General features: G+C 47.4%; 1 protein-coding gene across 3 annotated transcripts; it reads right to left on the bottom strand.

Annotated features, from left to right (window-relative positions):
• Positions 1–23,851: 23,851 nt before the first annotated feature.
• LOC123110902 (AUGMIN subunit 6) lies at positions 23,852–44,952 on the bottom strand. 3 transcript variants are annotated; one of them, XM_044531538.1, is made up of 13 exons: positions 44,600–44,952; positions 44,413–44,469; positions 44,227–44,321; positions 43,170–43,320; positions 36,596–36,721; positions 36,349–36,508; positions 36,167–36,227; positions 35,811–36,075; positions 33,653–33,778; positions 33,341–33,493; positions 25,339–25,508; positions 24,650–25,059; positions 23,852–24,459 (listed from the first exon to the last, which is right to left on the bottom strand). In XM_044531538.1, exons 1-13 carry the CDS (start codon positions 44,813–44,815, stop codon positions 24,419–24,421), a joined length of 2,031 nt encoding a protein of 676 aa, XP_044387473.1. In that variant the 5' UTR covers positions 44,816–44,952; the 3' UTR covers positions 23,852–24,418. The 3 variants fall into 3 exon arrangements, with proteins under 3 accessions (XP_044387473.1, XP_044387471.1, XP_044387472.1); XM_044531536.1 differs by having other exon boundaries at positions 24,650–25,090; positions 25,265–25,508; positions 44,600–44,951; XM_044531537.1 differs by having other exon boundaries at positions 24,650–25,090; positions 25,277–25,508; positions 44,600–44,951.
• Positions 44,953–72,089: the final 27,137 nt, after the last annotated feature.

Raw genomic sequence — 72,089 nt, 5'->3', positions numbered from 1 at the left:
CCTTTCAAACCGCGTCAATTGAAGACCCGGATCACAGGAACGGGAGGCCTCCCGAGGTTGCTCCTAAGAAGAAGAAGACATCGCCTGGCCTGACCCCTCGGGAGCAGGCCCCTTAGGGTCTGCGCCCATTCAGGGGGCACCCCCTTCTGTCGCATAGGAAGGCGCGCCCGGCGCCCTCCTCGAGCAGGGCTCGGGGCTCTCCTCTGGAGGGCGATCGACTTTGCTAAGATTACGAGGGAGGCGCTCGGGCACCACTTGGAGGCGTGCTTCAATGCACGTTTCCCTCAGGAGGAAGCAAAGCAAGGAGGGCCAAACCCTCAGGATGTCATCAGCGAGATCATTCAGGAGTTGCAGGAGTCAAGAGTCATGAGTGGCAGCCGCCGCTTACCCGCCGTAGCTCCCCATCCAGGCGAGGATGGTGGGCTGCGCGTCTGCATCGACATACCAGGACTCAACTGAGCCGCCTCTCAGGAGCGCCTCTGGCCCTCACGCGTGGGGCGCTGCGAAGGCCCACCTCACAGCTATGTTCGCATGCCTTACGGCATGCCAAACGCGGCTGCGGTGCGTCAGCGCCTCATGAGGAGCATCTTGGAGGCTCAGGCGGTCAGGCATTCCGCAGTCCTGGCGGAGATGGAGATGGTCCGCGAGGAGCCGCCAGCGCCCCGAGAGCCTCCCGAGGCCCCTGGGCCTGGGGGCTCGTGAAGATCGTCTCCTGCGGCGCACGCCATCCGCTACTTCAGCATCCCTCCATCTTTAGCATCATCAGGTGACATCCTTCGAGTTTCATTTTCAGCTAGGAGCGCCCCCCCAGGGCTGCATCATTCCCAGGCCACGTGGGTCCGTCCCTGCAGCATGTATCCCCTTTAGTTCATGTTTTCAGCTTACTTTATCGAGGGCGCCCCTCGGGCTGCATTATCCCCAAGCCACCCTGGCCAGACCCCGTGGCATGTATCCCTCTCGCGTTTATTCAGGTCGTGTGTTTGACCCATCGTGATCGTTGTTTGATGCTTGCCTATGGCACCCTTCTTTCTTCATGTCGGCTGCTTGCACGTTAAAGGGGGGGTACCTGAGCATCGCGACTCATGGGTTCTTACTGGCTCTCCAGCCCTCACCCTCTAGCCTTGTCCACGGCATCGCGACCTGGCATACCAGCGACGGCTGAGCCCCGCTCGAGGGCCGGGACCCGAGGACGTAGAGCACCGACAGCTAACCAAATCTGTAGGGACACATCACAAGTAAAGGCCCAGAGCCAGGCGCAACCCACCTTGAGGTAGGGCCCCGTGAGTCCCGCGCTGGCTCACAGGTGCCCAGATACACCTCGTCAGGCCCTATCGTGCCAGCCACGTGTCAGGGCGGGGCTGTATACGCCCCGGGGGCTCCTCCCGGAGGGGAGCCCCCTCCCATGCACCAGTGGAAGCACCATGCTCCGCGCTGGCTGACGACACTGCCGAGGAGCAGCTATGCCCGTACACATACGGAAGCGCTATGCTCCGCGCTGGTGATAAACAATTGAGGGTGGCCCCCGGCTGCATCAACCTCAGGGAGCCCAGAGCTCAATGTCCGACCTCATCGTAACACCTCCCCTCGGGAGTGCCGCGCGAGGGGGCTGGGCACGGGGGCTGCGCCCGGGTCACGCCCAGGCGCACGCCACCCAGCCAGGCCCCTCGGGCCTGGTTCGTCGCACGCCTCTCCCCGAGCGGAGCCAAGGTACGAAGGCCGTTTGAACGTCAAGGGGGACTCCTGAGCATCGCGACTCAGGAGCCTAACTGGTCATGTAGCCCCTCACCCCTTAGTTCCGAAAGGCTAACGGCGGTTGAGGTATGTGCGGGGCCGGGCTCTGCCGACGTAGAATGGTAATCTCACCCATACATTTCACCTCCCTACTTGTTGTTCATGCGTCAAGGGGGACTCCTGAGCATCGCGACTCAGGAGCCTAACTTGTCACGTAGCCCCTCACTCATTGGTCCCATCCTGGTTTCCGGTCGGGGCTAACGGCGACTGAGGTATGCGCGGGGCCGGGCTCTGCCGACGTAGAGCACAAGCAAGTAGGAAGGAAACACGCAAATCTCAAGAAATTCAAAAGCAAATATTACAGCCCATAGAGTACTTTGACAACACCAAACACAAGTTTAAACGCCTCCACGAGGCAGAATGCATGTTGCAGGGATTAAAAGCAGGACGGGAGCCGCGAAGGAGTCACTTTTTGGCGGCGCCATCGCTGGTGACGGCGCTACGCTGGGCAGCTTCGCCTCGAGGAGCCTCAAGACCGGCAGCGCCTCGCTTCGGCTTGGTGCTAAAGGCCTGAAACTTCGCCAGCAGAGCCTCCGCATGACCCTTCACGGCCTCAGCAGCGACGGCGGCAAGCTCGCTGCTCACAGGCTCCAACAGACTGTCGAGGTCAACGCTAGGGTTGCGGAGGTAAACGTGGGTGAAGACGCGCGTTAGCGCCGCAGAAGAAAGGGCGCGCGCCTCGGCCTCAGCCGTGGGGCCAAGGCCGAGGGTATCATCTTCGAGGACGCGGACCAGGAAGGGAAGCAGCTTGGCGGGGCCCTCCTCAGTGCCGGCCAGCGGGCTTTCTAGGCCGCTGTCACAAAGCGACTTCAGCAGGGTGCGAGCCTTCACCTCCAGCTTCACGAAGGCCACGCGGTCCTCGGCCAGGACCCGCGCCTTGCCATCCAGCTCGATCTGCTTCGCCTCCAACGCCTGCTCCAGCGCATCCAGGCGGCCTTGGCGTTCGTCAAGCTCGGCGTCCCGGTCCTTGGCGGCAGCCTTGGAGCCCTCATGTCTTCCTCCTTCTCCTGGCGGACACGGGCCTCCTTGGCAAGCTGGTCGCGCAGGCCTTGCAGCTCGCTCTCCAGCACCTTATAGCGACCTTGGATATCCGCAACCTCACCCAAGGCGGCATCACGGGCGGCCTTCGCCTCAAGGGTGGCCTGATTCTCCTCGTCACAAGCTGTCACGGCCTGAGCCAGTGCCGCCCGGACTAAAGCATCAGAGCGGACCCAACCAGAGACCAGCTCCAGGCGCCTGGCCACCAAGCGAGGGTCGGCGCCCAGAAGATCTTTCTGCAGCCGATCCAGCTCAGCAGCAGCACAATCCAGAACAGTAGGAGGAGCCGGAGAGACAGCGGTTGGCGGAATAGGAGGAGAAGACTGCAGCGTGATCACAGCACCAGGGGTCAGGACCTTCTGCGCCCCGATGACTACGGCAGTGGCGTCAGGCACGGACGCCTCGGGAGTTGCTCGGGCCATGGGGGCTGAGCTCGCTCCAGCTAGCCCCGCCAGGCCTCGCGGGGATGACCGGGCAGGAGAGGCCCGCGTCTTGTCGCCCCCTTCTCCCGCGGGTGGGGGTGCTGTCCCGGACGAAGCCTCGGGAGCCCCCTTCAGCTTCTTCGTCGCAGGCACCGGCCTAACAAAGGAATATAGACGTCAAGCCTCAACAACAAAGCAGGAAGCAAAACGAGAATCGAGCACTTACTCGTTGCCGCTAGCGGGCTCAAGCAACCTTTGGCCGAACTTGAAGCCCGAGAGCTGGATGGCTGGATCAACCTCAAGAGGCTCGGGAGCAGGAGGCGCGTCAGCAGATCGCCTCGGAGCCGGAGCAGACCCGCGGGAAACCAGCCCTGTCCTGTCCTTCTTCGGGATCAGGGGCGAGCTCTCGCCACCCCTCTCGTCGACGTCCTTGTCGTCATCCGGCACGAGGTGAAGAGTGCGGGACCTACGCCGAGGAAGGGGCATTCTCGACTCCCCGTCGGTCGCCTCCGAATCGAGCTCCTCGTCCTTCTCCTCATCTTCTTCCTCCTCTCTGCTGGAGTCGCTGGAGGACACATTCACCGTCGCCAGGGCCGCCGGGGCCTCAGCGGGCACAGGCCCGCCCTCGTCGAAAGCGGACATGGAGTTCACCACCTGCTCCCAGTCATCTCGAAGGAACAAGGGCATGGGAGCATTCTCCAACCTCGCCACGTTTCCCCCAACCAAGGATTGGAGGACCGCGGCCAGATCCTCATCGGCTAGGACTTCGGGGTTCGAGCGGAGGGCGGCATCGGCCCTCCCAAGCTTCCACAGCGGGAGCGAGTGTTCCCGGAGCGGAGCCACCCGATGCTCCAGGAACTCCCTCAGGAGCGACGCCCCGGTCTATTTCGCCGTCGCCATGTTGTCCGGCCGCAGGTCCGCGTCCATCTTCTCCAGCACCGGCCTCGCGCGGGGATCGATGAGCTCCGCACGGGGCCAATCGTCAGCAGACTTGGGCTGCCCCGTGGGCAGAATCAGCCGAGAGTGGGTGCGCCCAGCATCCACCATGACCCACTTGCTCCTGAAGCCCTCAATTCTCTTCCCGGGCTTCGAGATGGCGTTAGAGTTGCCGTGCATGATAAAGCTCGCGCACGCGGTGATGGAGCCGCGGGAGACCCGGAGGTAGAAGTAATGGCGCAGCAAGGCCACCGAAGGCCTCACCCCGACATGAGCCTCGCAGTAATAGGCGAAAATCGCTAGGAGAAGGACAGAGTTGGGATGAAGGTGCAGAGCTTGCAGATTGTAATGGTGGAGAACAGAAAGGAAGAACTCGGAGAAAGGGGGCACCAGACCGGCGGCGATGGTGCTCACAAAGAGCGAGTAGAAGGTACTTCCTCTGCCCTCAGGAAGGGCAGTGCCGACCTTGAGCGCGGCCGCCTCGTCATGGTTTTGCATCGCCATCATCTGGCGCGTCCGAGCAAGATTCTTCTCAGACACATTCGGGGGATCCAAAGCGGGCGAGTACCATGCTCTGGCTAGGGTCTGGCGAGGCGCCATGCCTTGCTAGGATGCGGAGTTGGAGTAGATCTGGGGATTTTGGAAGCAAGAAGGACAGGAGCAAGAAAGGAGATCTGGGTAGTGAAGGAGAAGGAAAAGAAGGTAAGCCTAGACAGGTACCGCTCCCTTATAAGCTTATGCAGTTGCCGAGGCGTCATGGGGGAGCCAGGACGCCCACATCCAATCAACCGCCACGCGGCGCCCAAGGCCACAGGCTATTGGGGCCCGCGGCGCTTCATACTTGCCTCTTCGCTTCTCTGCTAAGACAAGTCCAAGCGCGCCTTTGGCCCGGGGGCTACTCTCGGTGTTCTGGGAACGGGGGTACCGAGACTTGCCTGCCTACGGCCTGCGGCGTGGCTCAAGGAGTGGTCCAGTATGGCCCATCTTCATCAACACATGCTCAAGACCCTCGCGAGGGGCCAAGCCTCGCGGGGCGGACGACAGGAGGCTTCCTCAGGCACGGCCTCATCAGGCTGGCTCACGAGGAGGCAGAGAGATCAAGGCGGGTTACCTCACGAGGTGCCCGTGACGCAAGCCATTACGACCAAGGCCAGGCGGGCGCCAGGCGGGCGCCGGCCTGCGCAGAGTCCTTGTTTCCCCTTTGGTGCAAAGGGGGCAAGCGCAGGCAAGGGTATCAAGCAAAGGCAACCATTTCGGTGCAACAAGACCAAGACCAGCAGGACGACAGAACGGAGGTCATCGTGGAGCCCAAGCCAGCGTCATCGTCAGGGCCTTTGGCAGGCGAGGACCAAATTTAGTCAGGATAAGTGTACTAGATGTTCCCCTTCAAAATGGCCAATTGTTGGCGCCCTTCCCGCTCAATATTTGGGAAGAGGCCCGGGGCCTTCGCCTATAAATAGGACTAGCCACCCACAGGGTAGAGGCATCAAGAGAACAAGGACAGTACGACACAGAGAGAGAGAGGCGACTGAACCCTCCTAGCAGTTCATCGCACCAACCAAGAACAGACCCTCGCGAGGCTGTTCTTCCCTTGTACTGTTCCTCATCAGCCCCAGAGGCAATCCACACACCACAAACTGGAGTAGGGTATTAAACCACAATGGTGGCCTGAACCAGTATAAATCTTGTGTCCCTAGTGTTGTTCTTCGTGTAGTTTAGATCCTAGAGAGGTGGTGAAACATGGGTAGGCTGAGGGTGTGATCTCCGTGCGCACCCCAGTGTTCAAACCTCAAGGGTCTGCCGAAACCCGAAATCCGATAGTCTCTATGAATATACAGTCATGTCTTTTGGCCTCACCAACGCCCCCGCCTTCTTCATGCACATGATGAATAAAGTATTCATGGACTTCCTCGATAAGTTCGTGGTCGTCTTCATCGATGATATACTCATTTACTCAAGAAGTGAAGAAGAGCATAAGGAACACCTCCGAGTAGTATTACAACAACTCCGTGAGCATCAATTATACGCCAAATTTAGTAAATGCTAGTTTTGGCTCAAGCAAGTTGGATTCCTCGGACTTGTGCTATCCGCTGAGGGTATAGCCGTGGACCCAAGCAAGGTAAAAGATGTGCTCGACTGGTTTCCACCCGCAATCGTATCTCAGATCCGGAGTTTTCTTGGATTAGCCGGATATTACCGCCGTTTCATTGAAGGGTTTTCCAAGATTGCTAAACCCATGACAGAGCTGCTCAAAAAGGATAAGAAGTTTGAACGGACTGAGGATTGTGAGAAAAGTTTCACTGAGTTAAAGAAACGACTGACAACTACACCAGTATTAACACTTCCAGATATATAGCGCAACTTTGATGTGTACTGCGATGCTTCCAGGCAAGGACTAGGATGCGTGCTTATGCAAGATGGCAAGGTAGTAGCTTACGCCTCACGACAGCTACGACCCCACGAAGGGAATTACCCCACTCATGATTTGGAAATGGCCGCGGTAGTTCATGCTTTAAAAATTTGGAGACACTACCTCATCGGAAAAAGGTGCCAAATTTTTACCGATCACAAAAGCCTCAAATATATATTTATTCAGCCAGATTTAAATCTCCGTCAATGAAGATGGCTTGAGTTGGTCAAGGATTATGACCTTGGAATAAATTACCATCCGGGTAAAGCCAACGTGGTTGCCGATGCGCTCAGTCGAAAGCCCGTCAATTTAAATGTCCTATTGGAATCTTTGCCTCCTGAGCTTAAATAAGAGATTGCTCAGCTCAACCTAGTCATAGTTGAGGCTGGCCTTGCCAATATTCTGGAAGTTACCCCCACTCTTGAGGAAGAAATCCGCAAGGCCTAGCAAGGCGATGCCGACATGCAAAAACATGCCAAGCATTCCGATTTCTCGAAGGATTAGTACGGTACCCTTCGATTTAGGGGAAGGCTTTGTGTGCCTAATCAAGCAGATTTAAAGCAGAAGATCCTGTCAGAAGCACACGAATCCTCATATTCCATTCACCCTGGAGGTACAAAAATGTAGGAAGACCTTCGACAAATATTCTGGTGGGATGGAATGAAGAAAGACATTGCTTATTTCGTGGCCTGTTGCGACATATGCAACAAAGTAAAGGCAGAACATCAGAAGCCAGCCGGACTTCTCCAACCATTGCCGGTGTCACAATGGAAATGGGATGATGTCTGTATGGATTTAATCACTGGGCTACCTAAGACCCGAAGGGGCAGTGATGCGATCTGGGTTATAGTGTACACATTGACCAAGGTGGCCCACTTCCTCCCGATCAGGACCTCATATCGAGCAGACGAGCTTTCACAATTGTATGTGTCCAGGATAGTCAATCTGCATGGAGTCCCCCGAACCATTACTTTTGACCGAGGTTCACTTTTTACCTCCACTTTTTGGTCCCGTCTCCATCGAGCCTTAGGGACGGAGTTGAAGTACAGTACCGCTTATCATCCTCAGACTGATGGACAGACAGAACAAGTAAACCAAATACTCGAGGATATGCTGCGAGCCTGTGTTTTGGCCCAAGGCCCAAAATGGGAAGACTGCTTACCGTACACCGAATTCTCGTATAACAATAGCTTCTAGACCAGTTTAAAGATGTCACCGTATGAAGCTTTGTATGGCCGTAAGTGCCGCACTCCATTAAATTGGTCTCAAACTGGAGATAGCCATATTTTCGGAATGGATCTCATGCTGGAAGCCAAAAAGCAAGTCAAGGAAATTAGAGACAGACCGCAGTTGGCCAAATCACGACAGAAAAGTTATTATGATGCAAAGCACCGTCAGATCAGCATTGAACCCGGAGAACATGTCTATCTCTGAGTCACGCCTATGAAAGGTATCAAGAGGTTTAAGACTCGTGGAAAATTGGCACCCAGATTTATTGGTCCATTTCCTGTTATGACGAGAGTGGGTGTTGTGGCATATCAGTTGGAGTTGCCCCCTGAGTTGTCAGACGTGCACAATGTGTTCCACATTCACAATTGCGACGGTGCATATCACCGCCCGAGAAAAAGACTGATTTGACAGAGATAGAGCTGGCAAAGGACCTAACCTATGAAGAGAGGACGGTGAAAATTTTGGATCAGATGGAAAGAGTCACTCGCAGTAAAACACGAAAGTTTTACAAGGTCCAATGGAAGCATCATACTGAGTCAGAATCAACCTCGGAATCAGAAGAATTTCTAAAGGCATGTTATCCAGAATGGTTTTCTCAAGCAACTGAATCTCGAGGACGAGATTCATTCTGAGTGGGGGGGGGGTTATGACAGCCTGATTTTTGCCTTCTTTTCTTTGCCTGGTTTTCAGTTGAGTTGGTTTTGAATTTGGGGTTTTTGAATCACTTCATTTGGACTTAACCACTTGGGCACCCCTTGATTTTCACCCAAGTGCTCCCTCTCCTCCTCAAAACTATCATTTCACCTCTGGATCAACTCAAAATATTGCTTCGAATATTTTTCTTAAATGAAAATATTCATTTTGCCCTCCAAAACCTTAGCTAGCCCTTGGTGCTCCAAAGCAACCCTAATTTTTCTTGCCCCAAAAATCCTGAGAAAAATCCCAATTATTATTTGAACCCTAGGGCACCTTTCTGAGCAAAAATATTTCATCACCCTTTGGAATATTTTGGCTACAGAAAATAAATTCATTTCTGGACAAAAATGGTGGTTTCTACAGCAACTACCATTTTACTAGCTTCATTGTAGCTGGTTTTTCTTGTGCCTATTTACCTTAGTAAGTGTAAGCAAACCTCCAAAGCTCAGCCCTTAACTCCCAGTGGTTTGACCACAGTAAATCTCCAAAGTTACTGTCCAGAAACTTGCTAGTAGTACAAATCCATTTCTACTGCACCTGGATCCAAGCCCAACCGTGGTAACACTTCAAACTACCAAGGACTACACGCCAGACATCAAGTTAGTGCTTAGGGTGGCCTGGTGTCACGGTTCACACGGTGACTGCGTTTGTCCGGGCGTGCTGGCATGCAAAACACACGCTCTGCGTGCCGCCTAGCGCTCTGTTGAGCGCGTGCTCGCTACCCAGCCTGCCCGAGCATGCCAAGCCTCGCCACCATCCCCGTCTCCACCCCCTTAACTCCACCTGGCGCTCGCCGACACCGGAGCTCGCCGCAGCGAGCACGGGCACGGTCCGGCCAACGACACAGTGTGCGGCGCACTGTGCTCGTTGTCTTCTCCCTCGCCCATGTGCTCGTCCGCACCCGCCAATAGTTCCCGTGTGACCTCCGTTGTCTTCCCCCTCTCTCTCTGGCGCCATTCGCACTAGCCCGTACCAATGAAGAGAGGTCGTTTCTAACGCTGTCCGGTCACCTCTAGCCATGCTATGGGTACGGGCAGGTGCGAAATCTTCTTCTCCTTTGATCCCTCCCCTCTCGTTTGACCCCAAGAACCCTCGTCCCCGGCGTGTGCTCCGGCGAAGCTCCGCCTCCCTCTATTTCCTTCTCCCCCTCCTTCTGGCCTGACTAGCAGGGCCCGCTAGTCAGCCACTCAGTTTACGCGCGTGAAGCGGTACGAGTGGTGGCGCCCTGGGCTTTTATGCCTTCGACGTCACCCCCCACAATCTGTTTATTTTTTATTTCAAATTCATTTAAATCAAGGAAACTACAAACAGCCATAACTTTTTATCTATAAGTCCAAATGCATTGATTCTTTTTGCATTGTGTTCTTGGTCCAAAAATCAAACAACACCCAAAAGATGGGATTTTTCCTTGCTGCCTAGATTTTCTGGTAATTTTCAGAAGGTTTCTTGATGTTTTCTTTTTGTGGTTTTATTTATCTTCAGAAGAGCAAGCTTGTCTTGAGGATCACCAGGAGATTTGTGAACCTCATCAGCACTAAGGCAAGCCACAGCAACATTTTTATAGTGCCACTTCAATATTTGTGATTTTCCTACTTGAACTTATGATTATTCCTGCATTTAAATAATTAATATGATAATTATATTCTGATAAATGTTGTCATGTTAAATATGCTTGATTTACAGAAAGTTTGAAATGAATCTTGCTGATAATCTAACAAGAACTTAGATATGACTAATGATAAAATGATATGGTCATGGAGGCTAATAATTAGTTTAATTATTATTCTTGCATAATGAAAAATGATGAGATTGCTAGAAATGATTCTGGTTTAAGTGAGATTTGATCTTAACCAGAGAAGTATCTTGAGTTGATGATGGCTCCGTGGGAGCGTAGTTGATTTGGTTAATTTTCATGGTTATGTGATGCATATATTAGTGATGCATAGCATGACATTATGACACCAGTTACTTTCACTTTAAGTTGAACCTGATAAATAACTCAACTTGAATATGGTGTTGACCGGGTCATGGTGCCGCTGAAACGAGTTTTTCCCAGTGCAACCAAATTTGCTGGTATGGGACGGCCTTAATGCGTTTCATTGTCGTGCCTCTGGTCGGTGCCTCCACCTTGGGAAGGTTATGGGCGTGCTGTACCCTGGCCCGGTAAGCAGGCATAACCTTGTGTGCCCATTGATGAGTTAAGTGTTTGGGTCCCAGAGTGGATCGTTGCCACGACGGTGGTTTGAGGTGTCTTGAGGTAGACATAGGGCCACCCAGGACTAGCCCGATGGGGATTGAGTCAGAGTGGTCGGGAGAGTGTCATGACAATGTAGTGGTTTCGTCGGAATGTCGTTGGTCCACCCAAATGGGAGTGCGAGGCCATGGGTTCTGTCGTGTGGGTCCAGTGCGCTACCTCTGCAGAGTGTATTAATCTATCGATAGCCGAGTCCACGGTTACGGACACGCTCGAAAGTAGGGTACACCATGGGTCAACACTTAATAAATTTGCACACTAAGATTTGCACTGAGGTAATGGCAGTGAGGCCATCGTGTTGAGTTGGACCAGGTATGGTCTGGTTTTGATCGCCGTAAGGATCACTACTTGAGACCAAGTGTTGGTCGGGGTTGTGATCGCCGTAAGGATCACGAGATTGTTGTTGAGTTCTTCATGTTTGTGGTCTGGAAATGCTCACGTTCGGTAAGCCAGTCCATGGGACGAGTATCACTTGAGTATAATCACAGCATGATGGATATATATTGTTGCATTGTCATTAATTGGTTAAATATCATGATATTGTTTGTCATTATGTTTATGCTTGTTGTGAGCTTGCAAGTACATTTAATGTACTGACCTGGCGTGTCATGCCAGATTTCAGGAAAGTCTCGTTGGAAAGGAGAGATGTCCGAGTCTAGATCGTGTCCACATCGGTGTCCCTGTGCTATGGAGTTCCGGTACGACGTTATACCTTCCTCAAAACAGCCACCATACCTACCTATTATGGCATTTCCATAGCCATTCCGATATATATTGCCATGCAACTTTCCACCATTCCGTTCATATGACACGCATTACTTTTGTCATATTGCTCTTTGCATGATCATGTAGTTGACATCGTATTTGTGGCAAGGCCACCTTCATAATTTTCATACATGTCACTCTTGATTCATTGCATATCCCGGTACACCGCCGGAGGCATTCATATAGAGTCATATCTTGTTCTAGCTTTGAGTTGTAATTCTTGAGTTGTAAATCCATAAAAGTGTGATGATCTTCATTATTAAAGCATTGTCCTAGTGAGGAAAGGATGATGAAGATTATGATTCCCCCACAAGGCGGGATGAGACTTCGGACTTTACAAAAAAAAGAAAAAGAAAAAAAGAAAAAGGCCAAAAATAAAAAAAAGGCCAAAGAAAAAAAAGAAAGAAAAAAAAGGAGAAAAAGAAAAAGAAAAAAATAAAATGAGAGAAAAGGACAGAAGGGACAATGCTACTATCTCTTTTTCCACACTTGTGCTTCAAAATAGCACCATGATCTTCATGATAGAGAGTCTCCTATGTTGTCACTTTCATATACTAGTGGGAATTTTTCATTATGGAACTTGGCTTGTATATTCCAATGATGGGCTTCCTCAAAATGCTCTAGGTCTTCATGAGCAAGCGAGTTGTATGCACACCCACTTAGTTTCTTTTGATTGAGCTTTCATATATTTATAGCTCTAGTGCATCTGTTGCATGGCAATCCCTACTCACTCACATTGATATATATTAATGGGCATCTCCATAGCCCGTTGATATGCCTAGTTGATGTGAGACTATCTTCTCCTTTTTTGACTTCTCCACAACCACCATTCTATTCCACATATAGTGCTATGTCCATGGCTCACGCTCATGTATTGCGTGAAAGTTGAAAGAGTTTGAGATTATTAAAGTATGAAACAATTGCTTGGCTTGTCATTGGGGTTGTGCATGATTAAATACTTTGTGTGATGAAGATAGAGCAACAGTCAGACTATATGATTTTGTAGGGATAACTTTCTTTGGCCATGTTATTTTGAGAAGACATGATTACTTTGATTAGTATGCTTGAAGTATCACCATTTTCATGTTAATATGAACTTTTATTTTGTATCATTTGGATCTGAACATTCATGCCACAATAAAGAAAATTACATTGAGAATTATGCTAGGTAGCATTCCACATCAAAAATTCCATTTTTATCATTTACCTACTCGAGGACGAGCAGGAATTAAGCTTGGGGATGCTTGATACGTCTCCAATGTATCTATAATTTTTGATTGTTCCATGCTATTATATTACCCCTTTTGGATGTTTATGGGCTTTATTTTACACATTTATATCATTTTTGGGACTAACCTACTAACCGGAGGCCCAGCCCATATTGCTGTTTTTTTGCCTATTTCAGTATTTCGAAGAAAAGGAATATCAAACGGAGTCCAAACGGAATGAAACCTTCGGGAGCGTGATTTTTGGAACGAACGTGATCTAGAGGACTTGGAGTGCAAGTCAAGAAGCAGCCGAGGCAGCCACGAGATAGGAGGGCGCCCCCCCCCCCCCTATAGGGCGTGCCCCCCCTGTTTCGTGCGCCCCTCGGGCGGCCACCGACGTACTTCTTCCTCCTATATAAGCCTACGTACCCCGAAAACATCCAAGGAGCCAATGAAACACAATTTCCACCGATGTAACCTTCTGTATCCGCGAGATCCCATCTTGGAGCCTTCGTCAGCGCTCCGCCGGAGGGGGAATCGACCATGGAGGGCTTCTACATCAACATCCTTGCCCCTCCGATGAGTTGTGAGTAGTTTACCACAGACCTTCGGGTCCATAGTTATTAGCTAGATGGCTTCTTCTCTCTTTTTGGATCTCAATACAATATTCTCCCCCTCTCTTGTGGAGATCTATTTGATGTAAACTCTTTTTGCGGTGTGTTTGTCGAGATTCGATGAATTGTGGGTTTATGATCAAGTTTATCTATGAGAAATATTTGAATCTCCTCTGAATTCTTTTATGTATGATTGAGTTATCTTTGCAAGTCTCTTCGAATTATCAGTTTGGTTTGGCATACTAGATTGATCTTTCTTGCCATGGGAGAAGTGCTTAGCTTTGGGTTCAATCTTGCGGTGTCCTTACCCAGTGACAGAAAGGGTTGCAAGGCATGTATTGTATTGTTGCCATCGAGGATAAAAAGATGGGGTTTATATCATATTGTATGAGTTTATCCCTCTACATCATGTCATCTTGCTTAAGGCGTTACTCTGTTCTTATGAACTTAATACTCTAGATGCAGGCAGGAGTCGGTCGATGTGTGGAGTAATAGTAGTAGATGCAGGCAGGAGTCGGTCTACTTGTTGCGGACGTGATGCCTATATACATGATCATGCCTAGATAATCTCATAATTATTCATGTTTCTATCAATTGCTCGATAGTAATTTGTTCACCCACTGTAATACTTATGCTATCTTGAGAGAAGCCACTAGTGAAACCTATGGCCCCCGGGTCTATCTCTTATCATATTTGCTTCCAATCTACTTTTATTTGCATCTTTACTTTTTGCATCTATATTATAAAATACCAAAAATATATTTATCTTATCATACTATCTATATCAGATCTCACTTTCACAAGTGGCCGTGAAGGGATTGACAACCCCTTTATTGTGTTGGTTGCGAGTTCTTTTGTTTGTTTGTGTAGGTGCGTGGGACTTTTGAGGAGCCTCCTACTGGATTGATACCTTGGTTCTCAAAAACTAAGGGAAATACTTACGCTACTATTGCTGCATCACCCTTTCCTCTTCAAGGAAAACCAACGCAAGCTCAAGATGTAGCAGACATGTAGAGCATCGGTTGGTGAAGCGTGAGCCGTCGCGGAACATCTTGGGCCAAAAGTAGTTCTTAGAGAGCGTGGCGAATGTCTTGTCGCGTCCAAAATGTCCCATGAGTCCACCTCCATGAGCCTCTTACAAAAGGAGCAAACGAAGAGAAGACTCGGGAATGCAAAGTTTGTTAGCTCTCATAAGATAATCATCCTTTATGTAATATTGTTCCCAAGAAGTATGCGTCAAACTTGCATAAGGAGTAGCAAAATATGGGTCATTAGCATACAAGTCTTTTATGTGCTCAAAACCAATAACATTCTACTCAAGTTGAGTGACAAGCGTGCATATGCGTGAAAGTGCATCTGCAACTACATTTTCCTTACCCTTAATGTACTTGATAACATAGGGGAAAGATTCAATAAATTCACTCCATTTTGCATGACACTTGTTCAACTTAGTTTGACCTTTTAAGTACTTAAGCGTTTCATGATCGGTATGGATGAAAAACTCATGAGGTCTAAGATAATGTTCCCAAACATGTAGCACACGCACTAAAGCATACAATTCTTTATCATAGATGGGATAGTTAAGTTGAGCACCGGAGAGTTTTTTCACTAAAATATGCAATGGCTCGTTTTTCTTGCATCAAAACTCCGCCAATTCCGGTACCACTTGCATCACAATGAACCTCAAAAGTTTTGTCAAAGTTGGGTAAAGCAAGAATCGGAGCATGAGTAAGCAAAGACTTGAGCTCATCAAAAGCGGTGGATTGCAAAGATCCCCAAACAGAAGGAGCATTCTTCTTACTCCAGGCATGCAAAGGAGCGGCAATAGTGCTAAAGTCCTTCACAAAGCGACGATAAAAACCTGCGAGACCAAGAAAGCTACGCACTTGTTGAAAATTGGTGGGTTGGGGCCAAGTTTTAATGTATTCAATTTTAGATTCATCAACATGGACACCCTTGGAAGAAACGACAAAACCCAAAAAAACAAGTTTGTCAACACCAAACGTGCACTTTTTCATGTTGGCATAAAGACGTTCCTTGCGGAGCGTTTGTAAAAAAACAGCCCTAACATGCTTTAGATGCTCTTTCAAGGATTTGCTAAACACAAGAATATCATCAAAGTAAACCACAACAAACACTCCAATATAAGGTCTAAGCACAAAATGCATAAGACGCATGAAAGTTCCGGGAGCTTCCGATAAACCCATAGGCATAACAAACCACTCGTACAAGCCAAATTTGGTTTTGAAAGCAGATTTCCATTCATCACCCTCTTGTATGCAGATTTGATAATAGCCACTTTTAAGATCAATTTTGGAGAAGATGATGGCACCGCTAAGTTCATCAAGCATATCATCTAAGCGAGGAATGGGATGCCTATAGCGAATGATAATAGCATTTATAGGTCTACAATCAGAGCACATCCGAAAACTACCATCTTGTTTGGGCACAAGTATAACGGGAACGGCACAAGGACTTAAGCTTTCACGTACTTGACCATTGTCGATTAGTTGTTGTACTTGCCGTTGGATCTCCTTAATTTCTTCGGGGTTGACGCGGTATGGAGCTTTGTTTGGTTCCTCTTTGCTTAAAAGCTTGGTTGGCTCTTTCGCTTTTGAGCTCTTTTCTCATGCAAAACTTCACGAACCAAGATAGCAATTGTGTATGCGATGACAACTTTGTGACACAAAAGTTGATGCCAAGATATGCACCACTATGGTATGGTATGTATGCTATGGAGTATGATCACTAATGTGCACAAGTCATGTTGTCGGCAATACTCAATGGCTAGTCTCAATGGGTAAGCTACGCAAAAGTAAGGCCATGTGGGTATCAATGCAATTGCAAGGTATGACAAAGATGTCGACGAGGTTACCGTCCTTGGCGATGATGAGCAGTCGATGAGATGAGTGGTGGTGAAGTTGACGTCGAACCGTACCTATATAGCCAAAATCTCAAAGACCAAAACGTGTCAAAATCGTCATAGGAGGTAGCGGTGAGCGGTGGTAGTGCTTTTGGAAAGCGGTGGAGGTATGCGGAAGTAAGCGCGGGCATCGGCACAAAATTTGGCGAAACTTGCAGAAAATGGCGCGGGGGAATGGAGTTGCTGCTGCCAGGGGCCGGATGTCCGGACCAGCTGCCGGATGTCCGGGACGCCGGATGTCGGGTGGACACGGGCGGATGTCCGGGCTCCTGGATCGGGGACGAACACGATGAACTCCACGGGAAAAAGGGCAACTCCGAGGTAAAATTCGGACGAATTGGTGGATGGAAATCGTGGTAGAGATGGGGAAAAGCTAGATCCACTCGATGCAAAGCAGATCCGTGGATCAAATCCAACAAAAATTCATCACACCAACAAATCACAAAAAATAATTGGGGCTATTTTTGGTGGGGAATTTTCGGATTTAGGACAAAAACAACAAAATCAAGCTAGAAAACACAGGGTAGGGGCTCCAAAAACGTGATCAACGTGGCTCATGATACCAAGATGATGTAGGGCGGAACCCTATGGGGCTGATCTTTCACGTTTGGAGTGGATCCTATGGGAAGCACGAAGAACGTGCGGAAGAACACGAGGTAGATCACGAGGGGAAAACAAGAGAAACACTCAACCGACACGAAATTGATCACACAAGTGCTAGATCATCGAGGCACAAAGTAACACGAGATCCAAAGTCAACAAGGGACGATACAAGAGTAACCGTTCTTCTCCGTGAGGAGGTCTTGATTATCTTCTCCAGATGGAGGCCTTGAGTCCGGATGGATCTTCTCCGAAGAGGTGCGGTCCCTCACGAGGAGTAGATCTGGTACGGATGAGCAATGATGTATCTCAAATTAGCTAAACCAATGCTAACCCTAAAACGTAGGTGGGGATGGAGTATATATAGTCTGGGGGCAAAGGGGGTACACGGGCCTCGGCCCTTACACTGTTCGCAGACAGGGAAGGCCGGATGTCCGGGCGTCAGGCCGGATGTCCGGTGGCTCGCGAGGGGCCGGATGTCCGGGCTTAAAGGTCGGATGTCCGGGCTAGTGTAGATGGCCGTTCTGCTCTCTAGATGGGCGGCGCCGGATGTCCAAGCGGAGGGGCCAGATGTCCGGGGCTTCGGGAGGTGCCGGATGTTCGGGGTGTTGACCAGATGTCCGGGCTGTCTGGGCAGCCTTCTGTGCTCCCTGGATGGCGCATCCGGATGTCCGGGCTGGAGGCCGGATTTCCGGTGAGGGGGACCGGATGACCGGGCTAGACGCCGGATGTCCGGTCCCTGTAGCTTCTTCTGCAAACTCCTAACCATGTAGATCTCCAAGGGCCGGATGTCCGGGGCCATGGCCGGATGTCCGCTGCCTGGAGGTTGTTCTCGCCTTCTTCCGTTGGTTCTCTTCTTCCGTGGACTTGGAGTCTTGAACATCTTCATGTGCATCCTCAGGAGGGTCCTCTTGGTACCTAATCATGCACAACATTCCGGACTTAGGTAGTAGCCATGTCTCGAGAGGATCATATGAGATATCACTAAGGAGAGAAGTCACCTCGGTCTCGAGAGCTCTAGCTCTTGCTCTAGTCATGGGTCCTCTTGGTGCTTGGTGAGACGATGGAAGGTACATTGGGATGACCGAAGGATGCTCCGCATCACATAACCACCATTATTTGCCAAGAGCGCACCTGCCGGGCCTGCACAGAGTTCTTCTTCTTCCATGGCATCAATAGGGCACACAAGTGATATTATTTATCGTTGATGTAAGGGAAGAGGTCATTATGTGAGAGAATGCAAATCTCAGCGTGTGATGATTGCTACTGAGGATGGTGGGTATGAGTCCGCTAGTGACTGTGATGAGGAGACTTTGGCTCTTATTACACGTGAAGAACATGGTGGAGATGATTCTGATCACGAGACGCAATACATGGCTCCTGAAGACGCTGACATGTATGAATGTTTACTTGATCAACGTGTTTTGAGTGTGCAGGTCACACGAGCTGAGCAAAATCAGAGGCACAATTTGTTCCATACAAAGGGAGTTGTGAAGGAACGTTCTGTGCGCGTCATCATAGACGGAGGGAGCTGCAACAACTTGGCTAACATGGAGATGGTGGAGAAGCTATCTCTCACCACAAGACCACATCCACACCCTTACTACATCCAATGGTTCAACAACAACGGCAAGGTTAAGGTAACACGTACTGTTCGTGTGCATTTTAGTATCTCTACATATGCTGATTATGTTCATTGTGATGTGGTACCTATGCAAGCATGTTCCTTATTACTTGGTCGACCATGGCAATTTGATAAAAAAAATTGTACACCATGGTAGAAACAATCAGTATACTCTTGTTCATAAGGATAAAAATATTACTTTGCTTCCTATGACTCATGATTCCATTTTGAAAGATGGTATTAATAGAGCTAATAAAGCAAAACAGGAGAAAAAAAGAGTGAAAATCAGATTGTGGCAAAAGAATTTGAGCAACAAATGAAGCCTAAAAGTAACCATCTAGTGTTGCTTCTGAAATTAAATTGAAAAGTGCATGTTTACTTGCCACTAAATCTGATATTGGTGAGCTAGATTTCAGCAAATCTGTTTGCTATGCTTTTGTGTGCAAAGAGGCATTATTTTCATTCGAGGACGTGCCTTCCTCTTTGCCTCCTGCTGTCACAAACATTTTGCAGGAGTTTGCTGACGTCTTTCCACAAGACGTGCCACCGGGATTACCGCCTATTCAAGGGATTGAGCATCAGATTGACTTAATTCCCGGTGCTTCACTGCCAAAACGTGCGCCATACCGTACCAATCCAGAGGAGACGAAGGAGATTATGCGTCAAGTACAGGAGCTTCTCGACAAAGGTTATATACGCGAATCCCTTAGTCCTTGTGTTGTTCCTATTATTCTAGTGCCGAAAAGGATGGTACCTCACATATGTGTGTTGATTGTAGAGGCATTAATAATATTACTATTCGTTATCGTTATCCTATTCCTAGGCTAGATGATATGCTTGATGAATTGAGTGGCTCTACAATATTCTCCAAAGTTGATTTGCGTAGTGGATACCATCAAATTTGTATGAAATTGAGGATGAATGGAAAACAACATTTAAAACTAAGTTTGGATTATATGAGTGGTTAGTCATGCCTTTTGGGTTAACTAATGCACCTAGTACTTTCATGAGATTAATGAACGAAGTTTTACGTGCTTTTATTGGACGATTTGTGGTAGTTTACTTTGATGACATATTGATTTATAGCAGATCTTTGGAGGAACATTTGGAACATTTACGTGTTGTTTTTATTGCTCTACGTGATGCATATTTGTTTGGTAACCTTGGGAAGTGCACCTTTTGCACCGACAGAGTGTCTTTTCTTGGCTATGTTGTTACTCCATGGGGAATTGAAGTTGATAAAGCCAAGATTAAAGCTATTGAGAGTTGGCCGCAGCCCAAAACGGTCACACGAGTGCAGAGTTTTCTTGGCCTCATTGGACTATATAGGCGTTTTGTGAGAGATTTTAGCACCATTGCTGCACCTCTCAGTGAGCTTACAAAGAAGGATGTTGTTTGGGGTACCGCACAGGAAGAAGCCTTCACGGTGTTGAAAGATAAGTTGACACATACTCCTTTACTCCAACTTCCTGATTTTAATAAGACATATGAGCTTGAATGTGATGCTAGTGGAATTGGATTAGGAGGTGTGTTATTACAAGATGGCAAACCTGTTGCATACTTTTCTGAAAAATTGAGTGGGCCTAGTCTGAATTATTCTACTTATGATAAAGAATTATATGCTCTTGTTGGGACTTTAGAAACATGGCAACATTATTTAAGGCCAAAAGAATTTGTTATACACTCTGATCATGAATCTTTGAAACATATTAAAAGTCAAGCTAAATTGAATCGTAGACATGCTAAATGGGTTGAATTCATTGAGACTTTCCCTTATGTCATTAAACACAAGAAGGGAAAAGAAAATGTTATTGTGATGCATTGTCTCGTCGCTTTACTATGCTTTCACAACTTGACTTCAAAATATTTGGTTTGGATACCATCAAAGATCAATATGTGCATGATGCTGATTTTAAAGATGTAATGCATAATTGTAAAGAAGGAAGGATGTGGAACAAGTTCATCGTTAATGATGGATCTGTGTTCCGTGCTAACAAGCTATGCATTCCAGCAAGCTCCGTTCGTCTTTTGTTGTTGCAGGAGGCGCATGGAGGAGGATTAATGGGACACTTTGGCGTGAAGAAGACGGAGGACGTACTTGCTACACATTTATTTTGGCCAAAGATGAGATGGGATGTTGAGCGTTTTATTGCTCGCTGCAGTACATGTCAAAAAGCTAAGTCACGACTCAATCATCATGGTTTATATATGCCTTTGCCTGTACCTAGTGTTCCTTGGGAGGATATATATATGGAATTTGTTTTAGGTTTACCTCGAACAAAGAAGGGGAGGGATGGCATATTTTTTGTCGTGGATAGATTCTCGAAAATGGCACACTTTATACCATGTCATAAAAGCGATGATGCTGTTAATGTTGTTGATTTGTTCTTTCGTGAAATTATTCGCTTGCATGGTGTGCCAAATACTATTGTTTCATATCGTGATACTAAATTTCTTAGCCACTTTTGGAGATGTTTATGGGCTAAGTTGGGGACAAAACTGCTTTTTAGTACTACTTGTCACCCTCAAACTGATGGACAAACTGAAGTAGTCAATAGAACATTGTCTACTATGCTTAGGGTTGTTTTGAAGAATAATAAGAAAATGTGGGAGGAATGCTTGCCTCATATTGAATTTGCTTATAATCGTTCATTGCATTCTACTACTAAGATGTGCCCTTTTGAAGTTGTGTATGGTTTCCTACCTCGTGCACCTATTGATTTGTTGCCTCTTCCATCTTCGGAGAAGGTTAATTTTGATGCTAAACAACATGCTGAATTGATTTTAAAAATGCATGAGTTAACTAAGGAAAACATTGAGCGTATGAATGCTAAATATAAACTTGCTGGAGATAAGGATAGAAAACATGTTGTGTTTGCACCTGGAGATCTTGTTTGGTTACATTTGCGTAAGGATAGATTTCCTGATTTGCGCAAATCAAAGCTAATGCCACGTGTTGATGGTCTCATTAAGGTGTTAGAGAAAATAAATGATAATGCATATAAACTTGAGCTGCCTGCAGATTTTGGGGTTAGTCCCACTTTTAACATTGCAGATTTGAAGCCTTATTTGGGTGAGGAAGATGAACTTCCGTCGAGGACGACTTCATTTCAAGAAGGGGAGGATGATGAGGACATCAATAACATTGTTACACCCACAGCCCCTGCTGCTATACATACTGGACCAATTACTAGAGCTCACGCACGCCAACTAAATTACCAGGTACTTTCGTTTCTTGGTAATGATTCTAATGTTCATGAGAATACGATGCTGCCTAAATTGGATGCATTTGTTTTGCTTACAAATGAAGGGCCTAACTTGGAGAAGGATGAACATTGGAGCAAGAACAAGCATGGAGATGATGGCATGCAGGGGGAACAAGAACGGAGTTACAAGTGATGATTTCAGGGCTTTGAAGCCACCATAACGAGTGCATGAAGCCTTGGACGAAATATACAAGATGCCACTTCATAAATTTCGTCCAGAGGCTATTCTAGGTGTTGCGTCACTTTTTTATTGGGCCAGGCCCATGTAATTACGAAATACATAAGTATAGGCTATTTTTAGAGTCCGTATGTGTGGGGAAACAAGAGATAGGGTTGGTTTCGGACCCCTCCACCAAGGGCCACGAAATCCCCCCCCCCCCCCCGCCCCCTCTTCCTCCATATATACAGCCCTTAGGGCACCGTTTAGACTTTGGGTTTTGTTTAGATTAAAAGTTTGCTATAGCTGCAACTTCGCGTACTTCATTTGTGTTCAACGACCAGACAAAGGCATCACAGAACCCCACCTTCATTAATAAAGCTTTCCTCTGTTATTCGCAATATCCAGATTGCAATCTTAGTTTCTTGCTTGTTCTTTGTTTGCTTGCGGGAAATAGACCTTCGTGGTCAGGTTGATCGTGCTCCGGCGTGGTCAATAACCTCTCGGAGTTGGTTTAGCGATTGCTAAGCCGCGACGTCCTCGCACGTTCGTAGTTGGATCGTCAAAGTCGACTTCCACCAAAACGATAGCCACCATCTCATCAAAAGACGGGGCACTTTTGCCTCTATCACACAGGGCCCCCAAAATTTTGGGGCCCCGAGAAAACCAGAGAAAAACCTCGTTCGTTCTATCGTGCACGTCTGTCTGCGAACGCCCGAGCCTGACCCTGTCATCTTGAATCTCTACAGCCTCAGCCCTAGGGCCACAGGCCCGCAGCCCTCCCCTGGTTCCCCCGCCTCCACCCCAAACCCTAGTCGTCCGCAACGCACCCTTGTGCCGCCTCTAGCCATCTCCCATCTCGTTCCCTGTTGCAATCGGTCGCCGCTCCCCCCCCCCCAATCCAACCCGGCATGCTAGATGCTCCGCGCTAGCCCCAGCACACCGTCCCCTCGAAGGTTCCCTAGCCTATGCCGGATAGGCACAGCTGCCGAGCGCCTGCCCCTGCCTCCTCTAGTCCCCTATGCCGATTACTGGATGTGCCTTGGAAGCCGGTAAGCACCGACACTGCTAGGTAATCTCTTTGATAGAGATAGACCGATAACAGCAACAAATGCATTTGGATTGATATGTTGTATGTGTTGACTTATAAATCGATGGATTTGAACATTGAATTGAAAAATAATCATTTATCCATTGAACTCAAATTGCCTCATTGTTATTTCAGTTTAATTTCATGTTGTAGAAAAGCAAGATGAAGATATTTTTTTATTGATGCCACAACTGGAGCAGACACGGATAGATCAGCCTATTAATCGGGTACTTTTTTATCCCCATATTAGTATTGTCATTTGTTATCTATTTTGTTCGATCGTTTAGCATCGAGTTTTATTTCTACTTACATTGTGTAATCGAGCAAAATTTTGTATGCTTTCGCATGATGTCTTTCTTGGGTAGGAATGAGGATTTTTTGAAATAGTTCTTCAGTTATATGTTTTTTCAAAAAAGTTAGGGTTGCATTTGTATTTCGCCCCGGGCCCCCGAATCCATGCAGACGGCCCTGAATACATGTGACCAACAATTTGTTGGTAACTAGAATCGGAGGCTGTATGGCGATTATTAACTTACTACTAGTGCTTCGTGATTCTCAAAAAAAAAACTAGTGCTTCGTTTAAGGTGATTTTTTTTTTTTTTTGCATCACCCCCTCGGTGAAAAGCAGCAGTGTCTGGTGCTACTAAAACATAAAACTTATATTGAATCAGTAGTATTCGAACTCAAGCAAGTTAACACTGCACTTGGATTTGTAGTATACAAACTCAAGCAAGTAGGCAACACAATAGTTGCATAACTGCAATGAGTATTGTAACATCAACGTTACGTCATTTGCTTTACCACTAGGATGCAATGTTCAGACCAACTCAACAAGAATACTCATCATCTTTACAATAAAAAAGTGTGCAAGGAAACAAGCTTCCCAAAATTTGAAGGATAACATATATACACTAACCCTACTACTGTACTGAAAATCACCCTTCTAGTATTAACTAACAGAGTTCCTTCCGAAAGAAAACAAACATTTTATCAATCCAGCACATGCCAATAGCCTCACAGCCCTAAAGACATGGGGGATAACAATTGGGACGCATCAGAACAGCAACTTGAATAAGAGGATATAAAATTACTACAACACAAATACAGATCATGTGTACTAACATAAGATTGACAGCCTTTTACTGGCAGTCGGTACATCCTACTGTCCCATCCCATACCATCTACCCCTTGCCGCCCTTCTCTCCAGATCCAACATAGGATGCACAAGCATCCCTCTCACAAGCTGGTGGCAACTGGCATGCAACTCAACAAGCAACAGAATTCACTCCGTATGTGCCATCCGCACTTGGAAATAAACCATCAGAACCTCTGGGCTGCAGTTAAGCACTGAAGCTTCAGGGTGGTTAAAGTATTACATGGTGTACACGTGAAGCCTAATGTTCCATCAAAGCTGCATCAGTTTCTGATAATGGTGCTGCAAAACAGACAAGTTATCAGTTGGTGTCAAACAGGAAGTAAAACAGACAAGTGACTTGAAACAGAAAAGTGTGCGGCAAACCCTATCCTTTTCTAGACCAATTCAGACAACACAACTACTTACAAAAGAAGCACTGGTTTAGTTACAGCATACACATAATTACTTTAACAAGTTTGTAAAGACATACCAAGCAAGTCCTCGTATGCGTCGGGGAACAAGGAAGACTCCAGCAGAAGTGGCGGGGAGAATACTTGATCGAGAGCATCATCTGTCATAAACGACTGACCACTGACTGGATAAAAAATGTTTGCAGCACTGCTTGGATCATCATGGCCATTCAGTTTACTTGACACAGCTGGGGTTATTGGGCTGTCAGGATTGAAGTAAAGATCGCTTGTGCTCTTGGGTAACTTCGACTGTGACGACGATGGACCTATCTTTTGTTTTCTTCGGTTTGCCACGGCACCCACATCCTTCCTTGCAGCACCTGTTGATAGGGGAATGAAGAAGTGCTCCGAACCATCATCACTACTCTTGTCCTGTGGACTCTCCATGTTGCTCAATGGCTTTGATAGAGCAGCTTCACGAACAGAACGTCTGATGTCATGAGCAAAATAACCATCATTTTCTGCAAAGAGAATATAGAGTAGCTAATAATTAAATGAAACAAGACTCATCAAAAGCAGACTACAATCAGCAAAATAACAACATAAAGAAGAAGCATATTTTTACAGTTAGGCATTCCCTACAGTTTTCAGTTAAGAAAGAAGCTGATCTAGCCTATGTATTAAGATATGAATACCATGCATCGAACCATTTGCTTGATCTTTGGCTGAGGGGTGGGTAAGTGTTTTCTCTTCAGGCATAAGTTCTTGCCTAGGTTGGTGTGCTAAGGCATTCCGTCTTTGTGTCTGTGTTCCTTTTCCAGAAGAACTTGGAGTCAGACTAAATAGAGGAGGTAGCTTTAGAGCAGGACTACTTCCAGCCTTGCCGATCTGTGTTGAACAGAGCTTAGAAGTCATCTCTGAAACTTCGCCGCTGCTTTCCTGCTTGAAAGTAAATAAGTAATTAGAAAGCATGTGGATAAATAAACAGAGAAAGGTGCAAAAAATGTTTTGCACGCTGAGACTCTAACGTAGAGATTTAATAAAGATGAAATGTACATACCCCCCTAAACTTCCAGGTTGGGCCACATCACCCCTGAACTCCAAAATACCTGACTTAATCCCCACAACTTCCAAAAACCAGACAAATCACCCCCTAGCACCCTCTTGAGTGGTTTTGCCTATGTGGAGGTTGTTTTGTTTTGTCAGCAAGGCTTGGCCGAGGCACGTAAAGAAGGCAGGAAACGGCTGAGAGGTTCCTGCCTCCATGCGAGCTCACTGGTCCTCCACTTCCTTGATTTGGTGCAGGGATTTGGGCCGGCGCCGTCATCTCTCTCGTCTCCGGCGAGCGTTGCCGCAACACCCCCTCGCCGTCGTCCTCTCTGAGCACTTATGGTGACCTATAGAAGCTCCTGGTGCCTTGGTGAATCCTCCCGACCAACACCCAAAGCCCTTCCCCGATGCCAGCAGATGCGGCCCCGTCACCTCGGTTGTTCGCGAACTCGTCCGAGCACGAATTCGAACTCAGGGTGAGTTCCCGGTTCCTTCACTGACTCCTCCCTCTCCCTCCAACTGTCTCTCTAGCGCCTGCTCCAGTTTCTCATTCCAAACCGTCTCCGGCGGCAATCATGGTGCCATCTCCGGTAGCCTTATGACCCTGGACTGACGCAGGTGAGCTCGTAGCTTTAGCCGCTCCCGTTTGGTGCATGTGACGCATCCACAGGCCCCTGCAGCGCGTCTTCCGGCGTAGAGCCACCGCTGCCGCAAAGCTCGCTGGAATTGGCACGACGACGGCGTCCTGCAGGCCGGGCCAAAGAGTCGACGACGTAGGGGAAGCCGTCAAGAACGCCACGCCGGATTGCAAGACGAAAATAGCATCAGAGCAGACGGCTGCTGTTGGAGTGAGCTGTGCTGCTAGGAAGAACACCGTGGGAACGCAGAGGCCCAAGACTACTGCTGCACGCACGCGCCGCGATGATGAGGGTTGGCGGCTCATGGTGTGCGTCCTCCATCGTAACTGGCAGCATGACGCGGGCATTGGCGCCGAACACGGAGGCCTTGATCAACGTGCGTGGACATTTTTTGGCTGAGGTGGCTGCCATATCACGTCCCAGGCAAAAACACTAAATAAAACATACGAGTGGGCTACAGGGTGATTTGTCCGGTTTTTGGAAGTTGGGGGGATTAAGTAAGCCATTTTGAAGTTCAGGGGTGATATGGCCGAAACCTGCAAGTTTAGGGTGTTTATAATGTCATTGAAAAGGTGCCATGTAGCCTTTTGGCCTTTTGGCCTTTTGAGTTATATTATTGATGTCTTTTGGCCTTTTGCATTCTAGTCCTCCTGTAGCCTTTTGGCATTCTCATGTATGTGTATATATGTTGGCTTTGGCCTCCTAATAATACATGTTGCTTTCCTAACATGGTATTAGAGCTCTAGGTATTTTTTTTCGCACACGCAACTCATGCTGCTCCCGGTCCAATCTCCTGCACGGCCGCCGTTGCTCTCTTTCCGGCCGGCCCGTGATTTGCTCTTGCCTATGTCCATCTCCAGCTACAGCCGCTTCACGTCCATGCTAGCTAGCTGATCCATCGCTGTGTTGGATTCTATCGGATTGCGTCCCGATCGATCGAGCCGCTAGCCGCTTGCCTTCCTCCAAGGTCGCCGCCGGCCGTTTGTCTTCCTCCGCGGTTGCCGGCAGCCGGCCTCTTCAGCGCCGCTGTTGCCTTCCACGGCTGCCGACCGCCGGCCTCGTCAGCGCCGCTGCTGCCTTCCGCTGCCGTCTGTGGATGCTCGAGTGGTCACGCGTGCGTGCGTAGCTGCTGTTGTTTCGTGTCTGGGCATCTACAGCTCTAGATCGCGGCTCTGTCACTGCAGGACGCCCCGTCAGGCCGTTGCAGCCTGCTCCTCTGCTGCAGGCCAATCCATCCGCCCCGGATCAAGCCGCCCGGCGGTCCAGCGCTCTCGATCGAGCAGAGGCAACAGCTATCGGAGGTCAACCACTCCGTCCCCGCCCGGCCGCCGCCCAGCAGCTATTGGATTTTGTTTTTCTGGCCTCGGCTGTTCGTCTGCTGGATTGAATCGAGTCGCCGCAGTTGGTCTGCTTCGTTTTGGGCCTGGGCTGCTGCCTTTGGGCCTCGGCTGTTGGCTTTAGGCCTGATTTGTTCGTCTGTTTCCCTTAGAAAAAAAAAGATCATTCCGATGTTGCATTTTCCACACACAAAAAAAAGTATGATGTATCCATCGGGCCTGCGTCTTCGTCACTGCCCGCAGACTTTTGTAGGTGTTCCCTATTGATCCCATCTCGCACATACGCCATCGCTCGGTGCTTGGTGCACGCCCGTCTGCATCGTTGTCCCCTCTGGCGTCTTCAACAGGCTGTGCTAGTTGCTCTACGCTGACTCCTCTCGCGGCTTCCGCGCGCGGCGGTGACCGCTTTACGCCGACTTATCTCGCGGCTTCCGCGCGCGGCGGTCTCCTCTCGCGGCTTCCGAGCGCGGCGGTGACCGCTCTACACCGACTCCTCTCGCGGCTTCCGCGCGCGCCGGTGGCTGCACTACGCCGCCTCCTCTCACGGCTTCCGCGCGTAGCGGTGACCGCTCTACGCCGACTCCTCTCGCGGCTTCCGCGTGCGGCGGTGACCGCTCTACACCGACTCTTGCGGCTTCCGCGCGCGATGGTGACCGCTTTGCGTCAACTTTCCTGGTGGCTTCCAAATGCGGCTCTACGTCGACCTCTTCTGTCGTGTTCCTATCTGTGAATGAGATTGCGTAGCTACGACGCCTGCTTGCTGCTTGGGATTCTCCACCGACAGGTTCTGCAGATTCCATGACTGACTCTTCTGGCACCGAGAAACCACTTTCTACTCATTCAGGTACATCCTCATGGATTCTTGATACTGGAGCATCTTTTCATATGACTTTTGATTCTTCCACTTTGACCTCCGTTCGACCTGTCGAGTCTCCTGTTCACGTTCTTACAGCTGATGGCACTCACCTCCCTGTAGCTAGTCGAGGCACTCTTAGGACTTCTTCATTTCATGTTCCCTCTGTCGCTCATGTTCCTCGACTTACCATGCAGCTCATATCTGGTGGTCAGATTGTTGACTCTAGTTGTAGGGTCATTCTCGACTATGATTCATGTTCTGTTCAAGATCGTCGCACGGGCGCTCTACTTGGTGCTGGCCCTCGACCCTCTGATGGTCTCTGTGAGCTTGAGTGGCTTCGTCTTCCCTCTGCTGCCACCGCCACCAGTCTCACAGCCCATGTTGCTGCATCTACCAGCTCTTTTCAGCAATGGCATCATCGTCTTGGCCTTTTATGTGGTTCTCGTCTCTCATCTTTAGTGTCTCTCATCTTTAGTTCATCGTGGTGTTCTGGGGTATGTCTCCGGCAACGCTTCGTTGGATTGTCTGGGTTGTAGGCTTGGTAAGCAGATTCAGCTACCCACCCTCACAATGAGTCAGTGTCCGAGCGTCCTTTTGATCTCGTTCACTCTGATGTTTGGGGTCCGGCTGCCTTCGCTTCGAAAGGGGGTCATCACTACTATATTATCTTTACAGACGATTTTTCTCGGTACACTTGGATCTATTTCATGTCTTCTCATAGTGAGATCTTATCTATATACAGAAAACTTGCTGCCATGGTTCATACCCAGTTTTCCACTCCTATTCGTGTTTTCCGCGCAGATTCAGCTGGTGAGTATATCTCCCATGCGCTGTGAGGATTCCTTGCTGAGTAGGGTACTCTTCCTCAGTTCTCTTGCCCTGGTGCGCATGCTCAGAATGGTGTGGCTGAGCGCAAGCATCGTCACCTTCTTAAGACGACGCGTGCGATGATGATTGCCGCCTCTCTTCCGCCTCACTTCTGGGTTGAGGCTGTTACCACTTCAACCTATCTCATCAACATTCAGCCTTCTACTGCTCTACAGGGTGGTGTTCCTCTCGAGCGTCTTTCTGGTCATCCTCCTGATTATTCGGCGCTTCGTTTGTTTGGTTGTGTCTGCTATGTTTTGCTTGCCCCTTGTGAGCGCACCAAACTGACCGCTCAGTCTGTTGAGTGTGTCTTTCTCGGATACAGTGATGAGCATAAGCGCTATCGGTGTTGGGATCCCGTCGGTCGTTGGATGCGTATTTCCGAGATGTGACTTTTGATGAGTCACGTCCCTTCTACCCGCGTCCATCCTCCTCGGCTTTTTCAGCGAGGACATCTCTTTTCATACGTTTCCGGATACACCTCCCCCTGTGCCCAGTATTCCTATTCCTCGTCCTGCAGTTGCAGATCCGACGCCGTCCTCTCCTACAGATTCTTCTCCCTCATCGCATGACTCTCCACCTTCATCACCAATACCTTCCCCTTCTCCACCTTCATCACCGATACCTTCCCCTTCTCCACCTTCATCACCAATACATTCCCCATCTCCACAACCAGTGATTCCACCTCTTCCCTCATTTCCTTTCCATTATACTCGCCGTCCACGTGTTGTGGATAAATCCACTGATGTGTCATCTACTTCTGGTGCGTCATCGTCCTCATCGCAGACGACTTATGGTCTTCGGGCTCGGCCTCATCCTCCCCCTGACCGCTATTCTCCTAGTCAATATGGTCTTTCGGCTGTACTTGAGCCTACCTCTTATCGCGATGTTTGTTATTCATCCTGAATGGCAATTTGCAATGGCAGAGGAGCTTGCTGCTCTTGAGCGCACCGGCACATGGGATCTTGTTTCTCTTCCTCCCGGTGTTCGTCCCATCACTTGTAAGTGGATCTGCAAGGTTAAGACTCGCTCCGATGGTTCTCTTGAGCGTTACAAAGCTCGTCTTGTGGCTCGTGGCTTTCAGCAGGAGCATGGTCGTGATTACGATGAGACATTTTGATGCGGAGCATCCTACGGTCATCCCCATGGACCTACCATCGTCTCACCAAACACAAAGAGGACCCATGACAAGAGCACGAGCTAGAGCTCTCGAGACCGAGGTGACTTCTCTCCTTAGTGATATCTCATATGATCCTCACGAGACATGGCTACTACCTAAGTCCGAAATGTTGTGCATGATTAGGTACCAAGAGGACCCTCCCGAGGATGCACATGAAGATGGTCAAGCCCCCAAGTCCACGGAAGAAGAGAACCAACGGAAGAAGGCGAGGACAGCTTCCAGGCACCGGACATCCGGCCCCTGGAGATCTTCCCCACAGCCAGGAGTCTGCAGCAGAAGCTACAGGGCCCGGACATCCGGCGTCCAGCCCGGACATCCAGCCCCCCGCCCCGGGAATCCGGCCACCAGCCCGGACATCCGAACACGCCATCCAGGGAGCACAGAAGGCTGACCCGACAGCCCGAACGTCCGGCCGTCACCCCGGACATCCGGCTCCTCCCGAAGACCCGGACATCCGGCCCCTCCGCCCGGACATCCGGCCCCGTCTATCCAGAGAGCACCAAGGCCGACTCCGACAGCCCGGACATCCGGCCCCCTCCTGCCTGCGTGCAGCGCCTCCGGGCCGAGACCCATGTATCCCTTCGCCCCTTAGACTATATATACTCCCTCTCCACCTACGTTTTAGGGTCAGCGTTGATTTAGCTCATTTGTGAGATAGAGTCTCGCTCATCCATCTTGATCTACTCCTCGTGAGCGACCGACACCTCCATCCGGAGAAGATCCACCTGGATTCAAGACCTCCATCCAGAGAAGACCATCAAGACCTCCTCACGGAGAAGAACGGTTACCCTTGTATCGTCCCTTGTTGACTCTGGATCTTGTGTTACTTTGTGCCTCGATGATCTAGCACATGTGTGATCATATTCGTGTTGGTTGAGTGTTTTCTCTTGCGTTTCCCCGTGATTTCCCTCGTTCCCCTCCGCGTGTTCTTCGTGTTCCTCGTAGGGATCCTCTCCAAACGTGAAAGATCAGCCCCTAGGGTTCCGCCCTACATCACATTTGCTCCTGTGGCCCATATGACCACTATTCGCACACTTCTTGTTGTGGCCTCTATTGGCCATTGGTCTGTTTCTCAGCTTGATGTTAAGAATGCCTTTCTTAATGGTGAGTTGCGTGAGGAGGTTTATATGCAGCCACCACCTGGGTATTCTGTTCCTGGTGGCATGGTATGTCGTCTTCGTCGCTCTCTTTATGGCCTTAAGCAAGCCACTCGCACCTGGTTTGAGCGTTTTGCCTCTGTGGTGACCGCCGCTGGTTTTTCAGCGAGTGCTCATGATCCGACACTGTTTGCCCACCTTTCAGCTCGTGGTCGGACTCTTCTTCTCACTGGCGACGACCCTGAGTACATTGCCTTTGTCAAGGCCCGTCTCAGTGAGCAGTTTCTTATGTCTGATCTTGGTCCTCTTCATTACTTTCTTGGGATTGAGGTTTCCTCCACCTCTGATGGCTTTTTTATTTCCCAAGAAAAATATATCCAGGATCTTCTTACTCATGCGGCTCTTAGTGATGAGCGCACTATAGAGACTCCTATGGAGCTCTGTTCATGTTCGCGCTTCTGATGGTGAGCCCTTGTCTGATCCAACACGTTATCGTCATCTTGTTAGGAGTCTTGTCTATCTCGCTGTCACTCGTACGGATATCTCCTATCATGTCCATATCTTGAGTCAGTTTGTTTCTTCTCCTACTTCGGTACACTATAGTCACCTTTGTGTTCTACGATATCTTCGTGGCACGATGTCTCACCGTCTCTTCTTTCCCTGCTCCAGCTCGTTACAGCTCCAGGCCTATTCGGATGCTACGTGGGCTAGTGATCCTACGGATCGCCATTCACTTTCTGCTTACTGTATTTTTCTTGGTGGTTCTCTCATTGCCTGGAAGACGGAGAAACAGACTGCAGTTTCCCGTTCGAGTGCAGAGGCTGAGTTGCGATCTATGCCTCTTCTGACGGCAGAGGTGACTTGGTTATGATGGTTACTGGAGGATTTTGGTGTTTTTGTTACTACACCTACCACCCTCTTGTCAGACAGTACAGGTGCTATCAGTATTGCGCGTGATCCCGTGAAGCATGAGCTTACCAAGCATATTGGTGTTGATGCTTCTTATGTGCACGCTGCTGTGCAGGATCATGTTGTTGCTCTTCAGTATGTGCCTTCTGAGTTACAGCTAGCAGACTTCTTCACGAAGGCCCAGAATAGAGCGCAACATGGATTTCACCTTTCCAAACTCAGTGTTGTGGATCCACCATGAGTTTGAGGGGGGGTGTTGTTATATTAGTGATGTCTTTTGGCCTTTTGCATTCTAGTCTCTTGGCATCCTCCTGTAGCCTTTTGACATTTTCATGTATGTGTATATATGTTGGCTTTGGCATCCTAATATTACAAGTTGCTTTCCTAACAAAAAAATGGTCCATTTGGTTTGACAAATGCCCCTATGCTAGAATATCTCCTCGCTCATTTGAGAGGATTGGGGCCATAGTCATGTGACAGCCTCTTGCTGTCAACACTTCTGCCCTTCACGAATAGTCAATGCTACCATGAGTTCACCCCATTGCACCAACCAAAACGCAAGCCTCTTGGATCCTAGGATACAACGGTGACAACCCAAAATTTTCACCTTTCAGCAATTATATTATTACCAGGACGGAGGTGTTCCTCATAGCAAACAACCCTAATGATATGAAAGAAACTAAATATTCTGGTATGAACACGAGGAATGACAGCAGTACAAAGGAAAAATATACAATCAGAACAGCAGTTGCATTTTTGTCCATATTGAACAAGTTAAACAGGAAATACGATAAATCATCAAACAGTAGAATCATGCAAATGAGAGTGATTTCGTACTTCTGGTCTTCCAAGCACTGTATTTTGGACAGACAACTGTCTGGAGTTTGTTTGATCCATCGGATTACTAGGTACACTATTAACTTCTTCAGAAAGTTTTGTTATTGACTGCTGCATTGCTGGAATAGCTTCCTTGAGTTGATTAATTAGGCCCTAGAAAAGGAAAAATAATGGCAAATGATTAAACAATCAGTCAAATGCCACATAAAGTCGTCCTCGGTAAAACCTGTAAACGAGGTGCATCTTCGCAAGCCATGCTTACAACAGATGAATGGAGAAAACAGCATAGCTTCTTAAGGATGTTGTTATTACCTGTATACTGACTAAATGCTGGCGATGTTCAGCCAATGTTGCAGTTAATGAGTCGGCATGGCTACTAGTTTCGCTGTCAGACGCACTGCGGAGTAATTCTGGCCCCTCCCCATCATTTGCTTTGGCCTACACCATTAGTTGGCTGTATGTTACAAGTTATTACCGAATACATTGGTTCAGAACATGTGATGTGCCTGTACTTCAGGATGTGACAATACCACTATGCAATACCGATCTGTCATCAATACACCACCAATGCAGAAATATGCATGGGTGGTATTGTAAGGTTATTTTCATCTTTATAAGAAAAGAAAAACAAATGGGTATTAAATGTCCCTGTTACTAAATATTGTCCAGTCCATGGACCATTTAATCATACGTCGTTTGTCTTGTGTCCTATTAAAAATTTAATCATATAATTCTTCATAGGTGGTTATACTTGATCCAAAATAAAATATCATTGATTTAGAGAAAATGATGCATCATCACTATACCGGCATTGCCGGCTAGATTTCACTAACCAAAATGAAATCAAGTCAGAAGGTACAGAACGACCACACAAAACATGAGAGAAACAACGGTCTGACAGATTGAAACAATTAAGAACTGGAAGAACATTGCAGAAAATTTGAACTAAATATGGCTATTAACATTTTGCAGAAGTTGAAAAGACCTTGAAGCATGAAAAACAGGGACGTGGCAGGAGCTCTCGATGCTAAATTTTGGTTACCAAAGAATGCTGCTATATTGTATAAAATGGCCATCAAGTGAAATGGACTGCGGCAATTCATGAGTAATCTCCAGGTTAATAGGTGTGTCGCTTAGCATAAAAATGCTACTGCTGCACAAGGGCACGAGCCATAGTGAAAACACTGAAACTGAAAAACCCACTAAAGATAAGATAGGGACAAAGCAGTTCTTTGCCAGCTCTAGCACTGTAAAATATATTGATAGTTCTGGAGGCTCAAGGCCTTTTGACTATTTGCAGGTTGTGCCACAGATGATGTTGCTTGTCTGTACTCCTAAAAATCGATGTGTGTCTTATAATTCCACAGCTTATTATTGTGCAATAATCCTATAGTGGTTTGTAGCAGATCTAATGGGAGGTTGAACTTTCTCCCAGTCGAATAAATTGAAATGTTGACCCCATTTAGAAAAAAAACATTTGAGCTAAAAATATATATGTGTGGGACATATTCAACTTACTGATGATTACAAACCAATGTTAGCACATAATCTGCGATGCTAAACTTTGTATAGGTGCCAAAATTCTTTTACCGTAGTGACCAAGAGAATTGACAATACTTTTTACCAAATATTACACAGAAGGAACATGCGCTATAACTTTGTACCACCTGATGGAAAACTATAACAGCATTGTGCAGAAAAAAGCTGGTCTAATATATAGGAATAGTTTACTCACAACTCACAGTGCATGACATTTGATGCTTCCATAGGATCAATGAGTTTAAATTAATATTTAAAATGGCTGCAACATATTAGAATGCAGAGAGAAGAATATCACATGGAAACCAAGTTTCGAAGAAAACTATATGGAAACCACGTTTGGAAGTTTCAAAAAAATCTGAAAAAAATACAGGATGTTAAGAGAATGATGTTCTATTCCCAAATTTCCATACGAAATTCCAAGTTCAAACAGATTACCATCTACAAGCTATGAAAAGAACAAATTTAGCAATGAATAGTGATGTTTACTGTTCGACACTACTCAATGCTGATTTAAAAAAAAATCATGCCTCGTAAATGGTAATGTGTTTGAACTTAGGAATTTCACATGCTAATAGAACATCACACTCTTAACATCCCTTTTATTACAATTTTTTCAAAACTACAAACATTATTTCCACGTGGTTTTCACCGGTTTCCACCAAAACTTGGTTTCCATGTTGTGATATTCTCTCTCTAGAGTCTAAGCTCTGGTAAAAGTGGTAGTTCGATCATGCTGCGAGATTAAATAAATTCATGGTTTAAAAAGGTATGCCTACGCAATTGCAGAACGCCTAGCTGCTAGACTGCTAGGCATGTGCTTAAGCATGCCTAGGTGTGTGCTTAGGCAAGACAGTTGCTAGGCAGATACAAGACTAGGAATTTAACCTGGTGCTTCTTTTAACCCTGCACAAATTAAACAATTGCTTACCAAATGAAGAGATTGTTTATGAATACGCTGCAAAGCATGAGTCCAACGTCGAAGAATTTCAGCTACGTCAACAGTTTGTTGGACACGCCCATTCCTATCATCTAATCTTGGAAGAGCTTCTTCCTTTCCCTGGAATAAAGATATCTGCTCCTGTTTGTCCAAAATTTGAGACGTTTCACCAGCTCGAGCTGATAGTAATTCAGAATGTGGGATGCTTGAACTCGTATCCATTGCTACTAGCAATTGCGATCCAGATATACGGTACCTAAAAGAACGTATTTTGTGGAGCAAGGTGAATAGTGATGATTAAGGACATTTGGATCAAGATGTAAAGTTTAACAGAAAGTGGATCACACCTATGCTCACGGTGTGCTATAAGATCTTCAATTGGCCCGGAAGCTAAGACCTCATGCTGGCCTGCAAGGGTATTTCCATTACTATCTAGAAGAAGCTAAAACATTACGCTGTCGTGCATGATATGGATAGTTTGAGCATGCTCGACACACATATTCTGGAAACAATACTTCGTTGACTGTACCTTTGCGAGCCAATATCGATTCCCACAAACGTGTTGCCTTAGATACCAAATGTGAATTCTGTCCAGATGAGCTTGAGATACGTTCGTCCCACAGTTCCCCCTCTAGCTTGGCTTTGTTCCTCATATCTTGTAGCTTCTCTAACTCCAGTTGCAGATATGCCTGAAAGCTCCATGCAAACATCATAGGAAATGAAACAGAACCCAAAACATAACCATCTGAATGGACTGTATAGAAGTTACCCTGTACCTCTTCAGCACATAGACTTCGGAATTCAGCTGTCATTTCATGGGCTAAATTTAACCAGGTTGTCTGCCTTTGAACAGCAATGTTTGCATTTTTAAGAAATTTACGCCTCTCAAGAGCAATCCTTGCCTGTTAGGAATATCACATATGAACTCGCAGATAAACTGATGAGGAACAATAGATGAGGAACATGAAAATATAATCATATGTCAAATCTGTTTGGCTACTTCTAGATACTTCTGTTGTGGTCTAGTATTTATTTTATTTTCTTTATCCTACCTACTGTTTTCCAGAGTCTTCTAGTTGTGAGTAGCTATGAGTAGAATGGTGAACCTTAAATAATGTTTCTAGAGTATTCCAGCTATAAGTAGAAGTATGTGAAGGCTTCCCAAATCCCTATAAATAGAGGTCCTCACCTCTACTTTGTACCCAGACTATGTACCCCTACCTATAATAGAACTTGTTGTTCTTATCTAAGATCTTGGAGTAGATCTTGTGCCCTAGGAGTTCTGGATTGAACTCTTGCTGCCCTATCAGCCTACATTCGCCTCTAGAGCGATATCTAGCGCAGCACGTTGAAGTTGTTCCTTCAACACTTGTGCTGTTCACTTTGTAGCAGCAAGGTGGAGTTGCTCCTCCACGACCTTTGTGCTACTTCAGATGGCATCAAAGCCTCGTTGACCCATACTAGTTCTTGCTGTCCTCTTTGAGAGCAAGCTGCAGCAAGCAATGGAGCAATTGGAGAAGAGGATGGATGCTGCAGAACAACAAATCAAAGAGCTGCGTGAAGATCTTAATCAGAGATTTGATCAGCTGGTTGAGATGATAAGAAAAGGTGTCCCCCTGCTGCTAATGAAGGAGATTCATCTAAAGAAGAAGATGTTCAACAAAGAAGGAGAGGTAATCTTGGAGCAAGACCGCCACAACAACGTGTTGTTCAACGTGCTTCAAGAAGGCCAATTTATGTTGAAGCTTCTAAAGGTGAAGAATATGATGATGCCCTTGAAGAACCAGATCTCTACGCATATCAGAGAGTACCCAACCCTACATATGCAAGAGATACATACAAGGTGAAAGCTGAGATCCCAACTTTTAATGGAAATGTTGATATTGAAGGGTGCCTAGATTGGTTATATGAAGTGGAGACTTTCTTTGAGGTCGTGGAGGTTCCGGAAGATCATAAAGTTCCTTTGGTCGCATACAAGCTGAAAGGAGGAGCCGGTGCATGATGGCATCGCGTTCAAGAAGAGCGCAGGCTGAGAGGAGAACCTCGAGTGAGAACTTGGCGGCAAATGAAAAGTCTCTTGAAAGGGAGATTTTTGCCCGCTGATTATGACCAGATCCTATTTATCCAATTTCAAAATTGTGCTCCAGGAAATAGGACTGTTTCAGATTATACAGAGGAGTTTCTAAGGCTACAAGTGAGGTGCAACCTTACTGAAACTGAAGATCAACAAGTTGCAAGGTACATCAATGGTCTCAATGATGCTATCCAAGATCGATTGATGATGCAACAAATCTGGTCCGTTGATCAAGCACAAGCTCTAGCCTTGAAGGCCGAGAGGTTTGTGAGGACAAGAAAGGCAACTAAGGCTCCATATCCTCCATATCCTCATACCGAAGGCTCGTCTAGGAGTCAGCCTAATAGAGTGGAAGAAAAGACCGCTCCACCTAAGGCAAAACGACCCATCCAGAAGCAAGCTAGAGGCAAGGGTAAGTCCAATGAAGGCCCAAAATGCTATAAATGTGGTGAAGAGGGACACATATCCAGCAGCTGCCCACTAAGGAAATTTGTTAACACAACTATCCTTGATGGTGAAGACGATGAGGAAGAATATGAATCTGAAGATGTAGAGGGGCAAGAGGTTTGTCAAGAAGGTGAAGAGGTGGTATGTGTGATCCAGCGTCTCCTATGTTCCACACCACAACCTGACAACACACAACGGAAGAAAATATTTGAGAGCAAATGCACGGTGAATGGCAAGGTATGCAAATTAGTGATTGATAGTTGCAGTTGCGAGAATCTTATCTCCCAGAAGTTGGTGAACCATTTAAAGCTTGATATTCATGATCATCCAAACCCCTACACTATTGGATGGATCAAGAAAGGAGTGAATATGAGGATCACCAAACAATGCAACCTGCCACTTTCTTTGGGCAAGCATTATCGCTCAAATGTGTTGTGTGATGTGGTTGACATGGATGCCAGCCATGTTCTTCTTGGGAGACCTTGGCAATTTGATGTGGATACTACACACAAGGGCAAGGAAAATTCTTACTCTTTCATTTGGAACAAGAGAAAGATCATTATCTTACCAAACAAAACCGAAGGTAATACCAGGGGAAAACTATGTTAACTATCTCCCATACCTCTCATGAGTTTATGGAAGACTTGAAGGAGGCAGATTTGTGTGCTGCACTTGTTGTAAAAGGAGAAGAGTACCTGACTGTTGAAATTCCAGCAAAGGTACGTGGTTTATTGGCAGAATTTCAGAACATACTTGGAGAGCCACAAGGCTTGCCACCGATGAGAGGAATTCAACATAGAATTGACTTAATTCCGGGAGCAAGTCTTCCTAATCTTCCACACTATCGAATGAGCCCAAAAGAGCATGATATATTGAAGGAGAAAGTGGAGGAATTGCTGCAAAAGGGGCACATTCGAGAAAGCATTAGCCCATGTGCTGTACCAGCCCTGCTCGCGCCAAAGAAAGATGGATCTTGGCGCATGTGTACGGATAGTAGAGCCATTAACAAGATCACCGTAAGGTATAGATTCCCTATTCCCCGTCTGGATGATATGTTGGATCAGCTTAGTGGAGCAAGAGTGTTCACAAAGCTGGATTTAAGGAGTGGATATCATCAAATCCGTATCAGACCCGGGGATGAATGGAAAACAGCCTTCAAGACAAAAGAAGGGTTGTTTGAATGGCTAGTCATGCCATTTGGACTCTCAAATGCACCAAGTATCTTCATGTGCTTAATGAATCAAGTCCTTCGACCCTTCTTGTCCCACTTTGTTGTGGTCTATTTCGATGACATCTTGATCTATAGCAAGGATGAGGACGAACACTTTGATCACATTCGGAAGGTGCTAGAAGTACTAAGGGAAAATGAGCTCTACGTCAACTTGAAGAAATGTGTTTTCCTGCAAACACAGCTTCTTTTCCTAGTATTCGTCGTAATATGTGACGGTATTCGTGTTGATGATTCTAAGGTTGAAGCAATCCGAGAATGGCCAACTCCGAAGACCATTTCTGAGGTAAGAAGTTTTCATGGCCTTTCAACTTTTTATAGGTGATTTGTGAAGAATTTCAGCACTATCATGGCACCAATTACCGAGTGTTTGAAGAAAGGAAAGTTGCAATGGACAGAAGCAGCTGAAGCTAGTTTCAATGAGATTAAACAAAAACTATCACAAGCTCCTGTCTTGGTGCTACCTGATTTCAACAAGACTTTTGAGTTGGAGTGTGATGCAAGTGGAGTGGGCGTTGGAGCTGTCCTATCTCAAGAAAGGAAGCCCATTGCTTTCTTTAGTGAGAAGTTAAGTGAAGCTGACAGAAGTGGAGTACCTATCAGCAAGAATTATATGCCGTTTTCAGAGCGTTGAAAACTTGGGAAGTCTAATTGCTGCCTAAAGAGTTCATTGTTTATAGCGACCATCAATCCTTGAAGCATTTTAGAAATCAAAAGCATGCTGACCGCATGCTAGCAAGATGGGCAGCATATCTGGAGAGGTTTAACTATCTCATCGTGCATAAATCTGGAATAACTAACAGAGTGGCTGATGCTTTGAGTCGTCGTGCATGCCTCTTGACTTCTTTTGAAGCTGAACTTCCGGGCATGGATCAAATAAAGGAGTTGTATGAGGGTGACGAAGACTTTGGCCATGTTTGGGTAAAGCACGCAAGGGGCCAACCATTAGGTGATGACTATTTGATGCAAGATGGATATCTCTTCAACAATGATCATTTGTGCATTCCAAGAAGTTCTCTACGTGACAAGCTGGTTAGAGAGCTCCATTCAAGTGATCTTAGTGGCCATGTTGGACGGGACAAGACTATCGCTAGCCTGGAAGCTCGCTACTTTTGGCCACAACTAAAAAGAGATGCTGGAAAGTTTGTTCAGCGATGCCCAATATGTCAAACCTGCAAAGGCCAGGGTTATACATGCCTTTGCCTGTCCCTGTCGCTCCATGGGAGGACATCTCTATGGACTTTGTCTTGGGCTTGCCAAGAACAAGACGAGGAAGTGATGTTGTATTTGTGGTCGTGGATAGATTCTCTAAGATGGCTCATTTCATCCCATGCCGCAAAACAACAGATGCTCATCATGTGGCAAACCTATTCTTTCGAGAAGTGGTCAGACTTCATGGAGTAGTAGTACCAAGGTCCATCGTCTCAGACCGTTATAGCAAGTTTCTTGCTGCATTTTGGCTCACTTTGTGGAAGCAATTCAACACTGAATTGAAATTTTCTAGCGCTGCTCATCCACAAACAAATGGACAAACGGAAGTGGTGAACAAGTTTTTGGGTAATCTGATCCGTTGCATTTGTGGAGAAAGAAAGGGACAATGGGATTTGGCTTTATCTCTTGCAGAATTCTCCTACAATAACTCAAAGCATAGATCCACAGGAAGGAGCCCTTTTTCCATTGTCTACACTAAAGTTCCATCACATGTGGTGGACCTGGTGAAGCTACCATCAAGGGGAAACTCAAAATCAGCATTGTCCTTTGCTGATAATTACACCGAGTTATTTGAAGAGATTTGCGGTGCTTTGGAAGCACAAAATCAGAAATATAAACAACTTGTTGATTGCAAAAGGAGGCCAAAATCATTCCAAGACGGTGATAAGGTGATGGTCTACCTCCGAAAAGAGAAGCTGCCTTTAGGTGTTAAAGGGAAACTTAGGCAGCGAAGGTATGGGCCCTTCTCTATCGTGAGGAAGATAAATGATAATGCTTATGTGATAGATCTTCCAAGCGATATGGGTATCTCCAACACTTTCAATGTTGCAGACTTGACTCTCTACCATCCAGAAGAAGCGCTCTATAAAGATAACACGAGGGCAAGTTCCAAACAAACAGGGAAGAATGATGAGGAACAATAGATGAGGAACATGAAAATATAATCATATGTCAAATCTGTTTGGCTACTTCTAGATACTTCTGTTGTGGTGTAGTATTTATTTTATTTTCTTTATCCTACCTACTATTTTCTAGATTCTACTAGTTGTGAGTAGCTATGAGTAGAATGGTGAACCTTAAATAATGTTTCTAAAGTATTCCAGCTATAAGTAGAAGTATGTGAAGGCTTCCCAAAGCCCTATAAATAGAGGTCCTCACCTCTACTTTATACCCAGACTATGTGCCCCTACCTATAATAGAACTTGTTGTTCTTATCTAAGATCTTGGAGTAGATCTTGTGCCCTAGGAGTTCTGGATTGAACTCTTGCTGCCCTATCAGCCTACATTCGCCTCTAGAACGATATCTAGCGCAGCACGTTCAAGCTGTTCCTTCAACACTTGTGTTGTTCACTTTGTAGCAGCAAGGTGGAGTTGCTCCTCCACGACCTTTGTGCTCCTTCATAAACTCATAAAGAGAAATAAGCCCTGAGATAACCGGGTGTTTTTACTACAAGGACAAACACCAGAGACCAATTTTCCTCAATGGTAGCAAAGGTGGTCCATGCGTTTGGATAAATTATGCTATCAGGCTCAGTTTGTTGTTGCTGAACTGTGTTATGATGTGCGTGTTTGTTAAGCTACTGCATATAAGAACTCAAAAAGGATCCACTGCTCTTCCTTAGAAGTCAAATAAAATGTACATAAATCAGGTTGACTAATGGTTTTCCTCTCACATTTCATCTCGCATCTTCCACAACGAAAAGAAGAGTACATTTGCAAAATGACTAAGTAAGCGAGCAGCCAAACAATCATAATCCAACAGCAGTTCAACGCATCACGATTATATTATAATCCGCCCCAATGCCAAACGGAGCGTATATCTGCATCTAAAAATGGTTTGTGTACCCATCAGTTATTATACAAGCCTACTGGCCTCATTGGGTTTGCATCTTGTACAAGATTCAAATTATTCTGTTGTGTTTATTTCCTAGGTAAGAATATACTTACTGGAGTGGAATCATACTCAAATTCTACAGGCAAGTGAAGTTATCAGATTTCAACAAAGAAGGTAGCTTGCTAAGGGGTATATTATCTTGTCATGCTCAAGAAAGGAAGAGATAAATCTTGCTTCACTAAACTGAATTACTGTGCATAAATACAACTAAGACTGAAGTAGTGAAGCCTGCTGTATCCACGTTATTGGTCTCGCATCAAAAAATCAAACTTCACCTCATGTGAGGTGCCCGAAGTCCCGAGAATTAAATTAAAGTATACCAAACAAAACACTCGCCAGTCTAGAAAAATTTCATACTGATAAGAACTTTTAGGACTTCATGTTCTCTTTATAAATGATTTGGATTTTAGGGTAGAAGGTAGTCCTTGAAGAGGGTCACCATACGATATAACATAAAATAACAGTTCAGAAAATTTAAGAGCAAGCTATCCTTGCCTTCGTTACAGGAAGTAATGCAGCTGCATGAAGATAAGAAACGTCTGTGAGTGCTGCCGGCAGTGGATTTGATGCTACATCAGCCACAAATGTTCTCCTATGGACTTCCCTCAAGGCATATACAGAGAGTTGCCACAAAAGCTCAACAAATCTGCATCAGTGTAGGGAGTATAAGTTGTTACAAGGACAGTTCTGAAAATATACCAAGTTGTCTGATCAGCTGATTTACAAGCAGTTAGTTTACATCAATGACTATTGGACTTTGTTTTCTAAGAGTGAGAACTGAGTGGCTACATATTGTAGTCACGTTTTCGATATCTTAAAGATCAGCATGTTGTTCTGGCCTTCAGTATGGCACTTGAAAGTTGAAACAATACTTGACAAGTTGACCAATGCAATAGAACTTATTAACACATGTTCCAAATCTATGAAGGAACAATATGGCATCATCAACAGGCACATAAAGTTAAACGCAGTCTAAATTGTGTGCCTACGGGGTATGGTGACATGAGGTGAGGTGCGGCACAATGCCTCAAGCAGTTCACAGCGCAATGTGTTAGGCCTAAACACTCCTGTTTGGTGTGTCGGTGTTTCTCTCCTACTCGCTTTTCATGTGCTTTGTACTTCAGGTGACTTAAGGATCTATCACATTGAGTGGTGGTGCAACCTTGATTGCATTGCTCAATTCTCATAATACATTGTCTGCTATCTTAGGTGAATAGTCAAAGTAGAGAAGCATGTAGAGAACTCATTTCTAGCACAGTAAATACTATAATCGATCCCCCTTTTAAAATTTATTTAAAAGGAGCATTAAGCACTAGCATTCACTACCTATCTTCAAATTAGTTGATATAATATTTGAGAGAAACCATGAACTATGGATAGAGACAATCAAAGCCGCATGATTGCATCCAGTTTCAACAGACCTTTTCAACTTAGTAACAATGTTTCAATGAATGCAGTTAAGCTACATTGCACATTCGTGCAGCACGACAAGCAGCACAAACAGGACTAGCCGATTTCTGACCGACCAATACAGGCATCCATGTGTACTGACCTCGGCCCGCAGCAGGTGGCGAGAGATGAAACCCTGGAGTTGCTCCGTGGCAGCGCTCCCTGCTGCTCCAGCTCGCTGATGATACATTGTACGATCTAACCAAGCAACGAAACTAAAAGTCAAAACAAGGCTGCTTTCGCGTGCACCCAATTATCAGAAAAGCTAAGCAAATCTGCAAAATCCAACCTTGCGGAACTCCCTGGACTGCGCGGAATCAAAGATCGGCCATACTTTGTCGAAGTCCTGCGCAACGGAGAATCACACTCAGAAATCATATATCTCAAAAGAACCGGAAAAGGAATTCCAGCGAACGGGGTAAAATAGCGAAGAGCCGGAGAGGCTGAGGAGGATTTGAGGGCGCGTGCGTGCGTGCCTTGGCGGACTGCGCGGGGCCGCGGAGTGAGGATAGGAGGAAGTAGAGGAGCTGTTCGCCGAGGCGAGGGTTGGAGTGCCGGAAGAGGCCGACGCGAGGAGAGGCCGCGCCGGCGGGGGAGCCGAGGACGACTGGATCGAGGCCGAGGAGGAGGCAGTTGGTATACATGGCGCCCTCCAGCTCCGCCTCCCGCTCCTTCTCCCTATCGGTCGACATGGTCGCCGGTTTCTACTGGGTGGCTGGGTTGGGGCTAGGTTTAGGAGGAGGCGGGCGCCATTGGAGTTGGAGATCTCGCGAGGCGGAGGTGGAGGTGGAAAACAAACAAAAAAGGTAAAATACATGTCCGGTCCTAAGAGCATCTCTACCAGACTCCATATAATATCGACCCGCAAAACTTATCATTTACGATTTGCTGCAGATTTGATTTGAGATGAATTCGTGCGCTGCAAATTAGATCCTGTTTATGAAACTGTAAAACTAAAAAAAACGTTCATGGGAGAAACTTGTAACAACATTGACCATGCATAGTTCATCATCATGCTACATGATCATACATAGTCATCGTTATACTACATTGTACTACTAGGGAGAACCTGCGGTCCGTGCAGCGAACGCGGGCCTACGCTACCAAAACCAACGAGCTCGCGGCGGCGACGACGTGGCAGAGGAGCCGGAGGAGCTCATCAGTCCTCGTCGAAGTCGAGGTCGATGAAGACCTTGGCCTGCTCGGCCTTCATGACGCGCAGGTCCGTCTCCTTGGACGCGTGTGCCTGCGACGCCGCGACGCCCTGCTCGAGGAAGATCCGCTCGTAGTCGAGCTTGCGGCGGCGGAGCGCGTCGGCCTTCTCATCTTCCCTCCCCGAGTGCTCCATGATGACGCGCTCTAGGTGGTCATCCTGCCCCGGGGGTACCTAGTCCTCGGGGCCGATTACTCCTCGACGCGGTGGCGCGTCGGCCTCGAGCTTGACGGCGAGCGGCCCGAGCTCCTCCGGCTCTCTCTTGATCAGAGTGAGTGATGCGGAGCATCCCACGGGCACCCCCATGGACATACCTACGTCTCCCACGACACCACTTGGACCAATGACAAGAGCTCGAGCAAAGGCTATTGAAATTAAGGTGAAGTCGCTCCTTTCCGAACTACCACTTTTCACATGTGAGACATGGCTACTACCGCCCGAGCTCCTCCGACTCTCTCTTGACCAGAATGAGTGATGTGGAGCATCCCACGGTCACCCCATGGACATACCTACGTCTCCCACGACACCACATGGACCAATGACAAGAGCTCGAGCAAAGGCTATTGAAATTAAGGTGAACTCGCTCCTTTCCGAACTACCACTTTTCACATGTGAGACATGCTACTACCTCAAGCAGAGACACTATGTGTGATCAGGAGGATAGCCACGGAACAACTACACCCAACAACCAAGACGCCGAGGACACCAAGTACGAGGAACAAGAAGAAGAGCTGCCAGAAAATCTCCAACCATTGGATGACCAGACCAGGTCGGACATCCGACGCCTGAAGCGCCAGTCGGCCAGCCAAGTCCCAGCCTACGAACGCTACAGCGGCCGGACGACCGGCACCGACCGGACGTCCGACACGTCCCAGCGACCGAACGACCGAGCCCCTCCGGACGACCTGTGTCACATCAGAGAACGAAAATTAACGAAAATCCGAGACCTTCAGAAGCCCGACGACCGACAGCCTCCGGATGTCCAATGTCGCCTGACCAAAGCCAAAATGCCGGACATCCGGCACCTACCGGACGACCGAACCCTCACGAGCCACCAGACGTCCGGTAGCTGCTGGACGACCGACACCTTTTTATGCACAGCGTGTTGAGCCAAGGCCCATGTACCCCTTAGCCCTCTTAGACTTTATATACTCATCCTCTGCTGTCACGCCCAATATGCGACCCTATCCAAAAGGAACTCGAAGGTCCCATCAAGGATAGACCCGCATATTGGAACGCTTTTGCAAGGTGAATATCATTACATCAACATTACATAATAGATGGGGATACATACAAGAGGCAAACAATACCACATAAATACGACATCATCTTACATAAGAGCATCATTCGACTACGGATGAAACACAAACAGAAACTCAAACGACATCCACCCTGCTAGCCCAGGCTGCCGACCTGGAACCTATCCCCTGATCGAAGAAGAAGCAGAAGACGAACTCCAAAACAAGCAAACATCGCTCTCGCGTCAAGATCATCGCATAATCTGTACCTGCAACTGTTGTTGTAGTAATCTGTGAGCCACGAGGACTCAGCAATCCCATTACCATGGGTATCAAGACTAGCAAAGCTTAATGGGAAAGGAAGGGGTAAAGTGGTGAGGTTGCAGCAGCAACTAAGCATATATGGTGGCTAACATACGCAAAAGAGAGCGAGAAGAGAGCAAACGGAACGGTCGTCAACTAGTAATGATCAAGAGGTGATCCTGAACTCCTACTTACGTTAAACATAACCCAAAAACCGTGTTCACTTCCCGGACTCCACCGAAAAGAGACCATCACGGCTACACACGCGGTTGATGCATTTTAATTCGGATCTGATGTCAAGTTATCTACAACCGGACATTAACAAATTCCCATCTGCCACATAACCGCGGACACGGCTCTCGAAAGTTTATACCCTGCAGGGGTGTCCCAACTTAGCCCATGATAAGCTCACGCGATCAACGAAGGATATTCCTTCTCCCAGGAAGACCCGATCAGTCTCGGAATCCCGGTTTACAAGACATTTCGATAATGGTAAAACGAGACCAGCAAGACCACCCGTTGTGCCGACAAATCCCGATAGGAGCTGCACATATCTCGTTCTCAGGGCACACCAGATGAGCAAGACGTCGGGTTGGCATAGACCCTGGTAGCCCAGGGGGCGCCGGACATCGCTCGGTTTCGACCAACACTTAGACAAGCATTGGCCCGGGGGGGGGCTAAAATAAAGATGACCCTTGGGTTAATTACTCCCAAGGGAAAGGTAGGTGGTGGTGAGGCAAATGGTAAAACCAATGTTGGGCCTTGCTGGAGGAGTTTTATTCAAAGCGAACTGTCAAGGGGGTCCCATTAATCACCCGACCGCGTAAGGAACGCAAAATCCGGGAACATAACACCGGTATGACGGAAACTAGGGCGGCAAGAGTGGAACAAAACACCAGGCATAAGGCCGAGCCTTGCACCCTTTACCAAGTATATAGATGCATTAATAATATAAGAGATATTGTGATATCCCAACAAAATCCTGTCCACCATGGAGCAATCTTCAACTTCACCTGCAACTAGCAACGCTATAAGAGGGGCTGAACAAAGCGGTAACATAGCCAAGCAACGGTTTGCTAGGAAGGGTGTCAAAGGTTAGAGGTTCATGGCAATTTGGGAGGCTTGAGGAGCAAAAGATAGGCAACACAGCATAGCGATAGAACGAAGCAACTAGCATACCAATGATAGTAGTGAGATCCAAGGTAGCGGTCATCTTGCCTGAAGTCCCGCTAGGAAGATGAACGAGTCCATGAAGAAGATGAAGCCACGAAGATGAACCAAGCGTAGACGAACGAATCCTCACGATCGCAACGAAACGGGAGCTATCGTAAAGAACCACACAACATGGTAAACACACTAGCATAAACATGGCATGATGCACAACCAAGTATGATGCATGTCCGGTTTAATGAGGCATGGCATGGCAAAGTGCACAAACAATACTACAAGTTAAGTGGAGCTCAATATGCAACGAGTTGCATATTGACAAAACACCACATTGACATATTTAGTTTAATCTCGTTTAAGCTACCAAACAATATTAAATGTTGTTAAACATAACAAGAGGTGAAGCATAATTAAACTACCTATCTAAGCAAGTTTAAATGAGGCCGGAACAATAAACAACAATTCCGGAAAATCCTTATGTCCATATTTTTAATTAGCTACTGTTCTGCCCTAAACTAATTTTAATGTTGTTAAACAGTAAAACAAAGTGCGCCAAGTTAATCTATGCATTTTTCTACCCCATTTACATATAAAGTTTAATTAAAATTTAGCGAAACAATTTAGCATGTCATTTATGCGAATTAAAGCAAACAACAAGGTTAATCATTTTAAACATGGATGAAAGTGGCATAATGTGAAACTAGATGAAATTCTAAGCATTTTACATATATAGTTTGTTTAAATCCGAAGCATGGTTATTTATATAGGAGCAATGCAAGATGATGGCATTTCAGTATATAAGAATGCGTTGGAAAATGCTAAAATACACACACTAAAAAAAATATGCACGGGTCCGAAGCACTAGAGTGCAGCGGCACAAATCGGGCCCAAGTGGCTGTGGGTGTGTGTGCTTGATGTAAAACAGAGAAGCAAGGGAAAAAAAGGAAATCGGGAGAACCTGGGATCGAAACCCAGACCTCTCAGATTTGTAGTGCCTGCGCTAGCCAGTTGGATGGATCAGTGTAAACAAAAAATATGTAGCCGAGGGGATTTGATCCCTTGACCTGCAGGATGGAGGCAAGTGGCGCTAGCCACTGCACTGAAGGTGAGCGGGCGTCCAAAGCTGGGGCGCCACGCTATATGAACAAAATCGAGGGCCAGGCCTTGATTTCCATGAAAGCATGCTGCTCGCCGGCGTCGATGGTGTCCAGCAAGGCGGCAACCTTGGTGGATGCAGAGATGCGGCGGGGGTGCGGAAACCTACTAGGGAGGCTGCGGTGGGGCGCGCGCGGGCATGCATGCATGTGCGGGCAGAAGCTTGCGGCCATGGCGGCGAAGCACAGCGAGGCGAGGCTACGGGCGAGCTGCAGCACGAGCGCGGGCTGCGGGGCGCTGCTCTGGCGTGTGCGTGCTGAGCACGAGCTACAGGTGAAGCGCTGGTGTGCTGAAGAAACAGAGGAAGCATAGCAACCTTGCCGGTGACCAAAGTGACGACGGAGGAACCATCAGGCATGCAAGCAACCGGCGACAGAGGAGGCAACCAACGAGAAAAAGGTACAGGGAAGCGCGGCTGCTCACGTAAAGGGGCTCGGAGGAGTCGAACGAGCTCGGGGACGCGACGAATTTAGCCGGCGGCGAGGTAGACCCGAGGAAGAAGAAGGAGAGGTCGGCGACGAGAAGAGGCCTCCGACTTGGCGTCCGTGAAGCAGAGGAAGCAGGGGAAGCAGAGGTCGTCGGGGAGGTCGATCCGAGGCTCGTGGACGCGTGCGTGGACGAAGGAGACGACGTCGAGTGCCGCGACTCTCTCCCCGTGGCAGCAACGCAGAGGACGGAGGCGTACAAGCCGGGGACGAGCTTGAGCTCCTCCCGACCATGGTGACGGCTATTGCATGGAGAGGTCTCACCTGGCGGCGGCAGGAGAAGGAGGAGGGGGAAATGGAGCGACCAGGGAACCCTAGGGTTGGGGGCATGATTTATAGGGGCCTATGGGAGCTCTCCGGCCGTCAAATCACTCAGGAGGTCGACGTGGACATCCTGGATGACCTGCCGTACAAGGGGAAGACAATGAACAGGGGAATGGTGCTGGTGGGCTGGATCGAAGGGGTAAGTGGGCTGCAGCGCTGCGCAGAGAGGAGCTGGGCCTCGGCTGGAACTCTCTCTCCCCCTCTGTTGTTCTTCTTATCCATTTATAATATGAATAGAACCTTGGAAGAAAAGCTCAGAGGGTTTGGCGAAGAAGTAGAATGAGATGAGGATAAATCTGAGGCCCTGGATCTATGAAGGATTTGAATAAAATGGTTTGGTCATTTTTAAGGATAGAAAAATAATTCATGTTTGAACTAAATTCAAACTTAAACCATTTTTGAACCCAACCAAAACATTTTCAAATGAGCTGAAAATTGGCAGAGAGGGTGTAGGCAATGTACAGGATTTTTAGGGAAAGAATGAACATTTATGGAGGACAGAAAATGGCACTAGCAAAAATGAAAGGAATAAGAAGGAAGAAGGAGGTGATGATACATGGGCATGGCTTGAGAGAAGAGACAGCAAGGACTGATGCACACACATCAATACACCAATATGAAGAATGCAACCCACGTGATGATCATGATGCAATAAATGACAAGAGGCATATCAAAGCATATAACATATAACAAAGTGAGATGAACATGACAAACAAACAAAGATGGCACAATACAATATAATGACAAGAGGCACAATGCAACATAACAAGTGAAAATGAGCATGGTGCAAGAAGCAAACACATGACAAGGCACTCAACATGGACATGGCATAAACATGTAGGAATAAAATATGCAAAACAATTATGATAATGCAACAAACAAACAAAATAAACACACGGCAACAACTAAGATAAATGGAAGGCAACTGGAGCATCGGTCTCGGGGCGTTACATCTGCCTCTTTTTAGGGTTAGCATTGGTTTAGCTCATACTAGAGATAGAGCTTTGCCCATCCATTTGGTTCTACTCCATTGGAGAGACCGCGGCCTCTTTGGAGAAGATCCATCCTTGGATTCAAGACGCCTCACGGGAAGACCCCTCAAGACCTCCTCTCGGAGAAGAACTATTGTCTCTTGTATCATCCTTTGTCGCGTTTGGATCTTGTATCAGCCTTTATGTTCATGGATCTAGCACATGTGTGATTGTTCTCGTTGATTTGAGTGCCTTTCTCTCGTGTTTCCCCTCGTGTTCTTCGTATTCTTCGTAGGATCCTCTCCATTTCGTGAAAGATCGGCCCTAGGGTTTCCACCCTACATCATCTTGGTATCATGAGCCTTGGTTGATCAAAGATTTGGAGCCCCTACCCTTGTTTTGTTGATTTTGTCTCAAATTTGAAAAATTCCCACCAAAAATAGCCCAATTTTTTTTTGTGATTTGTTGGTTTTGATAAACTTTTTTTGGATTTGATCAGTGGATTTCGTGTGTAGCAGGTAGATCTAGCTTTCCCCCATCATTTCCCCCTATTCCATTGACAAATTCGTCCAATTTTGCCCAATTTTTGCCTCTCCACCACGAACCCTAGAGTTCATCCCGTGCACGAAACCGCCCAGGGAGCGGACGTCCGATAGATACCGGACATCCGACGACCACCGGTCGTCCGACACAGACCGACCGTCCGACGAACCCTGACGAAACTGAACTTGTTCAGTCCGACCGGCCCATTTCCACCCCCGCATACGCACTCCAACAACACTACACCTTCCGCTCCACCTATCCAACTCCGCAAACCACCACCGCGTTCCGCAGTCACCATCGCTTACCCGACACCAACTTGATAGAGGCAAAGGTGTCCTGTCTTTCGATGAGATGATGGCTATCATTTTTGATGGAGTAGACTTTGACAATCCAACTACGAACGTGCGAGGGCTTCGCGCCTTAGTAATCGCTAAACCAACTTCCGGGCGGTTATTGACCACGCCGGAGCACGATCAACCTGACCACGAGGGTCTGTTTTCCTGCGAGCAAACGAACAAGCAAGAAACTGACATTGCAATCTGGATATTGCGAATATAAGAGGAAAGCTTTATTAATGAAGGTGTGTTCTGTGACGCCTTTGTCTAGTTGTTGAACACAAATGAAGTACGTGAAGTTGCAGCTATGGCGAACTTTTAATCTAAACAAAACCCAAAGTCTAAATGACGCCCTAAGGGTTGTATATGTGGAGGAGGAGTGATGTGGAGCATCCCACGATCATCCCCATGGACGTGCCTACATCTCCCACGACACCACTTGGACCTATGATAAGAGCTCAAGCAAAGACTATCGAAGATAAGGTGAACTCGCTCCTCTCCGAACTCCCACTCTCTACTTACGAGACATGGCTACTACCTCATGCGGAGACTCTATGTGTGATCAGGTGCTTGGAGGAGAGCCACAGAACAGCTACATTCAATGGCCAGGACGGCGAGGACACCGAGCATGAAGGACAAGAAGAAGAGCTGCCACGTAAGCTACAGGCTCCAGATGACTGGCCCAACACGGACGTCCGACCCCTGGAGGGCGCAACAGCCCAAGGAAAACAGGCCAGCAAACGCTACAGCAGCCGGGCATCCGACCCCTGGAGGGCGCAACAGCCCAAGGAAAACAGGCCAGCAAACGCTACAGCAGTCGGGCGTCCGACCAGGACCGGACGTCCGACAACTCGCAGGCTCCGGACGACTGAGCCTCTCCGGACGACTGACACTTCCCCAACAGAACCGAATCTACAGAAATCCGAGGAAGACCGGACAACCGTACGACCGTACGACCGACAACAGAACCAAAACTACGGAAGTCCAAAGATCTACGGACGTTCGGACCGTCCCGAGCCTCCGGACGTCCGACGCCCACCGGACGTCCGACCCCTGGCTGCATCCAGTTGCGGGCTGAGGCCCATGTACCTCTTCACTCCGCCCCTCTTTTGCACTTAGACTATAAATAGACCTCCTCCTCCTCCTAGAGAGGGTTAGCGTTGATTTAGCTCATTTGTGAGATAGAGCCTCGCTCATCCATCCGGATCTACTCCTTCGCGAGGGACCGACACCTCTTCGGAGAAGATCCACTTGGATTCAAGACCTCCTTTCGGAGAAGACCATCTTCAAGACCTCCTCACGGAGAAGAACCATTTACCCTATGTATCGTCCCTTGTTGGATTTGGATCTTGTATCTCCTTGTGTCTCGATGATCTAGCGCATGTGTGACTTTATTCTTGTTTGTTGAGTGTTCTCTCGTGTTTTTCCCTCGTTCCCCTCCTCGTGTTCTTCGTGTTTCTCGTAGGGATCCGCTCCAAATGTGAAAGATCGGCCTCTAGGGTTCTACCCTACATCAAGTAGGGGTTGTGATGCGGAGCATCCTATGGATATCACCATGTCAAGAGTCCGTTCAGCGTGTGACACGTGCGACATCTACTTCACACACACAAAGGTGAATCGTCTCCTTTACACGTGCTCACTTGACCCCTTCGAGGATGGTATACTACTTGACACTTCTCCCGTGTGCATGCATAGGTATTGTCGGAGCTTCACGGATGTTGAGGAGGAGTGCAAGCGCCAAGGAACAACTACACCATCCGTGGACTTGCCTATATATACTCGACCTCCACCTCCTTTCTAGGGTAAGCAAATATGATAGCTCATTCTTAGGTGAGCTTTGCTCCTACGTCTACTCTTGAGAGAGAGAGACTACCACTCCCATGGAGTTCAAGACCTCCATGTGAGAAGATCCTGCGGGATATCATCAAGACCCCCTCATGGGAAGATCCGTCTAGGATACCATCAAGACCTCCTCTTGGAGATGAACCTTACCTTGTATCTTTCCCTTTGTTGTTCATGTACCTTGTGGATCTTGTGTGTTTGATTGTCTAGTGGATGTGTGATTGGACTTGTTCTTGAGTGTTTCCCCTTGTGATTCCTCCCCGTTCTTCCCCGTGTTCTTCGCGTTCTTCGAGGGATCCCACTCCAATCATGAAAGATCGGCCTACAGCGGGTTAGCCTCGTATCATATGGTATTATGAGACACGTTGATCACGTTTTTTGAGTCCCTCCCACCATTTTCTAGCCTTCTTTTCCTTGATTTCGTCCTAAATTTTGAAAATCCCCACCAAAAATAGCCCCAATTTTTTTTTTATTTGTTGGTTTGATGATGTTTTGTTGATTTTGATCCATGGATTTGCTTGGTTTCAAGTGGATCTAGCATCTCCCCAAGTTCCCCACTTTCCATCCACGAAATCTCCGCAATTTTTCCCCCGAAATCATCAATTTCCGCCCCAAATCGAGTTTCGAAGTCCAAATCCCGATCTGGAATCGTCGGGCCGGACATCCGGGCCACATGCCGGACATCCGGATCCAGGCCATCAGTCCGAACATCCAGGCCCCAAACCGGACATCCGGGTCTTGGAGCACAAAATCTGCACGGTTCTGGACATCAGCCCTCGGATATCCGGCCCCCACCCCCCGGATGTCCAACCCCTAGGATTTCAGCCTCCCGTGTTTCATCGTTTTGCCCATAACTTCCACATCCGGAGTCCTATTTTTGCGTTCTTTAGCTCGTTGAGAAGCTATTGACATACAACATCCATCTAGATAGGTTTCAACACCATTTGACTTCATCAAAGTTTCGAAAATTTGGCAAGTTTGCCTAGGCCCTCCACCATATCATTCGCATTACCACCACTGACTTCCGCAACCTAACCCTTTTCATTCCCCATAGCATTAGTGGTTGCTTGTGTAGTGATTCGAGTCTCCTAAGGTGTTTCGGCTACTCAGGGACGGTTGCTTCTTCATCAACCACCACCATCATTTTCGCATAACCTTGCCCACCATACATTTCGCCAACCCAACTTAACCCAATTGATGTTTGAGCTTGTTTGAGTTGTGGCTTGTGTCTCCTAAGGTGATGAGGACATCAATACCATTGTTACACCCACAACCCCTGCTGCTATACATACTGGACCAATTACTAGAGCTCGCGCACGCCAATTAAATTACCAGGTACTTTCGTTTCTTGGTAATGATTCTAATGTTCATGAGAATATGATGCTGCCTAAATTGGATACATTTGCTTTGCTTACAAATGAAGGGCCTAGCTTGGAGAAGGATGAACATTGGAGCAAGAACAAGCATGGAGATGATGGCATGTGCAAGGGGAACAAGAATGGAGTTACAAGTGATGATTTCAGGACGTTGAAGCCACCATAATGAGTGCATGAAGGCTTGGATGAAATATACAAGATGCTACTTCATAACTTTCATCCAGAGGCTATTCTAGGTGCTGCGTCACCTTATTATTGGGCCAGACCCATGTAATTTTGAAATACTTGAGTATAGCCAGTTTTTAGAGTCCGTGTGTGTGGGGAACCAAGAGATAGGGTTGGTTTCGGACCCCTTCCCCAAGGGCCACAAAATTCCCCCCTCTTCCTCCATATATACAACCCTTAGGGTGTCGTTTAGACTTTGGGTTTTGTTTAGATTAAAAGTTTGCCATAGCTGCAACTTCGCGTACTTCGTTTGTGTTCAACGACCAGACCAAGACGTCACAGAACCCCATCTTGATCAATAAAGCTTTCATCTTATATTCGCAATATCTAGATTACAATCTTAGTTTCTTACTTGTTCTTCATTTGTTTGCAGGAAATAGACCCTCGTGGTCAGGTTGATCGTGCTCCGGCGTGGTCAATAACCTCTCGGAGTTGGTTTAGCGATTGCTAAGGCGTGACGTCCTCGCACGTACGTAGTCAGATCGTCAAAGTCTACTCCTCCAAAACGACAATCACCATCTCATCGAAAGACGGGACACCTTTGCCTCTGTCAAGTGGTATCAGATTTTCAGGTTGCTCGATGAGATTTTACAGTTTTTCGTAGTTTAGATCGAGTCTGTTCTTCATACCTATAGTCCACGAAAAAGCCACAAAAAAATTAGGGTCAGTTCATCATATCCGAACCAGTCTGAGCCTTTGCATAGTTCTCGGTGGGAAACGACACCTATGGATCACTGGAATCCCTACTACGGTTGCGGGGCGCGGGGATCGTGAGAAGAGCGGGACTAGCAGACAACACAAAGGTGATTTACCCAGGTTCTGGCTGCAAAGATGCGTAAAACCCTATGATCTTGCTTTGGTGGATGTATTTAGTGTTCTTGAGCTCTCGAACTAGCTCTGGGTGCTGCTAGGTTCCAAAGAGCCGAATCCTTTCCCAGTGTGCCATGGGCCTCCTTTTATAGGCGAAAGGGGCTGCCACAGTGGCACACAGGAGGTGCAAAGTGCTACAACGTTGTGAGCTTATCGCTGGTATTACAGGAAAAAGTGCATTTAATGCACGACTTAGGTGTCCCTCCACTTTATCGGGGGCGGGAGCGAGGCCCGTCCCGTCCGTCGCTGCTCCTCCTCGCTTCGACACGCGCCCTGGCCAGCGGTGCATGCGGTGCCATGTAGGCAGGTAGGCAGCTGAGGTGGCGTGTTGGTGGAGCCTCCACGAAGGGCTGCATGTTGCCACGCAGGCGCCTGCCCAGCTGGTTGGGTCGGCAGCTGCATGCGAGCGGCGGCGGAGACTTGGCTGGTGTGGACCTGGCAGTGGCCCTATTGGCGTGCTTGGCGAGGGCCTTGTCGGGTGGCCAGGCAAGGGTCTTGCCGGGTGGCCCGGCAAGGGTCTTGCCGTGGCGTGCTGGAATCCCCAGCAAGGATCTTACCGGGGTCTTGTGGGTTCCTTCGGTGAGGATCTTGGTGAGGATCGTTGCCTTCCTATCCTCATTTGATCTTGAACATTCTATGTCTTCACAAAGATCTGCATGCCACCACGGAGGTGCCTCCCGAGCCCTGTCCCAATGCGTTTTGTCTAGCATTAGTGGGCTCAAGGGTGGCTTGCTCAGCTGGTGTGGGCGAGCTGCCCCGGCAAGGGTCTTTCTGGGGCTGCTGAGGTTGCCCCGGCAAGGACCTGCTTCGTCGATTCGATCTTTGTGGCCTTGGTCCTTGTCGTTGCTTTGTTTGTCTCGTGCCTTCGGCTTCTCTCTAGCTTCCCTTCCTTGCCCTGTTATGCGTGGCCGTGGCGGGTGGCTCTAACTGCCCGTGCACAAGTAAAGGGGTCAAAAGGAGAGCCCCTACTTTTGTACACCGACAGGAGCCCCCGGGCCTGTGCCATACATAAGCGCAGCACATTGTTAGGCCAGGTCCAGAACGGTGCGCGGGCAGTTGGGGCGGATTTTACCGCGGTAACTGCTCCGTCCGCTGCGCTTCCCCACGATCCGTGTTGAACGCGCGACGTGGGGGTCGTGTGCGCGTGCGTGACGTGGGAGGCATGCGTGGGCTAGTGTCCGCACGCATGCATCGTATCGCAGTGAATGGGAAAGGAGGCGGCCCGCGCCTTCCCCATAAAAAGGAATAACCGTGGGCGCGCTGCTCACTTTTACCCTCCCCTTGCGCCTCTCTCCAATCTCAGAACCGCCACCCTCTTTCTTCCTTCTTCTCGAGCCTCTCTGCCCTCGCCCATCGCCGCCGTGCTTCCGCCATCCTCTACTTTTTCGCTTCCCGCAGCCGCCATGGCGCCTAAGTCCACCAAGAGCAAGGGAGCAGCGAAGGACGCCTGGTGCCGGAGCAGCCGGAGAGAGAGCTAGTGGCGCGAGGGCGCAGTCCGCCTACTTCCCTTCGATGGTCGGCGTGCCCGAGCTCCAGGAGATGTTCAAGGACCTGTGGGGAGTGAAGACGGGGGGAGAGAAGACGGGGCATCCAGCCACGCACGTCATCCCTGCCAGCGCTAGGCCTTCCCCAAATCGGTACCCCTTCTCCGTCGATTATTTCTCCTGCATGCTCTATCCCCCCTTTTCTGATTTCTTGAAGGACATCATGCACACCTACGGCTTCCATATCCTGGATTTCACCCCGAATGCCGTGGCGTGCATGGCCCTCTTCGCCCATCTCTGTGAGGGCTTCGTCGGGGTGCACCCCAGCACGGCGCTCTTCCGCCATTACTTCTCCCCTCAGATCCAAAAAGGAGGCGCCATTGCTGGCTGCATTGCCTGGATCCCGAGGGCCAAGGGGGCGTACCCGGACGGTGCCACGAAGGAGAGGTGGGAAGAATGGCGGGGCCGGTTGTGCTGGATTGAGGAGGAGGACCCGCCAGCATTCTGCGAGGTTCGCCAGAAGCCGCCGGTCCGCGGCGGCGATTGGGGCGACGTCGACGCCGACGACGCGAAGTTGACGGCCGCCACCACCAGGATTCTCCGACTCACCTAGGCCGGGCTCACCCTCTAAATGATCAAGGCGGACTTCATCCGCCACCGGATTGCCCCTCTGCACGACAAGGGGAGGCCGACCTGGCTCTTTGTGAACACCGCCAACATCATGAGGCTCCGCCCCGACCTCGACAACAACCTAACGGTGCTGAGGCACGCCCACCTTTGTCAATGGATCTTCCAACTCGAGGTCAACGACGAGGGCGAGGTCGAGCGGTCCGGCAAGCTTGCTAGGGCCGCCGCGAAGGCTGGTAAGGTCGACAAGGAGCCCATTTTCAGGCTGTAGGTGGGAGTTGTCCGCTGAGCAACAACTCTCGCCGAAACGAGATCATTGCCATGATGCCGCTCTTTAACACGCATGGCCTTGACCCGAACTGGGTTGAGCCGGACGGGCTTGTGGTGTAGGAGTTCTTCGACACCTTGCATGAGGTGTACACCACTGCCGAGCCGCGGCTTATCCAGGACACCTCTCCGGCGGAGCTAGACTATATCACCGCCAGGGGGGAGGAGGCGAGGCTTGCCGAGGAGGAGGCAAAGCTCGTCAGGGAGGCCGGCAGAACCGGTGGCGTGGTAGACAAGGCCGGCGCGGAGGCGGAGGAGGGGGAGCTCGCCCGGTGGGCAGCAGCCGCTAGGGAGGCCAGCGGCGCCGACACCGGGGCTCCCCTTGTTGATGACACCGCCGACGGGTCGTTGTCGGAGGAGGGCGAGGAGGAGAGGACCGCGACTGTCGATCCCCCGATCACCGAAAAAGGCGGGTCCTGCGGCGGGCCACCTCTAGCGATCCGGTCTGCCTCGACCGGGCCGTGCAGCTACGGCAAGCCCAGGAAGCGCCCGTGCGCCAGACGAGGGCGGTGGCGATGAAGAAAACGGCGAAAGCCGTGGTGTCGAAGAAGAAGGCATCTGCTTCTTCATCGTCCAAGGGCGCCCGGACGCCGTCGCCTCCCCCCTCATCGGCAAACATCAGCGTGGGGATTGCGTTTGACTTCGGGCCTCTCAGCCCGGAGAGAGAGCTCGGGCCTCTCAGCCCGGAGAGATAATGCAAAGCAACACAAGAGGAGGAGGAGGAAGAGAATGAAGAGTAAGCTTCTGCTTTCCTCCCTCATTCCTTACACTTCCTCTGGTGGCGTTGCTTACTTGTCTTCATCTTGCAGGGATGTGGAGACGCTGGCCCAGAGGATAAAGAGGGCCAGGATTTTGGTGAGTGGCCAGCCTCCGGCAGGCACCTCCAGTACGCCACTGGTGGTGTCGAGCAGCCCGGACATCAGCCCCTAGCCCAGCCCCCAGTGTGAGTCCACCACCCACCCTCCATCAACGTGCGTCATGCGCGATGCTTCAGTGTTAACCGTGTCGTGGATGCAGGAGAGGAGCAGCACCAAAGGGAGCCACAGAGGGCTTCTCCGATCGTGCCGCCTCCGTCAACTACACCGCCCCAAGGGGCATCCCCGGCAAGGGCACCAAGCACCGAGGCCGTGCACGCGGAGGAGGGGGAGGAGGACGCAGGCGCCGGTGGCTTTGCCTCGACGCCAGACCTTGGCGGAGAAGGGGCTTCCGCCTCTCGGCCCGGCACGAGTAAGCCACTCGCTCTCCACTTCTCCTTACATTCTTTCTTTCCTCTTTTCCTTACCGGCTTTTGATCTTGGCTCAGCCCTGTCTCTTCCTTGGCGTCCAGACCCCTCCTCGAAGGACGTCGACACCACCATCAAGGACGTCCCCGCAGATGCCGCGGCGGAGGCGGAGAAGATTGCCACCGAGGAGAGCACCAGGGGCGCCGCTGAGGATGCTGCCAAGGGGCCCGCCAAGGAGCCTGGCAAGGGGCTTGCCGGGGAGGCCGGCAAGGCCGCTGCCGAGGAGGTGGCGTTCGATGACCTTCCCTCCTCCTCCGCTGCCTCTGGCCCCGGCAGGTACCTGAGGGTAAGCGACGACCTCTTTGTCCATCTTCTTGGTGCGTTGAGCACCAGGGCTCCCTTTGAGGGAGGGGTGTTCGAGGAGGAGGCGCTTGCGGCCGTCGGGCTCGAGGTCGTCGATGAGCCGGGCATTGGTGGCGCCGGCTCCCAGGAGGAGCAGCTGCTCCAGGCCATGGGTGCCAGCTTCCGGAAGCTTCAGGCGCTCCACCCCGCCCGCCTGGACAAGGCCAAGTCCAGGGCGGCGGTGGTGGAGAAGGCGGAGGAGGACTTTGGAGGGCGCATCACCGAGGCGCAAGACTAGTTCCGCTAGGCCCAGGACGAGCTGAAGGCCGCCCAGAGCGAGCTAGCCAATCGTGAGGTGGAGCTCGCCCTGAAGCTGGCCGACATCGAGAAGGCCCAGGAGACGGTGAAGAAGTTGGCCGACGAAGCCGAAGCCGCTCGAACCCAACACGAGGCCGCGCTGAAGACCCAGGAAGAGGACCTTGCCGCGCGCGAGGAGAAGCTTGCCGCCACGCTCCGCGGGAAGGACGAAGAGGTGGGCAAGCTTGTCCTGCAGCGGACCCAAGAGCTGGAGTGGAGGCATCAGGAAGCACTCAACGCCCAGGCTCAGGCCCACACCGGCAGGGTGGAGGAGCTGGAGGGGAAAGCTCTAAAGCTGGCCCAAGAGAAGCATACACTCAACGACGCTCTGACGGTGGCGCAGGGAGAGGTCATCAGCAAGGCCGGAGAACTCTCCAAAGCCAAAAACTCCATCAGCGACCTCAAGCTGAAGCTGGGAGCTCTCAAGAAGACGTTGTCGGAGGCCAAAACCCGGGAAGGGATCCTGACCAAGGAGCCGACGACGGAGAAGCAGCGGCAGATAAACGAGACCGCCAACCTCGAGGACCACATGGCGGGCGAGAAGCGTTGGCTCGAACGCCTTGCCGTTGTTGCAAACTCGGACACTGATCAGCTGGCACTTATGGGGATGCCGGAGATGAGCTATGCCCTAGAGGCGAACCTGAGCCCCAACGCCAACCTGACCATATATTTTGAGAAGGTCGTCGGCGCCCTGAAGGGGCTTCACTCCAACCGGGCGGCCTCCCTGGCAGAGGAATACCGGATACTCTGCCGGGGGACCATGACCAGGGTGCTCACCAAGATTGCGCACTGGCACCCAGACCTCGACTTCAGAGCTGTGCTGAAGAGCTTGCCGGAGGATGCCGACATCGGGGCGCTCAATGAGCGTATCTAGCCCATCCTCAGCCGCATCGACAAAATCAAGAGGTTGGAGGGCCAGCGTCGGGACTAGGCATCCCGTTCTCCGTCGCTGCTGCAAGTTCATGACCAAGACAATGCTATCTTTAGTGAGAACCGCGGCGGCAATTTATGTAATATAACTCTGCAGCGATCCTGAAACTATGCGTTATTTTCCTATTTGATTTTCCTTTGTATGTCCACCCCATGTCGACCGAGTAAGTTTGCCGGCACATAAACCCAGGGCGACGCCTTGAGGACGAATCCTCATTAGACTGCTGAGTGTGCTTGTTGCCAGGCAAAGCACCTTTCCGCCCTTGGCGCGGCCGCTCGATCTGTCGAGCTTGACTCGAGTCATAACCGAGAGCGTTGCCAATGGCGAAAGGTTACCCTGCTGCTTTCGACTCGGCCGCTTGAACTGTTGAGCAGACTCGAAACAAAACAAAGGCGTTGCCGATCATAGGAGGGCCCCTCTGCGTACAGGCTCTCCATACATAGGCCAAACCATCGAGGATAATAACCTTATATTTAAGGAGAAAAACTTAAAATTTCAGCATGACTTAGCTCTCCCGTCGTCGCCTCGGTGTCCTTCAAGCCAACGAGCAGCGCCGCCTTCTTGGCCGCCTTTTTTGCAGGAGCCGTGGCGATGAAGAATAGCTAGGTCGACTGCTAGGCCAGATTCTCACAATTGCGCCCCCTACCTGGCGCGCCAAAGATGTCGGTGGGAAATGACAGCTATGGGATCACTGGAATCCCTACTACGGTTGCGGGGTGATACGTCCATTTTGCATCATGCTTTTATGTCTATTGCATTATGGGCTGTTATTACACATTATATCTCAATACTTATGGCTATTCTCCCTTATTTTACAAGGTTTACCATGAAGAGGGGGAATGCCGGCAGCTGGAATTCTGGCTGGAAAAGGAGCAAACATTGGAAACCTATTCTGCACAACTCCAAAAGACCTGAGACTCCACGAAACAACTTTTCAGATTTAATAAGAATTTTTGGGCAAAAGAAATAGGCCAGGGGGCCCACACCCTATCCAGGAGATAGGGGGTGCGCCCCCCCCCCTGTAGGGCGCGCCCCCTATCTCCTGGGCCCCCTGGTGGGCTTCTGGCTGCCATCATCTGCTATATGAAGGGTTTTCACCTAGAAAAAATCGTGGGCAAGCTTACGGGATGAAACTCCGCCGCCACGAGGCGGAACCTTGGCGGAATCAATCTAGGGCTCTGGCGGAGCTGTTCTGCCGGGGACACTTCCCTCCGAGAGGGGGAAATTATCACCAACGTCATCACCAACGATCCTCTCATCGGGAGGGGGTCAATCTCCATCAACATCTTCACCAGCACCATCTCATCTCAAAACCCTAGTTCATCTCTTGTATCCAATCTTGTATCAAAACCACAAATTGGTACCTGTGGGTTGCTAGTAGTGTTGATTACTCCTTGTAGTTGATGCTATTTGGTTTACTTGGTGGAAGATCATATGTTCAGATCCTTTATGCATATTATTACCCCTCTGATTATGAACATGAATATGCTTTGTGAGTAGTTACGTTTGTTCCTGAGGACATGGGTGAAGTCTTGCTATTAGTAGTCATGTGAATTTGGTATTCGTTTGATATTTTGATGAGATGTATGTTGTCTCTCCTCTAGTGGTGTTATGTGAACATCAACTACATGACACTTCACCATTATTTGGGCCTAGAGGAAGGCATAGGGAAGTAATAAGTAGATGATGGGTTGCTAGAGTGACAGAAGCTTAAACCCTAGTTTATGCGTTGCTTCGTTACGGGTTGATATGGACCCATATGTTTAATGTTGTGGTTAGGTTTACCTTAATACTCCTTTTTGTAGTTGCGGATGCTTGCAGTAGGGGTTAATCATAAGTGGGAGCTTGTCCATGTTAGGGCAGTACCCAAGTGCCGGTCCACCCACATATCAAATTATCAAAGTACCGAACGCGAATCTTATGAACGTGATGAAAACTAGCTTGGCGATAATTCCCAATGTGTCCTCGGGAGCTCCTTCTTCATTATTAGAATTTGTCCAGGCTTATCCTTTGCTACATAAAGGATTGGGCCACCTTGCTGCACTTTATTTACTTTTTGCTTGTTACTATTTATCTTATCACAAAACTATCTATCACCTACTATTTCAGTGCTTGCAGAGAAAACCTTGCTGAAAACCGCTTATCATTTCCTTCTGCTCCTTGTTGGGTTCGACACTCTTACTTATCGAAAGGACTACGATAGATCCCCTATACTTGTGGGTCATCAAGACTCTTTTCTGGCGCCGTTGCCGGGGAGCGTAGCGCTCTTGGTGAGTGGAACTTGGTAAGGAAACATTTATATAGTGTGCTGAAATTTTTGTTACTTGTTACTATGGAAACTAATCCTTTGAGGGGCTTGTTTGGGGTATCTTCACCCCAACTAGAAGAGCAAAGAGATGCTCCTCAACCTACTGAACCTTATGAAAATATTCACTTTGAGATTCCTTCGGGTATGATAGAGAAACTGCTAGCTAATCCTTTTGCAGGAGACGGAACATTGCATCCCGACTTACACCTCATCTTTATGGATGAAGTTTGTGGATTATTTAAGCTTGCAGGTATTCCCGATGATGTTGTCAAAAGGAAGGTCTTCTCTTTATCTTTGAAGGGAGATGCAATAACATGGTATAGGCTATGTGATGATACGAGATATTGGAATTATAAGTGATTGAAGTTGGAATTTCACCAGAAGTTCTATCCTATGCATCTTGTTCATCGTGATCGTAATTACATATATAATTTCTGGCCTCGCGAAGGAGAAAGCATCGCTCAAGCTTGGGGGAGGCTTAAGTCAATGTTGTATTCATGCCCCAATCATGAGCTCTCTCGGGAAATGATTATTCAGAATTTTTATGCTCGGCTTTCTCTTGATAATCGCAACCTGCTGGATACTTCCTGTGCTGGTTCCTATATGCTGAAGACTATTGATTTCAAATGGGACTTATTGGAAAGAATTAAACACAACTCTGAAGATTGGGGTTCCGACAATGGTAAGGAGTCAGGTATGACACCTAAGTTCGATTGTGTTAAATCTTTTATGGATACCGATGCTTTCCGTGGATTTAGCTCTAAGTATGGACTTGACTCTGAGATAGTAGCTACCTTTTGTGAAACTTTTGCTACTCACGTTGATCTCCCTAAAGAGAAGTGGTTTAAATATAATCCTCCCATTGAAGTGAAAGTATTTGCACCTATTACAGTCGAAGAGAAGACTATTACATATAGTGATCCTATTATTCCTACTGCTTATGTTGAAAAACTTCCTTTTCCTGTTAGGATAAAAGATCATGCTAAAGCTTCAACTGTTGTTCGTAAGAGCAATGTTAGAACTTATACACCTCCTGAGCAAATAAAAGTTGAACCTAATGTTGCTATTGTTAAAGATCTCTTGTCTGATAATATTGATGGGCATGTTATTTATTTCTATGATGAAACTGCTAGGATTGCCAAACCTTGTGCTAAAGATAAACATAGACCTGTGGTAGGCATGCCTGTTATTTCTGTTAAAATAGGAGATCATTGTTATCATGGCTTATGTGATATGGGTGCTAGTGCTAGTGCAATACCTATTGACTTATACAACAAAATTAAGCACGATATTGCACCTGCTGAGTTAGAAGATATTGATGTCATAATTAAACTTGCCAATAGAGATACTATTTCACCAATGGGAATTGTTAGAGATGTTGAAGTCTTGTGTGGGAAAACTAAATATCGTGCTGATTTTCTTGTTCTTGGCTCCCCACAAGATAGCTTTTGTCCCATCATATTTGGTAGACCCTTCTTGAACACCATTAATGCTAGGATAGATTGCAAAAAGGATGTAGTTACTATTGGTCTAGGTGATATGTCTCATGAATTCAACTTTTCTAAATTTCATAGACAATACTGTGAAGAGGAACCATCTAGTAAGGATGAAATTATTGGTCTTGCTTCCATTGCTGTTCCTCCAACTGATCCATTAGAACAATATTTGTTAGATCATGAAAATGATATGTTTGTGAAGGAAAGGGAAGAAATAGACGAAGTGTTCCTTAAACAAGAACCTATGCTGAAACATAACCTTCCCGTTGAAATTCTTGGGGATCCTCCTCCACCCAAGGGTGATCCCGTGTTTGAACTCAAACCATTACTTGATAATCTTAAGTATGCTTATCTTGATGAGAAAGAAATATATCATGTTATTATTAGTGCTAACCTTTCAGAGAAAGAAGAAGAAAGATTATTGAAAACTTTGAAGAAGCACCGAGCTGCTATTGGATATACTCTGGATGATCTTAAGGGCATTAGTCCCACATTATGTCAACACGAAATCTCAGTGGAGAAAGATGCCAAACCAGTTAGAGATCCTCAAAGACGATTAAATCCCAAAATGAAGGAAGTGGTAAGAAAGGAGATACTAAAACTCCTTGAGGCAGGTATTATTTATCCCATTGCTGATAGTGAATGGGTAAGCCCTGTCCATTGTGTCCCCAAAAAGGGAGGTATTACCGTTGTTCCTAATGATAAAGATGAATTGATCCCGCAAAGAATTATTACAGGTTATAGGATGGTAATTGATTTCCGTAAGTTAAATAAAGCCACTAAGAAAAATCATTACCCTTTACCTTTTATTGATCAAATGCTAGAAAGGCTATCCAAACAAACACATTTTTGCTTTCTAGATGGTTATTCTGGCTTCTCTCAGATACCTGTTTCAGCGGGGGATCAATCTAAAACTACTTTTACTTGCCCTTTTGGTACTTTTGCTTATAGACGTATGCCTTTTGGTTTATGTAATGCACCTGCTACCTTTCAAAGATGCATGATGGCTATATTTTCTAACTTTTGCAAAAAGATTTGTGAGGTATTCATGGATGACTTTTCCGTCTATGGATCCTCTTTTAATGATTGTTTGAGCAACCTTGATCGTGTTTTGCAGAGATGCGAAGACACTAGTCTCATCCTGAATTGGGAAAAGTGTCACTTTATGGTTAATGAAGGCATTGTCTTGGGGCACAAGATCTCTGAGAGAGGTATTGAAGTTGATAAAGCCAAAGTTGATGCTATTGAAAAGATGCCATGCCCCAAGGACATAAAAGGTATAAGAAGTTTCCTAGGTCATGCCGGTTTTTATAGGAGGTTCATTAAGGACTTTTCTAAAATCTCTAGGCCTCTGACTAATTTATTGCAAAAAGATATTCCTTTTGTCTTTGATGATGATTTTGTAGAAGCATTTGAAACACTTAAGAAGGCTTTGATCACTGCACCTATTGTTCAGCCACCTGATTGGAATTTACCTTTTGAAATTATGTGCGATGCTAGTGATTATGTTGTAGGTGCTGTTTTAGGGCAAAGAGTCGATAAGAAATTGAATGTTATCCATTATGCTAGTAAGACTCTTGATACTACCCAGAGAAATTATGCTACTACTGAAAAAGAATTCTTAGCAGTTGTATTTGCATATGATAAGTTTAGACCTTATATTGTCGATTCCAAAGTTACTATTCACACCGATCATGCTGCTACTAAATATCTTATGGAAAAGAAAGATGCTAAGCCTAGACTCATTAGATGGGTTCTGTTGCTCCAAGAATTTGACTTGCATATTATTGATAGAAAGGGAGCTGAGAACCCCGTTGCAGACAACTTGTCTAGGCTAGAGAATGTTCTTGATGACCCACTACCTATTAATGATAGTTTTCCTGATGAACAATTAGCGGTTGTCAATGCTTCTCGTACTGCTCCTTGGTATGCTGATTATGCTAATTACATTGTTGCTAAATATATACCTCCTAGTTTCACATACCAGCAAAAGAAAAAGTTCTTTTATGATTTAAGACATTACTTCTGGGATGATCCACACCTTTATAAAGGAGTAGATGGTATTATTAGACATTGTGTGCCTGAGCATGAACAAGAACAAATCCTACGCAAGTGTCACTCCGAATCCTATGGAGGACACCACGCTAGAGACAGAACTGCACACAAGGTACTACAATCTAGTTTTTATTGGCCTACTCTTTTCAAAGATGCTCGTAAGTTTGTCGTATCTTCTGATGAATGGCAAAGAATAGGTAACATTAGTAGACGTCAAGAAATGCCTATGAATTATTCTCTTGTTATTGAACCGTTTGATGTATGGGGCTTTGATTATATGGGACCTTTTCCTGCCTCCAATGGTTATACACATATTTTAGTTGCTGTTGATTACGTTACTAAGTGGGTAGAAGCTATTCCAACTAGTAGTGCTGATCATAACACTTCTATTAAAATGCTTAAAGAAGTTAATTTTTCCGAGGTTTGGAGTCCCTGGATATCTTATTACTGATGGTGGTTCACACTTTTTATTCATGGTGCTTTCCGTAAGATGCTTGCTAAGTATGATGTCAATCATAGAATCACATCTCCTTATCACCCGTAGTCTAGTGGTCAAGTAGAGTTGAGCAATAGAGAGCTCAAATTAATTTTGCAAAAGATTGTGAATAGATCTAGAAAGAATTGGTCCAAAAAACTTGATGATGCATTATGGGCCTATAGAACTGCATACAAAAATCCTATGGGTATGTCTCCATATAAGATGGTTTATGGAAACGCATGTCATTTACCTCTTGAACTTGAACATAAAGCATATTGGGTTATTAAAGAGCTCAATTATGACTTCAAACTTGCCGGTGAGAAATGGTTATTTGATATTAGCTCACTTGATGAATGGAGAATTCTAAGCTTTTTAAAGAAAAAGTCAAACGCTGGCATGATAAGAGGATACAAAAGTGTGAGTTTAACGTAGGAGATTATGCGTTATTGTTCAACTCTCGTTTAAGATTTTTTGCAGGAAAACTCCTCTCAAAATGGGAAGGTCCCTATGTTACCGAGGAGGTCTATCGTTTTGGTGCTATAAAAATCAACAACTTCGAAGGCACAAACCCGAGGGTGGTAAATGGTCAAAGAATTAAACATTATATTTTAGGTAATCCTATCAATGTTGAAACTAATACTATTGAAACCATAATCCCTGAGGAATACATAAGAGACACTTTCCAGAATGTTCCAGACTCCGAAAAGGCATAGGTACGTGGTATGGTAAGTAAACCGACTCCAAAACAACTCTAATGGCAATTTTTATCAGTTTTGGATTATTTAAGGTTTTTAGGAAGAAAGAAGTAGTCCGAAAGGGGCACGAGGCTCCCACGAGAGAGGAGGGCGCGCCCCCTGTCTCGTGGGCACCTTGTGTGCCTCCCGGACTCCGTTTTCTTGTATGTTACGTATTTTGGTCAGTAAAAATTCATTATATATACTCCCGAAGATTTTGACCACTGTATCACGCAAATATCCTCTGTTTTCGTTTCGAGCTGTTCCTGTTGCAGATTTAGAGCACAATGACTTCTCCCTCCTCCAACAATGAAGACAAGGATGCTTGGCTATTGAAGATAGAGTTGAAAAGAGAGGAACCAGAAGAGATCAACAAGGATGAAGGGATCAAGAAGGCCATGGAGGCTCAAGCTCCGGCGGTGAAAGAAGAAGACATCCCTCAACCTTTACCTAAGCTTTTCACTCCAACAGAGATTGAAGCTTTCAAGATGATTGAGTTAGCCCACATACAGAACAAGTATCTCATAGAGGAGAATATTTTGTTGAAGGATCATATTGCTGGGCTCAAGTGCATTATCCGAAAGTTGGAGGAGCTTTTACGCTAGATGTGCCATTATCCGCCGTCATCATCACCACCTCCATCACCTCCGAAGAAATAATCATGTGGGTATGAGCACTCCCCTTGGCAACTACCAAGCTTGGGGAAGGTGCCCCGGTATCGTATCACCATCACACTCCTATCTTTACCGCTTTATTTAGTTCGATCCTTTTAGTGGTATCTTGATCTATTAGTAGTTGAAGTTTTGATATCAAGTAGTTTTGAGTTTTTGCTTTGTGATCTCTTTTTGTAATCGAGTCCGTGTGCTATCTATAATAAAGATTAGTGTTTATTTAAGGGCTTTGCTATGTTGCTATGATCTTGAGAAAATAAAAAGAACAAAAGAGTTCATATTGATCTTATGTATAGTGATAACTTCACACATAGAAAGTATGAGGCATAAAAAATGTTGAGAGTTGATGAACGTAGCCTTGGTCATCGGTGCAATTAATAGGAAGTAATAAGGAAAGAGGGGTTCACATATAAATATATTATCTTGGACATCTTTTCTGATTGTGAAGCACTAATTAAGTATGACATGCTAAAAGAGTTGACGTTGGACAAGGAAGACAACGTAATGGTTTATGTTTTCTGACATCTCAGTTAAAGTATATTGTCATTGACCTTCCAAACATGTTGAGCTTGCCTTTCCCCCTCATGCTAGCCAAATTCCTTGCACCAAGTAGAGATACTACTTGTGCTTCCAAATACCCTTAAACCCAGTTTTGCCATGAGAGTCCACCATACCTACCTATGGATTGAGTAAGATCCTTCAATTAAGTTGTCATTGGTGCAAGCAATAAAAATTGCTCTCTAAATATCTATAACTTATTAGTGCAGAGAAAATAAGCTTTGTACGAACTTGTTGTGGAAGTAATAAAAGCAACGGATTGCATAATAAAGGTCCACATACAAGGGGCAATATAAAGTGACGTTCTTTTGCATTAAGATTTCATGCATCAACCCTAAACGCACATGACAACCTCTGCTTCCCTCTACGAAGGGCCTATCTTTTACTTTATGTTTTACTTTATGCTTGAGTCAAGGTGATCCTCACCTTTCCCTTTTTCATTTTATCCTTTGGCAAGCTCCTCGTGTTTGAAAGATCATGATACATATATCCAATTGGATGTAAGTTGGCATAGGCTATTATTGTTGACATCACCTAAAGGTGAATACATTGGGAGGCAACATAATAAGCCCCTATCTTTCTGAGTGTCCGGCTGAAACCCTATAACCATAAGTATTGCGTGAGTGTTAACAATTATAGGGGACTACGAGATAGTTGAGTATGTGAGCTTGCTGAAAAGCTCTATTATTGACTCTTTCTGATGTTACGATAAATTGCAATTGCTTCAATGACTGAGATTATAGTTTGTTAGTTCCCAATGAAGTTTTTGAACCATACTTGACATTGTGAATTGCTTATTACTTGAACATAGGAAATCATATGACAAAATCCATATATGTTGCTGTTATTAGAATGATCATGATGCCCTCATGTCCGTATTTTATTTTTATCGACGCCTCTATCTCTAAACATGTGGACATATTTTTCGATTTCGGCTTCCGCTTGAGGACAAGCGAGGTCTAAGCTTGGGGGAGTTGATACGTCCATTTTGCATCATGCTTTTATGTCAATATTTATTGCATTATGGGCTGTTATTACACATTATATCTCAATACTTATGGCTATTCTCCCTTATTTTACAAGGTTTAACATGAAGAGGGGGAATGCCGACAGCTGGAATTCTGGCTGGAAAAGGAGCAAATGTTGGAAACCTATTCTGCACAACTCCAAAAGACATGAGACTCCATGAAACAACTTTTCAGATTTAATAAGAATTTTTGGGCAAAAGAAATAGGCCAGGGGGCCCACACCTTGTCCAGGAGACAGGGGGGCGCCCTCCTGTAGGGCGCGCCCCCTATCCCCCCTGGTGGGCTTCCGGCTGCCATCTTGTGCTATATGAAGGGTTTTCACCTAGAAAAAATCATGGCCAAGCTTACGAGACGAAACTCCGCCGCCACAAGGCGGAACCTTGGCGGAATCAATCTAGGGCTCTGGCGGAGCTGTTCTGCCGGGGACACTTCCCTCCGGGAGGGGGAAATCATCACCAACGTCATCACCAACGATCCTCTCATCGGGAGGGGGTCAATCTCCATCAACATCTTCACCAACACCATCTCATCTCAAAACCCTAGTTCATCTCTTGTATCCAATCTTGTATCAAAACTACAAATTGGTACATGTGGGTTGCTAGTAGTGTTGATTACTCCTTGTAGTTGATGCTATTTGGTTTACTTGGTGGAAGATCATATGTTCAGATCCTTTACGCATATTATTACCCCTCTGATTATGAACATGAATATGCTTTGTGAGTAGTTACGTTTTTTCCTGAGGACATGGGTGAAGTCTTGCTATTAGTAGTCATGTGAATTTGGTATTCGTTCGATATTTTGATGAGATGTATGTTGTCTCTCCTCTAGTGGTGTTATGTGAACGTCGACTACATGACACTTCACCATTATTTGGGCCTAGAGGAAGGCATAGGGAAGTAATAAGTAGATGATGGGTTGCTAGAGTGTCAGAAGCTTAAACCCTAGTTTATGCGTTGCTTCGTTACGGGTTGATATGGACCCATATGTTTATGCTGTGGTTAGGTTTACCTTAATACTCCTTTTTGTAGTTGCAGATACTTGCAATAGGGGTTAATCGTAAGTGGGATGCTTGTCCATGTTAGGGTAGTAACCAAGTACCGGTCCACCCACATATTAAATTATCAAAGTACCGAACGCGAATCTTATGAACGTGATGAAAACTAGCTTGATGATAATTCCTAATGTGTCCTCGGGAGCTCCTTCTTCATTATTAGAATTTGTCCAGGCTTATCCTTTGCTACATAAAGGATTGGGCAACCTTGATGCACTTTATTTACTTTATTTACTTTTTGCTCGTTAC

The sequence above is a fragment of the Triticum aestivum genome, chromosome 5B (genome assembly GCF_018294505.1).
Source record: "Triticum aestivum cultivar Chinese Spring chromosome 5B, IWGSC CS RefSeq v2.1, whole genome shotgun sequence".
Classification (NCBI taxonomy): Eukaryota; Viridiplantae; Streptophyta; class Magnoliopsida; order Poales; family Poaceae; genus Triticum; species Triticum aestivum.
Note: the sequence above shows the minus strand (reverse complement) of the source record. Positions and strands in the feature narration are given on the sequence as shown.

Excerpts from the sequence above, each read along its gene's own strand:
- LOC123110902 (XM_044531536.1), bottom strand. The coding sequence starts at position 44,815 with ATGTCGACCGATAGGGAGAAGGAGCGGGAGGCGGAGCTGGAGGGCGCC. Across the intron at positions 43,321-44,226 it reads GCCACCTGCTGCGGGCCGAG|ATTTGTTGAGCTTTTGTGGC; the intron begins GTCAGTACACAT and ends ACACTGATGCAG. Across the intron at positions 24,460-24,649 it reads CGCATACGAGGACTTGCTTG|CACCATTATCAGAAACTGAT; the intron begins GTATGTCTTTAC and ends TCTGTTTTGCAG.